The sequence below is a fragment of the Mercurialis annua genome, linkage group LG1-X, assembly GCF_937616625.2.
Source record: "Mercurialis annua linkage group LG1-X, ddMerAnnu1.2, whole genome shotgun sequence".
NCBI lineage: Eukaryota > Viridiplantae > Streptophyta > Magnoliopsida > Malpighiales > Euphorbiaceae > Mercurialis > Mercurialis annua.
Genome location: NC_065570.1, coordinates 50,473,880 through 50,545,968, shown reverse-complemented (window position 1 = coordinate 50,545,968; position 72,089 = coordinate 50,473,880). Strand labels below are relative to the sequence as shown.

Sequence of the window (72,089 nt, the reverse complement as noted above, 5' to 3'; positions counted from 1 at the left end):
CTTAGCATGATCAAAATATGGGTTTGTATTATTTTTCAAAAATTTTGGTTTTAATCAAAAATATGATTTTTTAATGCTTAAATCTTACATGCAAATGGTTTAAGATAATCTAAATATTGAGTATGGTTTATTTTCGAAAATTTGGATAAATTTCTTAAATTTTTGAGTTGTTGTTCTTGAGTAATTACTTGGGTGTTGGCCGAATATGAAATATTTGGGTATTATATGAAATTTTTAAGCTAGATAATTTATTTTAAAGGAATAAATTAAAAGGTTAACTTTTTAAAGGTGTTGGCCGAATATTTCATGTAAAATTCTAAGAAAATAAAGTTTGAAATCTATGATTAATTTGGTGTATGTTAAAGAATAAGAATTCTTGATTTTCTTGAGGAAAAAAAATAAGGGGTTTAATTTAATTTTGGAGAAATCGAATATATTAAAGAAAAAAACAAAAATTTAATTAAAAAATTTATAAACTTTGGATTATAGGTTTTAAGTTATAAATTATGGAATTTATGAAAAATTATATGTTATGAGTTTTATATATGATTTTATGAAAAAAAAAAATTAAAAAGTGTATTTTTGGGGGTGTAGCCGAATTAATCGAGGGATTAATTTGAGAAATAATTCTTTGATTTTCATATGTTGTTAAATATTAGATTTTATGCATGAGATTGGAATTGTTGATATGGATCCATGATTATGTGAGTTTTAAAAACATAAAATAAAGATTTGTAATATTTGTGTGTTAGCCAAATATTTTAGACATAATTTTAATAATTTTGGTGAAAATTATTTAATGAAATTTATGTGTAATTATAGACATGTTTATGCGTATAGATGATAAATTGTTTAAGTGTTGGTTGATATTCTTTTGATGTTTTGATCAATAGAAATTAGGTTTTCTTGGTGATGTTATTTTTATATGTATTGAAATTAATATTTATGTGATTTTGGGTGGTTAGGTGATTTTTGGATGGCCAAGCAAATTCTACAAAAAAAAAAGTTCACAAATAAATTACTGAAATAAATAATAAAATTTTGTTTCTAATAAAAAGAAAAATAAAGAAAACAAATATAACAAGAATAAAATAAAACACACACAGATAAAAAAAAGTTGCTGGCCACTTTGCCTAAACAAATAAGAACAAATTTCACCCAAGTGCAGGTCATGGCCATATGGCCTTTGTAAAAGTTTTGATTCTTGCAATTAGCCTTGGCATAATTTTGTTCGTGAGCAAACTGTCTCGACCTAGACAGTAACTTTTTTTTTTTTCGAAAACAAAATAGAAATAAAAGGAATACAAAAATTCAAAACTCACAAATATTCACAAAAACACATTTAAATAAATTTTAAACTAATAAAAACATATAACATGTGAACAAACACACTAAAATATATGCATAAATTAATAAAAAAATGACTTAATCTCATTAATGGTAAATCAATTATGACGTCCTAAATATATACCCCGGCATCAGCGCCAAAAACTTTGTTGGTGTTTTTGCAAGTATATGAAATCGTACAAGTAATAAGGAGTAAGAAAGATGTCGATCCTAACGAGGAATAATATAAAACCGCCTATCGATTCTAATTAGAGTTAATTATCCGGTTTCGGGGGATGAGTTTCCACCCGCCATTTCATCTTTTTGTCTGCTTGACTATTTCGAAGTCAAGATATAAAATCATGACCTCTACACCAAGTTTCAAAAATAACATGACTTTTAAAACGTGTTAATCACAGACACCACCTTTCATTTCTTTTCAATTTTATCATGGGCATATTTCCGGTGCAATTTTGCTGACTTGGACACCCTATGAAGTTGCCACGTGTCATGCCACGTCAGCAAAAATGCCACTAAAAATCGTCGTTAATTTTGAAAATAAATGAAAAGTGGTGTCTGTGATTGACACGTTTTAAAGGTCATGTTATTTTTGAAACTTGGTGCAAAGGTTTATATGTAATTAACCCTTCTAATTGCTAGTTTTCACTACTAAAAAACAGGTGATTAGCGACAGAATTATCCGTCGCTAATCGCCTCTGTTCTGTCTCTAATACTAGTTAGCGACAGATTAGCGACGGAAATGAAGGGTTGAGTTGGCTAATTTCACTAAATATTTAAATGGGATAAACTATGAACTAAAGTAATTATGATTCAAACAATAATGATAAAGACGAGTATTAACATTCCTCCATACAATTGTAATTATAGGTCAATGGATTATACTGACTAAGGTTCTAACTATTTTAAAGCATTAATTAACCTTTATCAATTATTAATTAACAAAACACAGTTTAATTCAATTAAAGAATCAATTAATCACTTTCGTTCAACTTATCAATTATTAGAATCAAATAAAAACCAAATTATTAAACAGGCATAAAAACATTGAATTAACTATCAATATGTCTCATTAATAATTAAAATGTCACGACACAAATTTATGGATCGCGACCGACGCTAGGGAATGGGAGTGGTTGCTCCGAAACCCGTAGCAAGCCTAAAAACCTTTATAAATTTTTCGCAAAACAAGACCACATATCACAATGATCTGTTTTCAGAAAACATCGTTAAAACATTTCTCTCGTTTAACGTAAACACATTTCTGAAAACCGGGTCTTAAGACCCTGATTGTATTTAAAGAAACTAGAGCACAAACATCAATCTCAGTTGACGCACTTGCTCTGTTTCCAATACAATTCTAAAATGCTAAAGACATAAAACCAGTGTATCTCTCAAACAACTGGTCATAGCATTTTAGAAAACACGCAGCTTTTCAAACATATATTATATACAGTAGTTCAATCAGAGTTTATCAAAATAGTTTGAACTACTGTAAACAGAAAGACAGACTTCCCGTACCTAACTACTTGCAGCTCTAGAGTTATGGCTGACATTGACTTCCAAAATTATTGTGGAAGTCAGACCTCGTACTTGATTACCTGTAAGGTAAACATTGGGGAGGGTCAGAAATATAAATATTTCTGAGTGAGTCTACAATTTTACAATTGAATATTCAAATCGCAAATACATAAACATTTGTACATGTAAAATATTACCAATTAGTCGATCCATATGAAACCCTACAAGATTGTAAGGGTCTCAACCTACACAATATAGACCTTAGACCGTAAACTGAATCACTGCCGTCTAAGCCGGGTGTCTGGACCGTAACCGTGAAACTGCCATCACAGTACTGCCTGTGACCATAACCGTTATTGTCGTCTCAAACTGTTAAGTTAGGGTCGCTAGCACTTCCAACGCCCAATGACATTAACCGACCTCTATGTCAGACACATGCTCGTATCGAGAAACACTACTGGTGATCACACAGTCCTATTGACAACCAATAGGAAGCTTGTTCCAATGGATCTTTCATGGTTAAGTTATACTAGTGCGATTTGTGATTTAAAAACAGTTTAAATATAAATATTCAAAAGTAAAAATCACAAAGTAAAACTCACAGTACTGTCGTCCCCATTTTTAAAAACGTAAGCTCCAAGCAAGCTTGTCAGTCAAACACGTTGGTATTTGGCTCACTAGATCGACCACTCGTCGGATCTCGATTACTTGAGTAATCGTCGAAAAAACGGAGTCGGAATCGCCAAATGGATCGCGTCGCGCCGCCCTCGGCTTGCTATAACTAGCAAGCACGTCAACCATCTTGACGCAGAGAAATGAGATGCCCCCCTCACTTCTATATATAGGCATTTGGATTGGCTAAAGTACCATTTGGTACTAGTTCAATCATGCACTTTAACTCTGATTTTAATTAGTCGTCCGTAGTCCAAACGGAGACTAATTTCAAATTCCGTCAAACTTTACCCAAAAATCCAATAAAATACAAAACGAATAAAAATATAATTTTTATTCGCATCCGACTTATATTTTATTTTTAATAAATCTCCAAAGATTTATTAGGTCCAAATCAGTCCTGCTTAATTAAAATTATTATGTCCAAATTTCATAAAAATTTGACGGTAACTTCGTCAAATTATTCCGCGAATATTAACACCAAAATTATTCGCTCGGGACTTATAAATTATTTTATTTTAATTTGGACTAACAAATAATATTTAATTAGTTAATAATTAAAAACTAATTAAAGTAAAAGTTCAGGGACTAAAATGGACAATTTTTTATAATTGCCGCCTAAACAGCACCGCCTCTCTCTTTTTTTTCTTTTTCTTTTTCTTTTATTTAATATATATATCAATATATCAATATACTAACTTATAAAAGAGAAGCAAAAATCACTGTTCATTGAACAGTGTTCTGCTTCTCTCTTTTTTAACCTTCGCACCGCCTTTACTTCAATAGATATGAAAACTGGTTTTGTTGAAATAGTGCCTTATTAGCTGTCTAATTATGTAATTTCATTCCTTTTTTACTATTCAGTCCTTGGAATAGAACACAATCACACATTAATAACAGGGTATTTACGCCTTTTACTTATTACAACAAGCCACATGCTGTTATTAAATTGAAAATGGATGTCCTTTACGGTAAATAGTGCGCAACTTCTTGAAGAAGCACCTTCTTGGAGAAGTTATATTTCTTTGTGAGCTTATCCAAATGGTTACAGCTGTTAAGTTGTCTCATGTGGCAGCTTCCTGTCCACACTTTCTGTTTATATCCTTCAATCTTTACCTCAACATTAAACCAATATATAACTCAGTGTTTGAAGAAGACTACCAACTTTCATTTTCCATCTTCTTCATTAGGTTAGCAATTAGTTGCAGTACCGATTAATTGTTTGCTAATTGAGCTTCTTTAATTTGTTTCAGAATTACAAGTCCAGTTACACAAGCTATTCATGTACAAATAATGAATTAGATAATTTGTATTGCTTATATTACCTACAAGTGAGCTCTTTACTGTCGATTTTACTACTAACTCTGTTCATCTCTTGGTATTAGAGACAGAAAGCAGGAGATCCAGGTTATTCAATTCAACTTATCAGTAATTCACTGTTGGTCTTTCTATCGGTCTTGCATGTGTCCTTGATTGTTGCGTTTCACCTCGCATATACATAAATTTAGAATATTCAAAGAGAAATATAATTTTGAATTGAACACGTAAAAGCAGTGTATGCAGTTTCAATGTTACTCTATGCGATTGATCTTTTTCCTTATCGGAAGTCTGCTTCTTTTCTCTGTTCCGTGTGTATCCAGATGACTCTCACCGTTTTCTCTTGATAGTGGCTATTGCAATGACTTTTAAAGTTTCTTTTTGAATTTGAGACAACATTAGACGGCTGAAGATGATGAAAATGAACGTTGTTTAATGTGATGTTCGTTTAGGGTTAGAGACACGGCTGTCAAATCAAACGAATGTGAATAGCCGATAAAATGAACGCTACAATTTAAGTGGTGCTAATTAACTAAATAATGCTACGTTTAACCCGTAAACGCAGCCTTTGACAGCACGTTGAGCTGATGACCTTGAATCCATTCTGCCCTTAATTGACTGGATTCCAAATATCGGAGAGGAGGTGGCCTAATTTTAAAATTATTAATCATCAAGTATAATTAAAAATTAGTATTGGACAAAACACTCCAACCATTAATTGGCCCATTAATTTAATTTCTTAAGAGTTGGTAGAGGGCTATAATCATGGAAATAACTGGAGTCTATAAAAAAAACACCATTTTTCTAAGTTTAATTTTGCACAGTACAATTGTTTTAGAATAAATTTAGCATGTAATTTTTTTTTTCAATTTAACTAAATGATATTTAAATAGAGAAAAAAATACTTTTTATTATTGCTATTAATAAATAGACATGCATTTTAGTCGCTTATCATTTTTTGAGTTTTGTAGTATTTAAAAATATTCTTAAAAAGATGTGAATAAAAGAACCCGTTATATTTAATTTTAATAGTTATTAGCGGGTATTAGTTGCTTCGTATGAGTCACGGTAATGGTTTTACATGGTAAATAATTAATATAGTGTTTTTAAGTTTCAACAATGTGTTTTTAATAAAATTAAAAACACGTATTTGATATTAGACGGATTTACAGTATTAGAATTAATATTTTTTACATACATGAACAGATAAATAATCTTAAAATTAATTTTAAATACAATTATGTCCAAGCATGTTTTATTTATTTCTGATAAGGGCGTTAAAAAAGATTATTTTATTATACTTCAATTTTTTTCGTCTGTAATTGAATTTTTTTATCTTGAATTATTTTTACCTTTCTAAAACTCATTCACATAAATGTATATATCAATCTTTTCATTTAGGATTTTATTGTCCAATCAATATTGTCTAACTACAATACTCCCGAAGCAAAGCGAGGGTGAATGTACTAGTATTTATATATATCTTAACTTATATTCGTCCATAACTCGTCGAGATTTACTAGTTTCGACATTTTAATTTCGGGGTTTTGTCCGAAATCTTAAACTCTCCATTTAGAGTGGTACTTTGATATATTAATTATCAATATATCAATTCATACGACGCTAAAGTCTCAAATTTATTGCTCCCGTTCACACTCGTTTATTAAAATTTAAATTCCCGATTTAAATTTTAAACTCATATTATTACGATACTCTTTTACGAATTCGTATAAATTAAATTTACGTTTAAATTTAATTTACGTATTTTGAATTTATTAAATCACTTCCCGTGATTTAATAATCTTAAATAGTCAAACCTAACTATTATCCTTTAACTATTAAATTTAGTCTTTCCGAATATTTTTTTTAATATTCTAACCGGCAAAATATTATTTTTAATATTTTGATTACTTCAATTTGACTTCGTGGCATATTCTAATTACTTAAAATTACGGGTATTACATAAAATCAATTGAATTCTATAGGTCTATTGAGTTATCATTTTTCAATTAAACATAACACAAATAATTAACTAAAATTGATCAAAATCTAATTAATATAAAAACAATAGAATCCACAAAAACCTTTAAATAATTCAAAGAAAAATAACTACAAATAGGCTAGAGAATGTTAAACCCAAGAAAAGTTTAGCTACACATTTACATGGTGGAAATTAAAATGAATTAAAAAGGAATAAACAAGAGTTAGAAAAATAGTTATGGATTTCTCCGCGCGTTTTTTTCAATCTCGAGCTTTTACCTTCTACATTCTTCAATTCCTCTTCTTAGTTTTCTTTGTATTGTAAAAATGTATGGTGCCTCAAATGAACCATTAAATACCTCCCCTCTTGGTTGTTATAGAAAATTAAGGATAAATCTTAACAACCTAAGAGATTAGATAAAACTTCAACTTTTAAACTAGATTTGCCTTGGCAGATTTTGTGTTACAGTTTGTAACAAAAATTCGAATTGAGAATGATAGAATTTGAGCTACCTTTCTTCATAAAGGCCTTTGGATCCTTCAACCGTGAGCTTTTGAAACAGGTCATTTCCACTACTAGAAAACAATCATTTAGCGACGGATTTTTCCGTCGCTAAACGAGTCCGTCGCTAAATCTCTTTTCGCTAATTTTACAGCGACAGAATAAAAAAATTAGTAGCGACGATTTAAATTCGTCGCTAATTTTGAAAGATAAAAAATAATTTTTTTTAATCGTAAAATGAAATATTATTTAATCGGTCACCCACTCGCTATTCACCACACACTATCACCCACCCGCAAATTTCACCAATTTTCCAACTTCCTAGTACGTCACCCATCCTTCACATTGCTCTTACCATATAGTTCACCCACGCGTGACTCAGTCTTAATCAAGTCAGATTCTTGCTATATATCTATATATATTATATTTAAATATAACTTAAAGTAACAAAAAGTTACTCCCGCAATTTACTCTCGTATTATAAAATAATTATTTTTTCATACTAATTATTTATAAATAAATAATTAATAAATTATTTTTCTAATAATTGTTTTAAATAAAAACAACAAATTATTACTTTTACACTTTACTCCCGCATTCTAATATAATAATTTTTTTAATAAATAATAATTTTTTTAATAAATAATAATTTTTTTATAATTTTTTTGATAATTTTTTTATAATTAATATTATTTTAATTAATAAATCTGTTTTTAATATATATTTTTTTAATTATAATTTTTTTAATAAAAATAATTCTTTTAACGATGGATTTTGTAATCCGTCGCTAAGAGTAAGAATTACCGACACATTTTGTAATTCGTCGCTAAATGTATTACTTTGAGCGATGGATTACAAAATTCGTCGCTAAAAGTGAAAAACAACCACATTTAGCGATGGAATTTCCGTCGCTAAATCCCGCCAATTTTTTAGGATTTAGCGACGGATTCAAAATTCGTCGCTAAATCCGTCGCTAAATCTGATTTGAGCGACAGATTTGAAATCCGTCGTAATCGACTGTTTTCTAGTTATGTTCGACTTTTGTAGCTCCGGTTATGGTCCATATACTGAGATGAGGTCCAGCATATCCGAATTACGAGTTTAAACCCAAAATTTCTACACAAAAGCAAAAGAAGTAAACGAAAACGTAAAAGGTAAAATTCACATAAATAAAACATTCAATAACTGAAAATGTAAACTAATCAACCCCTAAATAAGTGTTCTAAGAACACTTATCTGGACATTGGAGTGCAACCCAGCGCGTGAGAGCGGCTATGAGTATCGGGACTGGAAAGAGACTCCTAGAGAGCAAGTGAGAAGAGAAATTCTAATACAATGCAACAGTTGTAAATATGTTTGGCAAGTAAATCTGGTGATGGATAAGGCACAAGCCGTGCGGTTTAGGTCCATGACAACTGTTTTTAAAAATAGTTATAAAAACATTTTAATTTTTCAAAATAGTTTTTTTTATCCCTAATGAAGTCGCCACTGTGAGCGGAGCGGGGTTCGGGGGCCGCTCGCCCAAGACTTATGGCTGACTTCTCGATTTGGAAATGAGTTTTGAAAATGGAGTTGTCACCTAGTTCAACTACGAAATGCCTTTTAACTGACTAGGTAACCTTACTCACTTATGGGTAAGATTACCGTACATCAAACCAAAAGACCAGGTTTGTGGACCTCCTTGAGACTCGTGTGCTTGGTTTATCGGTTACTAGTTTATTTGCCGAACATATTTACATTGATCTCATCTCAACAGTATATGCAGTTCATTGGATATAAAACTGGTAAATGAACAGGTGTGAAAGCGTGTAAATAGGCTCGACCCGCATATGACTCGATTTGGACTAGCATTTGAGGCAAGTAGCAGGTACTCCTAAACATACATCGAACCTTAGAGCTTTCCAACAAGTAGACAAGTCTGGCTGGTCTGGATATTTTACATGCACAAAGCCTAAAATGGGATGTAAAGGTTTGTTTGTTTGATTTAATAAGTGAGTCCTGAAAATCCTACACAACTGTTACTACATTTCATGGCAGACCTACGATGTCTAGGTGATGAGCTGGAATTGCATTATTTGGCTAATTTATGTGATTAGTCCTTTAACTGGTTAATTGATATGCTTTTGGAAAGCGGTAAACATTGCTGGCATGCCCAAGTGCAGTTGGTATACATACAAGATTAGAAATACTTCCTCCGTCCCAATAGAATTGTCTAGTTTGAGAAATTTTTTTGTCCAAAAACTCTTGTCCACTTTCAAAAAAATAACAATTTTTATACTCAATTTTTCTACATTATCCCTATTTAACGTACACTAATGAGTAAATTGAAAGTGGAGCCTATCTGTAGCTCGACACCCGGCTGGATTTCTCTGAAAATCATCATTAGACGCTTCAGTCCCTTATCACTTTTTACCTGTCCGAAAAATAGGTATCTACAGAAGCTGATTATGGTTTTCATGATATGATTGATGAAAGTGATTTTTGACAATGATTCAATTGCTACCGAGTGGGAAGTCAGATTTTACTTATAAAAGTCATGTGATTGATGACATTTTCAATTTAATCCCCAGATTTGATGAAGTGAAATTTGTCTATATTTTAGAAAGATAATAAATCCGCTCATGTGCTTGCTAAATAAGCTTTATCTATTTCAAATACAATGGCGATTATGGAAGGTGCTTCAAATCCGGTTGAGAAAATTACATGGAATCCCCCAAAATTTCAAAATTTTATGTTAGTGACTCAACCTTTTTTTTCTTGCAAAAATCCCTCAATTTTAAAACATTCTTTTCATGTCTACCTTTTAATGGTTGTCATTGCTATTTTGTCCTTATAGTGTATTTTACCTATTGTGTTTCCAATACACTCAATAATTTCTCCTAATTTTACATAAACTGAACCATCATCGGCCGGACCATTGTTGGTCGGACCACCGCAGTCAACGGCTGGACCACCGCAGTCAACGGCCGGACCACCTCGGTCAATGCCGGTCAACGGCCGGACCACCGCGGTCAATGCCGGTCAACGGCCGGACCACCGCGGTCAATGGTCGGATCACCGCTGGTTACCGCCGGTCGGACCACCGGTGGTCTGACCATTTTTAGTGGTTGGACCAATACTTGTTAAATAATTAAAAATTAAATAAAACATTATATTAGGGTTAAGGGGATTTGAACCATTGACCTCTTACAAGCATGACCAAGTGTTTTGCCATTAAAGCAAAGGCTTATTACTGTCAACATTTGCTCTATAATGTATATATATATTATATACATCTGATATAATGAAATTATTTTTATGGTGCAAATTAAATATAAACTAAATATCAATTTAAATTAAATTTACTATTAAATTAGTATAATTTAATTTATTTAATAAATATTTACACAGTAAAAATATAAAATATACATATATTTAATTTTACACTCTTTATTAATACATGAGTAAGACTAGTAAGATATTTCACTTGTTAAAAATAAAAAATATAATGGTTTGTTGGTCAGACCCGAGGTGGTCGTGGTCGGATACGTGGTGGTGGGACCCGCCGTGGTGTGCGAAAATTCAATATAATTCTAATAACGACTTAATGTCAACTCAATGACAACTTAATGTTAACTTTATTATTTATACTATTAAAAATAATTTATAAAATGACAAATAAAGTAATAGTAATTTAAAAGCAAACTATCTAAGATTTTATTGACATGAGTCGAAAGTAAATTTAAAATAAATGAACTGAATATAAACTTAATATGAACTCAATGTCAACTCAATATAAACTCAAAGTAAACTTAATGTGAACTTAATATAAATTTATGTCAATTTAATGTTCACTAAATATCAACTCAAAGTAAATATTTTGATAAATAATTATAAATTTTAAATGAAATTATTTTTTATTATAATAGTAAAATTATTTTTTTATAATTCATACTTTTAAAAATAAACTAATTGTAGATTGAAAGTAAATTATTTAAGATTTTTCGCAATGATTTATGTAAATTTAATGTCAACTCAACGTCGAATCAATGTAAACTCAATGATGACTCAATGTTAACCCAATATAAATCTAATGTCAACTCAACGTCGAATCAATGTAAACTCAATGATGACTCAATGTCAACTCAATATAAACTTAATATGAACTGAATATAAACTTAATATGAACTCAATGTCAACTCAATATAAACTCAAAGTAAACTTAATGTGAACTTAATATAAATTTATGTCAATTTAATGTAAATTTAATGTTCACTAAATATCAACTCAAAGTAAATATTTTGATAAATAATTATAAATTTTAAATGAAATTATTTTTTATTATAATAGTAAAATTATTTTTTTTATAATTCATACTTTTAAAAATAAACTAATTGTATATTGAAAGTAAATTATTTAAGATTTTTCGCTAAATTAATGTCAACTCTACGTCGAACCAATGTAAATTCAATGATGACTCAATGTCAACCCAAAATAAACCTAATGTCAACTCAACGTCGAATCAATGTAAACTCAATGATGACTCAATATCAACTCAATATAAACCTAATATCAACTCAATGTAAACTTAATACTCCCTCCGTCCCACAAAGATAGGCCACCTTTCTATTTTGGGCGTCCCAAATTATAGGCCACCTTCTATTTTTGCTTAATAATTTTAAACCTAAAAGTCTTACTTAACCCTAATAAATGTACATTGTTATCTTCAACTTAATTAATTGCTCCATGTTCCAATATGAAATAAATGTCATTTTTTAATACCAATACAAAATACATCAATACAAAAAATAGTCATCAATATATTATTTATTTATTTAAAAAATATTAAGGCTAAAAATGGAAAAGTACATAAATAAACTAATTTTAACTAATCTAACTACATTTTTCTTAATTCTCGTGTTTGTCCAAACGGCCTATCTTTGTGGGACGGAGGGAGTATAAATTAAACTTAATATCAACTCAACGTCGACTCAATGTCATGTGAATGTAAATCTAATATCAACTCAATGTAAAATTGATGTAAATTACATGTCAATTCAAAGTAAATGTTTTAGTAAATTATTATAATTTTAAAAATTAACTTAATATTAACTCAACGTCGACTTAATATCAACTTAATGACAACTCAATGTCAACTCAATGTAAACCTAATGTCAATTCAATGTAATCCTAATGTCAATTTAGTGTAAATCTCATGTCAATGCAATGCAAACCTAATGTCAACTCAATATAAATTTAATGTCAATCCGAAAAAGTAAATTATTTTAATTTTGAAATGTAACTTAATATCAACTCAATGTAAAATCAATGTAAGCCTAATGTCAACTCGATGTAAACCTAATGTCAACTCAATGTAAACTTGATGAAGGTTACATGTCAATTTAAAACAATTTTTTTAGTAATTTTAAAAACCAACTTTATATCAACTAAATTAACTTATATAATTTATTTTAAGTTTATATCGAGTTGACATTAAGTTAATTGTGTTTCTAATACACTAATTTATAAATTTATTTTAACTTAATTTACTTTAAGTTAATATTCAATTTACAATAGTATTAATTTAATTAGAATAAATTAATTTAAATTTTAACAAGCGTAATATTTTATTAGTGTTTTATAATAATATATTATTTATAATCAAACATATTAATATGTTTATATTTAGTTTAAATGCTTTCTTATACATTATTAAAGAGTATATGTATATATGTTAAAGAGTAAATAGAAACAACAAACATGTCTTGCCTTGATGGTTAGACACATGGACAAAGTGTGAGAGGTCATGGGTTCTATTCCTACTAATAGCAAATTTGTATTTTATTTAATTCTTTTAAAATCTCACCAATATAGTTAACCGGTGTTGACCGCGGTGGTCCGGCCGTTGACCGCGGTGGTCCGGCCGTTGACCGCGGTGGTCCGGCCATTGACCGGAATTTGGCCGTTGGTCAGTGGCGGTTGGTTAGTTTGTCTAAACCAAATCCACATTTGCCACATGTCATCATTTGATTGATTCAAACATAGACCAATGAAATGTTGACAAATACCAAGGACAATATTGTCTCATTTTCTTTTATTTTGGGTTATGAAGGATTTTTTTAAACTTTTTGTTTTTTTTTTGAGAGATTTTTGCCAAAATCAAAATGGTGAGGGAAAAGTGAAATACCATAGCACTTTTAGGGAATTTGTGTAAAAAACCCAATCCGGTTTTGCCTTGTAACTAAAGATATTACTTTGAGTTTTAGTCGAATTTTATTTCTGACCAAAAAAATATTATCTTCAATTATATTAGTTAAACTATAAAATCGATCATTCTTTATGTAAATCCAATTACTTATTTTAATTAAAAAGTATAATTTAAACCGAAAAATTTATTATTTATCTATATTATATATAAAAGCACGGATGGGGGGAGGAGACAGACACATTTACATTAATATCCTTTTTATTTATAAAATTTAATTATTAATTAAAAACTATTAAAATAATCATTAAAATTAGAGTACTAACTAAAATAAACTGCTATGTTAAGATAAGTTAGAGTACTAAACAAAATAAACTACTATATTGAGATAATTGTATAAAGTACTAATTGAAATACTACTATAACTATTTAATGATTACTATTTTAATTGTTTTTTAATTGTAGTAAATAAGATAAACTATTTCAATGAACTACTATTTTAATTTTCACTTTATATTTTCTATTAAAATTATCTATAATTATAAAACTTGAGTACCAAATAATTTTTTTTAAACAATTAAAATAGTAATCTAAAGTTTTTAATAACATAAACTATTTCAATTTAACTATTATTTTAAATTTTATTTGATAATTTGACGAGTCACACTACGAGCCACGTGTGAAACACGTAAAGCGACACTAGTATATATATATATATATATGTATGTATGTATACATACATATATATATATGTAAACTATATCTATATCTATCTATCTATACTTCTATACTATATATAAAAGCACAGATGGGGGGGAGGGCAGACAAATTTACTAAAAAATCCTTTTCAGTTTACTACTAAATAAAGATTTTATAGTCATGTCACGACCCAAAATATTGAGCCGCAACCGGCGCTAGGGAACGGGAGTGGTAGCTCCGGAACCCGTAGCGAGCCTTAAATCACAATTAATTTTTCGCAACTAATATAAACAAACAGCGTAACACAACAGAAGCAAATATACATAACATGTATACAAACATTTACACTAACTGTTCCGTTAACCCCGCGGGCTCTAATTACCGTACTCTGTACGAACTGGCCTCGCGGTATCATATACATCAGTTAGTGTCTTAAAACATCACACCGGCATCTGGGGCCGTGAATCATATACAAAACACGTAGCCTATCAAAAAGCATATAAAACAATAACAGCAGATAATATATACAATAAAAATAAACTGTTGTCTAGGCTACTGTTCTACCGACACAGGACCACTACTGCAGCATTCGCAGAAATCATAAACTAACATATACAGATGACTTCTGCACTCCAAAATTGGCTTCTAGCTAGGTCCACAAACTAAGCACCTGTAAGACATCAAGGGTGAGGGGTCAGTATTTGGGAAAATACTGAGTGAGTTGTCATTTACTAACAGTATTAATATAAAGACATAGCATCGCGTTTCAAGAAAATATTAATATAAAACATATTAACACGTATTTGATCCGTACGAAACTAATATCCTAGCATGCGACACATCTCTCGAATAATCATATATCATTCAACCCAATCGTAAATATCAATTGCGAGTCCAACTCGCTGGTGGCCCAGCCACTAGATACGGGGACTTCCAGGCTACACCGTAGCCGAGTTCACTCTGCGTATCGAAATCATAACCCAATCGTAAATATCATATTCATCAACAGCTCCCAACTGTGTCAAGTCATTTCTCAATGCAAACATACTAGACTGACTCGATACTGGTGATCACACAGCCTATTGACACCCAATAGGTAGCTAGTTTCTTCGGATCTCATACTAGTTCTCGCATATAGAAATTAAATAAACATATAACATCCAATCAATTGTGTATAACGCGATGCATGAAAACAATATATATATATTTTCATAAAATAATTTTAATATATATATAATACATGAAAGTAAAAGTACAACTCACAGTGACCGCTATCCACTCTACAACAAGATCGATGTGGTAATATGCTCGTGCTAGTACACCCCTAGTGCCCTCACCGCTCGGTCGTACGTCTGATACATATTAATTAACGTTTAATAGTTAGACGTAAATCATATGTTAATAAGTATAATACTTTCATAATTTAAGTATTGGTTTCATTCTTAGTAATCAGAAATTCTTAGTCGTATCCACGACTTATCGAATACTATTCCTTGTATTCGAAAATAACATAATTCCCTTAACGTTTTCATCGTCATTACTCGTGTAAAACGTCGAGCTAAATCTCACCTTTTGACTTATCGAGGTCTTTTATTAAATTTTAGGGTTTAATATTCAAAATTATCGAAATTCGGGTCGAATTAGGTTAAAAAATCCATTTCGGTCCCCCGGACCCGCTGTGCGGGCGCATAGCGTAACTATGCGCTCGCATAGTCTGGCTATGCGGGCGCATATCTTGGCTATGCGCTCGCATAGCCTCAGCTATGCGGGCGCATAGCACGGCTATGCGCTCGCATAGCTTCTGCTATGCGGGCGCATAGCTGCTCGCTATGCTCGGCCCGAAAACGCTGTTTCCGGGCCGTTTCGCCGCACCCCGACCTACTACACACGTATACAACATCGTTTTCAACTAAACCCGCACTCTCGTTTCTTCAAAAACGTCAAAATCAAACTAAAATCATCAAATACACCATAAACCTCAAAACAGCCCCGTATTTCACGTATTTGGCACTAATTTTTGAAATCTTACCTTTAAATGAAGCCCCGAGATGATAGAGAACGCGATTTCGAGAAGTTTGACACCAAAATCACTGAATTCGGACGTCGGACGGCGAAACGGCGAGATCGAGCGTAATCGACGATCTTTCTTCTGGAGCTTTCTCTCATCCTCTGATTCATTCCTTCATTCAAATGGTTTCCTCTTATATTGAATGGCTAAAGGTTCACTTTAGTCCTTGTTCTTTTTGTTTCTTATCATTTATCCTTTAAACTTTTCTTTTATACGATTTAGTCCATAGCTAAATCGTTAAACTCTTTTATTACGGCTTATACGTATTATTTATACCCGATAAATAATACAAAACTCGATATTAACACTTTCCCGTCAAAATTCCATATTTCTATTTTCGACACAAAGTGGCTAAATTACCACTTTGGTCCCTGTACTTCATTTTGGACTTTTCTTGACATATTTCCTTTTTATTCCAATTCTAACTTCAGAATTGAAATATAATATAAATTTTCTCCGAAATTATCTTTTCTAAAACCGACCTGCTAAAACTTATTTATCGGAAAACTTTCCGATAATGCCACTTTGGCGAATCCAAACTGGACACGTGGTCCAATTAGATACTTAAAAATTTTGGGGTATTACAAGTCATTAACTAATTAATTTTCAAAAAAAAACTAATTAGTTATTTAATTAATCACTATTATAATTAAAGTCCTAATTAGAATAGGTAGCTATATTATCTCCAATTTAGTTTTTAGTATGTAAAAAATAACTAAATTGTCTCCAAATTAGTAGGAATGGCTATCTTTTAGTTTGATTGAACTACAAAATTAAAATATTCTATTTGGTCAATATAATATTATTTAAATTTCTATCTTATTATTTTTATCTATATCTATACTATATATAAAAGCACGGATGGGGGAGGAGGACAGGCAAATTTACTGAATAATCCTTTTCAGTTTACTTCTAAATAAAGGTTTTATAGTCATTAACTAATTAGTTATTTAATTAATCACTAGTTAAATTATCTCCAATTTAGTTTTTAGTATGTAAAAAATAACTAAATTGTCTACAAATTAGTAGGAATACCTATCTTTTATTTTGATTGAACTACAAAATTAAAATATTCTATTTGGTCAATATAATATTATTTAAATTTCTATCTTATTATTTTTAAAGATATTATTAATAAAATTAAGTTAATTATTTAATTATGGTTATTATAAAAGCAAAAGAAGAATAAATTCAGTATAGAAAAAAATTTAATAACCGAATATATTATATTTACTTTTACAAAAATTCTTAACTAATTTAATATTAACTATAAATAAAAAATTGATATAATTATAATAAATTTACTAATATGTTCATTGACGAGTTACGTTACGAGTCACGTGCATAGCACGTAATGCGGAACTAGTGTATATATATATATATATATATATATATATATATATATATATATATATATTTTAAATAAGTTGAGCTACTTTTCAATCATACAATTTTTTTTTCCAAATCAAATTCAAATCACATTATTTTGTAGATGGAGTTTGTATGAAAATCATATTTCACATTCGCATCAAAACGAAAATATTTATGTGAACGAAAATCAAAATCCAATACAAAACCAATACCAACCATCCGATGCATAAAAAGCTACTTTTATATCTTGCCTGGCCCCACTAATAAACAGGTTGCGTTTTACATATCCAAAGGCCAAAAATAAAAGCCAATCATTAACCGTCAGATCACTAAATATACTCCATGCGTCAAATTGATAGAACTCGCCACATAAGAATCCTAAACCGGAGACTATCCTACAAATACGACTTATATACAAATTTGCCCCCTATATTTCAAGTCATAAGCCATTTGTCCAAATTAATAGGGAAATTGCCCCTAATACTTATACAGAATTCTAAATAAAACCCTCCTAACATTTTTAACTTAAATAATACTCTCAAAATTTTGAAAATGATTCAACTTCCGATGGTTTCCTAGAGAGCACAATTGAGCGCAAACACGATCAAGAAATTTAAGTTAGAAGGAATACATAATTTTATTCCGATAATTAAAATAAACATAAATTCATTATGCAAACTGAAAATTTAACCTTTAGACAAAATAAAATATCTTTAAAAAATGACAAATAACAACAAAAACATTCATCATAAAAAATACTCCAATTTTGCTCTATTATCAAGAAGATAAACAAATTACATAATTTCCACCATTTTCAATGCTAAATAATTTGATTTTTGATTAAAAACAGTCTACCTAAAAATAAGCAATTGCAATATTGAATTACTACAACAAGTGATAACTTTACATTTTATACTTTTGATTATATTTTTTCTAGCATATTTTTTGTTGTAATGATTATGTCGACGATTTAATTTTTTTTATTTCTTTTTAGAAATTGATGATAAAATAGACCATAAAAGAAGAATTTAATTATTTAATTTTGATTTTTATATGGAGTAATAAATTGAGCATTGCATAAACACACCTATTTACATTACTTTTGGGCAAAATGATAAAAAAAATTTAACTTTATTAATTAATTTGATCAAAGAGTTAATTAACGAGTCAACTACCAATGAGCTGCAATTTCAGGGGGCAAAATGCTACTTAAGTCCCTAAAAAACAGAAAAGAAGTTCAATAGGGCAACATCGGTAAATAAACTGAAAATCCAAGGGTATAAAGTAGTAGAGTATAATATTTAAATGAGAAGGAAGACAGCGACGCAGGGATAAGAGAAAAGCCAGCAGCCAAAAAAAAAACCATCTAAACAAAGACAACAACACAAAAAAGAGAAGAAGAAGAGCTTTCTCTCTCTAAAAAAAAACTAATTTTCTCTCTCTAGAACTCTTTGGCTTTAAAAAAAGTAATAGGTTGTGGTTTCCCTTTTTCCTCTTGTTTTTTTCTCTCTCTATATCGCGTTTTTGTGTTTCTCTCTCTAAAACTCAAATCTTTCTCTCGATCTCCAAAACTGTAAGTTTTATGTCAAAAATCCCTAATTTTTTCTATTTTTTTTCCAATCGTACCCCTCGATCTCTGCCTTATCATCAGGATCCCTAATTTTTTTGGATTCGTTGTTTGGTTTTAATCTTGAGTAGGTTTTTTTATTGATTTGTTAGGTTTTTGATTATGTTTCTGTTGCATGCAACTGATTGCGGCAATTAGGTTTAGTTTCGATTTTATGTGAATTGATTGTCTTGATCTGCGATTAGGCTGTGGTTTGTGGTTACTGATTAATTATTGTTGATGGAGTATAATAGTGGCGAAATTAGGGTTTTTAGGGTTTGATTTTAAGATTATTTATGGAGTATTTTGGATTCAATTATAATTTCGAGTTTGATTTGATAGGAGATTTTTTTTCTTTGGTACACATTTGCTTTTGTTTTTAAATTCGATTTGCATAACATTTTTTTAGTTAAATTTTTGCAATACAGTTCCTGTCTATTAAATGGTTGATTTTACACACGAAATTGTTGAATTACTTGTTTGATACCTCTTTAAGTTCAAAATCCACTTATAAGTTTGTTAATTTTAGTTTAGTGGTGATTTTATTTGAAAGATAGCAGATTGGTGTTTTATAAGTTCTTTAGGTATAGTGGCGAGTTTGCGACTTTTTTTTTGCTCTAATATTGTTCTTAGAATATTGTTCATTGTAATTGTTGTTTTCCAGGGCAACCATGAGTGATGAAGGAGAAAGGACCTGCCCACTCTGCGCTGAGGAGATGGACTTGACTGATCAACAATTGAAGCCTTGCAAATGTGGTTACGAGGTAAGCTTATGCTATTTTTGTTTAGCTCAGACTAAGTAATTGTTAGGGTAGTCTTTGAGAGTATTTTGTCATGACATATTGACATGTCTACTTATATGCGGACCTCTATGTCGTACTTGGCTTTTATAATAGGCCAGATGTTGAAATTTGTTATTTATGTACTGGCAATTTACAGTCTTACTCATGCAGCTGCATTCCTGTCACTCTTTGCTATAAGGTGTTCTTACAGCCCCCAGCGTCTTTGTCGTTAACTGTTTGGTTACTTATTGTGTTTCTCTGTTGTCGTGCAGATATGTGTTTGGTGCTGGCATCAAGTCTTGGAAATGGCAGCAAAAGAAGAGACAGATGGGCGGTGCCCAGCATGTAGGAACCCTTACGACAAGGAGAAGATAGTAGGGATGGCTGCAAACGCTGAGAGGTTGTATCCGAGTTAATGACAAGATTAATGTCTTGTTTTTATGATAATAGAGGATTACTTTGATATCTTGCTTTCCTTCTCATTATTTTTAAAAATATTACTTCATAGAATGGCTGAATTTCATACGGAGCGAAAGAAATCACAGAAGGCAAAAACAAAGTCATCTGAAGGAAGGAAGCAGCTCAGCAGTGTTCGGGTGATTCAACGTAACCTTGTGTACATAGTTGGGCTACCTCTTAACCTGGCAGATGAAGATGTAATTTTACTCCCTACATTACTTCTAGAATTGTTCTTCATGTATCTCCGTCTAAACACTTAAATATTCTGATGACCAGTCTTTTGTGAATGTTGAGCAGCTTCTTCAACACAGAGAGTACTTTGGGCAATATGGGAAGGTTTTAAAAGTGTCTATGTCTCGGACGACACAGGGTGTCATTCAACAGTTCCCAAATAATACTTGTAGTGTGTAAGTTCAAATGCTTTTACTATTTACTGAAATTCTAATAATGCATCCCATTGCTTCTGCTTTCGACTTTTTAAGGACCGTAGCAGCAGTGAAATTTATGTAACTTTCTGATGTCATATATTGTTTGAATCGGTAGTAATAAAATCCTAAGCTCAAGCAACTGGTATAGTCATTAATTTTTTGCTTTTGAATTTCTTTGTTTGCAGATATATAACTTACTCAAAAGAGGAAGAAGCAATTCGTTGTATTCAGTCTGTACATGGATTTATCTTGGATGGTCGATCTTTAAAGTATGCTCATCTATTGCATATGCTGGTTCTTTTTATCCTTAATGGGTTGCCCAGATATTAATAATTAATCGTTAAACTACAGGGCTTGCTTTGGGACCACAAAGTATTGTCATGCATGGCTGAGAAATGTGGTATGGTTTATTGTATAAGCTTTTCTCTCTTGGGACGTCTAGATTTTCTTGTAGTATGCACACTACAAGAAGACTAATAATTTGAATATGTAATTGGGAGTGAAATTTTGTTGATGGCAGCCCTGCACAAATCCAGATTGTCTATACTTGCATGAGATTGGTTCACATGAAGATAGCTTCACAAAAGATGAGATTGTGTCTGCATTCACTAGGTATTCTTTTATACAGTTGACGATATCACTTGAATATCTGATCTGAGTTTGCATAAGTGCATTATTTTGGTCTACTGAATTCTAATGTAGTTTGTTTCTAGTTGTATAACATAATTATATTATCTTAGGAAAAAAGGTTGACTTTTAAGGTACAACTCATTGGATTTTGTTAAAAGTCATCTCTTGTGATTCTCCGTGTAAAAAGTTCATCCATCTCATGTGGATAGTACAACACCTTTTTCAAATATCTTCTTTGCAGTGTTGATTTTAATTGAGGATGTTCATAGCCTTCATGTTGTGGGTTTCATAAGTTGGTGTTAGTGAAATGGAATATAAATTTATCTTTTGTTTTCCTCTCTCTTACATATAAACAGCTCTGTTGTGTGCCATTTAGATGGTTCTTTTAAATTTCTATAGTGAATAGTAATATGTTGAGTCGTTGCAATTTTTTCCTTATTGGAGATCAATTCATTTATGATGGTTTTGAAGGAGTAGAGTGCAACAAATTACCGGTACAAATACATCAAATAATATGCTCCGGCGTTCGGGTAGTATGCTGCCTCCACCCCTGGATGATTTCAGCTGCAATACCTCTGCTTCTGCACCAAAACCCATAGTGAAAAATACATCAAATGTAAGAATTTAACTGTTTATGCAAGAAAAATAAAATGATGATGTAAAACAAAAAATCAGCTGCTAGCATGAAGTGTTGCTGCTAGCATGAAGTGTTCATTTAGGACATCACTGATATATGTACCAGCATCTGACGCTGGTTTTTAACTTGTTACATTTATCTTGCAGAATCCAGTGACTACATCTAAAAGCTCACCTCCGAATGGAAGCTCTGGCAGATCTATTGCACTTCCTGCAGCAGCCTCATGGTATGATATATTAACTGTATGTGGTTTTACTTCTTTGTTTTGTATGTAGGATATTTTACCAAGTCTCTGTACCAGGGGGGCACGTGCTACTAGTCAGCCTCAAGCTGCCAATTCTACATCTTTAAATGGAACAACCAAACCTATATCAGACATACTTAATGGCTCCCTAGCATTCTCATCAGTAGTTACAAATGCAACCCAGGCTTCTATATTGCATAGTGATGTTGGTAAAAGGACAACCTGGCATGACGATGGACAAAGTATTAACGGTAAATTGAAATTAGATCCTTCAAAACCAGAGAAACCAAATGCCGGTATAGATATCCAAGCCAATGTACTAGAGAAACCAGTTGCAAACCTTGATACTGCTGATTTGACCTTGAGTAATCAGTCTTCCAGTCTGCCAACATTTAAGCATGATGACTCGGGCTCTGGTTTTGTGTCAAATGGTTCAGGCTGTTCTGTGCATAATTCTTCATCTACCGCAAATGGGGGAGTTGCTTCTCCTGATAATGCATCAATAAAGATTGATTATAATGTAAGAAGCGAAACTTCTGGCTTATGTAGAACTAGTAGCTCACTTACAGATAATATTGCTGTAAAATTGCCTGAAAGTCGAGGGTTACAACAATCATGTGCGGACCAGTATAGTGAACCGTCACTTTCACCAGCAACCGAGAAACATTCTGCTCCTAGTGATCTTTCTGATTGGAATACAGATTCACAAATACAAACGGCTTCAAACACTGTTTCAGAAGTAGAGGAAGATATAATATCATTCGATAATCAGAGACTTAAAGATCCAGAAGTTGTAAGCCGTACTGCTTATATGCCATATTCAGCCAATTCATTTCGTGTTTCAAATTGTTCTAGGCCTCACACCCTCCAACATAATGAGCCTTTCGGTGCTGTAAATTTAAATGCTGATCGTCCTTATGTAGATAATAGGGTTAGCGACCAAGCACTTCGTGCATCTAATAGTGCTGTGATAGCAAATGGATACCATGATAAATTGATCAGCATTTCTGCTGGGTTGGATAGAAACACAGAGCAATATCGTCTCCCAAATGAAGTAGAAAATAAGCACATGGGGATGTTACAGGGTGATGCTACTGCTTTAGATGCAGGCGAGGACAGCATAATTTCGAATATTTTGTCATTGGATCTGGATTCATGGGATGACCCGTTAACATCACCACAGCATTTGGCGAAATTGCTTGGTGAAACTGACAAACAACCTAGTTCTCACAAAATGTCAAGTTCCTGGAAAGTTCAAAATAATCATCAGTCAAGATTTTCTTTTGCAAGACAGGAGGAATCGAGAAATCATGGAGTTGATGCTGATACGTCTTTCAGTGTTTTTGGGCAGATGCAAAAGAACCTTTCATTTGGCCAGGATATTGCAGAAAACAGACTTTCATATATGGATAAGTTTGACACTGGAAATGGTTTCTCTTCCAGTAATTTTGGTGAATCTGAACTTTTTGGAAATGCTCCTTCAGTTTTCTCTTCTAATAAGCCTTCTGGTGAGTATTTTTTTGAAAGCTTCGAAGTTAAATCATTATTTTGAGTTCCCGGCTTACTAGAACTATTGAATGCCTCTTTTTTATTTTATTTTGCCTTGGATTACTTGAGACCAGGTAATTATTGAGAATAAGGTTTAATATCTTGAAATGATAGGAATGGAAGTAGGCAATTTGGTTTTATGAACATATTGCAACACTTGATTCTTGATTTTTGATATGGGGCTCTTGCATGAGAAGAGAGAGTAGGGGTGGCACAAGGCCTTCCTCTTCTCTTTATCTGATTTCGAATATATGGCCTTTTGTACAACTGTGGTATTTGTTTCACTCTGTATGTGTTTTCTCATTATTTTATTAGTAGTTGGATGTGACATTGTCTTGTTTATTTAAAGGGACTTGCTGCATTTCTATGAACTGCCTGGGTATACTTCGGTGTTAAGATTTTCCGCATTCATCTTATAATCATAACTGATGTACGCATATAATCTTGTTTTCTTATTTCTTATCATTTATTAAATGCATTGCAAAAATCTTGGTTTGATTTTAGGCCTGGCCATTATTTTAGTTTTCTCCTTCAAGGAGGGAAGGATTTTTGTTATTGCCTTCACGATTGTACTTTATACGTGTTGTTTGAATGTGAACTTAGGATGGTTTTGCCTCTAACCAGTGGATCTCAGGGTGTAGCACATTAATTCTGCCCATCATATTGTAATCATTGTTTTTTTATATTGGTTGTGATGTGTTGATGTGGATTTCTTAAAGACCGGCTTGCCAACATGTGAACATGCTTAAACCTATCTAAATGTAGCTGTAGTAAGATTTAAGTTTTGCTGTTCATCAATGGTGGTTTTCATGAATGTATTCATCTTGGCATATCATAAGAGTAAACTGATGCTTCATTTGATTTTGATTTTAGTTGTAATAGCTGGGTAATAACTGAGCGTTTGTCATTTAGCAGTATCAGTTCCTAGATCTCAAATTTCTGCACCGCCTGGATTCTCAGTTCCTAGCAGAGCTCCACCACCTGGATTTTCTTCTCATGAGAGGATGGACCAGTATTTTGATGGTATATCTGGTAAGCTTCATATTCATTTTTTCACCATTGTTCTTAATTCTGTATCATGTTTATTGACTTTTTGTTTTGTTTTTTCCTTTAACAGGGAGTCATCTGCTTGACTCCTCTTCGTTGCTGAGAAGTACATATCAGGCACCCCCAACTGGAAATATTAGTCCTAATGGGGATATTGAATTCATGGATCCTGCAATTTTGGCAGTTGGTAAAGGGAGACTTCAAGCTGGGCTTAACAATCAGGGTTTAGATATTAGATCCAGTTTCCCTCAGCAATTAAGTGCTTTTGAGAATGATCCAAGACTTCAGCTGTTGATGCAAAGATCTTTTTCACCACACCAGAACTTCAGATATAATGACCTCGGGGATAACTTGTCCTCTCTTACTGATTCTTATGGCATTTCTTCAAGGTTTGTGGACCAATCACAAATGAACAGTCTGTCTCCGTTTATGCAAGTACCCCTTCAGCATTCTAGGAATGGGATTATGTCAAATGCACACCTCTCAAATGAGCACATTTCAAGTGGGCACATGTCTGGTGGGCACATGTCGAGCGGGCACCTGTCGAACGGGCACCTGTCGAGTGGGCACATGTCGAACGGACACCTGTCAAGTGGGCACATGTCGAACGGACACCTGTCGAGTGGGCACATGTCGGGTGGCCACATGTCGAGTGGGCACATGTCGAATGGACATTGGGATGGCTGGAATGAAGTCCAGGGTGTAAATAATCTGGGTGTAGCAGAACTACTTCGGAATGAGAGACTGGGATTGAACAAGTTCTTTGGTGCTGGGTATGAAGATTCAAAATATCGGATGCCAAATTCAGGAGACTTATATAACAGAACGTTTGATATGTAAACACTGTTGTCATGGGGTGACAGATTTGAATACGCAAGCTATTGTAAACGGAGAAGCATAAATGATTTGAAATGTGGTGTGGTCTTGTACTGAAGGATCGGACTGATACTTGACTGGTCTCTGGTAACTTTGGGCAGCCTGATGAAGGATAAAGCTCTCGAAAATCGGGGTCTTGAAGGCGGCAGGTAATATTTTACTTCTCTATTTTCTGTCCTCCTTTCTGCAAGTTTTGTAGTGGGATTGAATCAAAATGGACCTGGAAGTTGGTGCAATTCTAATCTCTTGGTTGGCGTAATTATCACTGAATTTTGTTGTGGTTACCTTATAAATAGTGCCATAATAAGGAAATTGCTGATGTTTTTGTTGAAATTTAAATGATAGTCCGAGTCATGAGACTCGTATTGATTGCAAATTCAAGAATTGCGGTCTTACAAGTGATATGGCTAATAATAATCTTGGTTCATTATAGAATGAAGCTTCAAATGTTCGAACAATGTTATATGGTTCTACATGATTAGTCGTTTCAGTTGTCCAAATGCATAATAGTAGCCGTGTGTGCATTCGGTTCGAAACGAACTTAACTGATTCGATTTTTTTTAGTATTATAAAAATTGAACTGAACTAAATAAAATTTATGCAGATGTATAAAATCTCAAACTGAACCAACTGAGCCCGCTGGTTCAGTTTGTATTAAAATTTAACTGAGTTTTTGCTCAAACTGAACTAAACCACAAATATGGAAAAACAAAATTAAATGTCGAACCAAAATAAACTGAATCTGTTTGTTCGGCTTGGTTATTTGGTTTGGTTCGGCTTATGCACTCCCCTACATAATAGTACCAAGCTAAAATGATATTTTAGGAATTATAGGGGGAGGCAGCTGTCTCTAATGTGTTGATCTGTCCATCATTTGTAAGTGTGCTTATATTGTGTATTCTTTGTTTTACCCTGACAGGTGAAGGATCTATATTTGATATGAAGACTGTATCGTGAGATGATGTATATTTGTGAAACTGGCAGGTTGGTTGATTGATCTTCCAGACAGATGAGTGTTTGTGTCCTTGTTAAATGAAAAGAGAAATTTTTGGTTGCTGTTTTCCCAACTAAATAGATCAAAAAGTTAGATATCTCTTCTTTTTTTATTTCTTTGCAGCTTGTCTTACGCGAGTTACATACATTGACAACTGCCTCCATTATTCATATGACCAGAAGTTTTCAGTTTGCTGCTTTTGCATGTTATTAGCTGTCCACTAGCTGATACACATTCCCACGAGCAGTTGCTTCAGTAGCAGGTGTCACCGTTGTGTTTTCTTTGTCCATCCATTATGTTAGAAAATGACTTGTTCTAAGTAGGCTTGCGCTTGTGAATCTTTACGACCGTGTTTGGTTCATGGAATATGTGCGGAATGAAATAGCTATTCTGAATAGGATGTCTATTCTTTTCTTTGGTTTATGGAATAGCTTGTGTTTGGTTCATGGAATATGTGCGGAATGAAATAGCTATTCTGAATAGGATGTCTATTCTTTTCTTTGGTTTATGGAATAGCTCATAAAGTAAAGAACTGCTATTCAATTCCTTATGGAATAGCTGTTCCATTCCAAGCCATTCCATTCTAGAGCCAAACGTAGCCTACATTGAACCTGCTTGTTAGTTTGCAAATGGTTGGAATTCTTGGATTGCAGGCTAGCTTATTATTTTTCTCTCCCGAAGCATGTGATGCCTTCATTTTATGTAGAACTTATATTAGCTGGAAACAATAAGTAAGAGACTAAATACCACTATAATGGAATGGCGATTTTGAACTAGTTAAAAATCTTTGCCAAGTCTAACTACATATTATCTCTTAAGGATTTTGTTTTGCTGGTGGGTTGAACCGTTGAAGGTTTATCTAGGAATTGGTATGGTCTGCATGAAACGTGGACCAGATGGTCTGCATGAAACGTGGATCAGATGGTAGCAGGGTAGACCTTTGTTATTGCTGTATGTAGGGCTGGTCGAATTTGGTTAATTAGTCTGACCATGTGGTTGGTTAGGATTTTGGTTGCTGTTTTCTTCTTGCTTTTGGCATTCTAACTTTAGTTATTCAGTACAACAATGGGGTTGATGAAAGATAGATTCAATCTTAATCCTATCACAATTGGCATTATTTGGCAATATATTTATGAATTAGTTGCTTTTGTGTAACTTTGTGCTTTTGTGGCTACTAATTACCTTAACACATCAAACACTTGTGAAACAGTGAGTAAGGTTGGAAGAAAAGAAACCAATCCCTACGTGCCTACCTAAAATTGGAGGAATCACAATCATAATTCTCTAACTTTATTTAGTGAATTTATATGCAAGATTACCAAAAACCCTAGTTGATCACCCGCCTGTACTTGAGGTTGTCTATCTCATCTTGTGGTAGACAAAACATAGCTTGAACTGTACAATAGCTCTGTTAACACGTTCTTCAGCTTGTTTTTGGCTGGCTTTTTCTAAACTTCATATGTATTGTTCCTTTGCGTTGAATCTAAAATTGTTTCAATAGCTCGACGTGAATTCACGAAGTTCTCTCTTTGAAGAATCCTTTAATTTTCTTTAAAAATTTGTTTGAGTTTTAGGTTTTGATGTTGGTGTCCTTTCTCTTTTACGTTCCAGTTACTTTTGACATATTTCATATCTGCTTTGATTTCTTGATTAGAAATAAAAAATTTAATCAAAAATTTTCTAGTAAAGTTTAAGAGTTCAAATGCATATAGAATCTGAAATTACATGCTTTTACAAAATAAGGTGTAGGGTTGTACATTAGAGAAGTAAAAGTACCGGATCTAAAATCAAAATTGATTGATGGTTTAGGCGCTGAATGTGTAATTGGCCTTGAACATAGTTTTTGTGCAAAGGGTTTTTGAGTACGGATTAACGTGGTTTGCTTCTAATTGATTTGGTCTTCATAGGACTTAAAATAACTAATTATTTTTAGAAAATTTTGAATCAATTGTTTAACATTTATTATCAGTTTCTGTTCTATTTTGTATGATTAATATAAATCCGGATAATAATTACACATAATAGTTCAATTAATATGTATTTGTATTTATATGTGTTTCAATTTTTTTATATATAATATACGCATATATGATATTTATTACGTATATTATATATGAAATATTGATATAACAAAATACAAACATGCATAATATATATTAAGAAAAACATTATTTTAAAATTTGATGTTCTGCTGGCTAACTATAAAAAATTAAACTATAGGAAGAACAGTTTCAATTATTCACATCTAATTTATTTTATTGCAATAAATTTTAGATTGATTTCGACTTCTCACAAACTTATCCTAGAAAATATATAAATTTACAAAGATACCAACTTGGTCCATTTATAACATTAGTATTTAAAAGAACAAAAAATTTATAAAAAATATCAAATTCCGGCCACGACTGCCGCCTCCTGTCACCCTACGAGCAACCACCTTTGGGCATTCTCCGGCCACTTGCCTCCAGCCAGCTATCTCAGCCATTTGTTGTTGGTACACCGAAATTGTTGAACTCCGTTGCCCGCCACTGACCGACGCTCCTTTCCTTCACTGTTGTCGAGCACCACCATTAACGGTGGGCTCCACCGGATACCGTTGGGCACCACCTCTAGCTACTGACCACCTCCGGAAACCAGCGACTATCTGCCGCTGTCCCTCTACCCTCAGTGATGGTTGTCGGCGAAAAATGTCGACCGCTGCTTGCCGGCTTAAAAACTAAATTTTAAAAATTAAATTCTAATTCTGTTTCTATAAAATTGTCTATTTTTTACTATTTTATACAGTTTCAGACAACATAATTAATATTATAAAGATAAATAAACTTTTTCTACTACTCTCTCCGTCCCAAAACAATATTCCACTTTTTTTATTATTTTTGGGTTGGGTTAATTGCAAATTAATACACAAATTTTACCCTAATTTACAATTACAACACACTTTAGAACTTGGCAAATTGGTACACCGATTTTTATTTTTTGGCGAATTGATACACCGAACTGGAAAAACACTAACGTGGACATTGTCATATAAAGTCACGTGTTGTTGTATAATTGTTCGGTGTACTAATTTGCCAAAAAAATGAAAGTTGATGTATTAAATTGTCAAGTTTAAAAGTTCGTGTTGTAATTGCAAATTATGGTAAAGTTCGTGTATTAATTTGCAATTAACCCTTTTTTCCCCCAAAATAATAGTCCACTTTCGTTGTAAATCATAATTTAGGATGTTTATTTTGCATATTGTCCTTATTTAAAGTGTATCATTTATTGCTATTAGCCTATAGTCATAAATATTTAATAAGGGTATGAATAAGAAAAATGAAGATAAATTTGTAAAAAGTTAGAGCATTAATTGTATTTCTTAAACTGTGTGAAAAGAGAAAAGTGAACTATTGTTTTGGGACGGAGGGAGTATATATTTATTTAATGAATAATAACAATAAATACTAACTATAAACAGTTAATGGTGAGTTTTAAATAGGGATAATTCATTTTAAAAATTGTCATTTATTTCATGGTGGATCCGGATGTCGGATGTTAGTCTAAGGGTTGGGACATTGAATATCGGATCTAGTGCTTGTTACGTCCACTATCCCTCTACCCTCAGTGATGGTTGTCGGCAAAACGCCGACCGCTGCTTGCCGGCTTAAAAACTAGATTTTAAAATTTAAATCCTAATTCTGTTTCAGTAGAGTTGTCTATCTTTTACTATTTCATACAGTTTCATACAACATAATTAATATTATAAAGATAAATAAACTTTTCCTACTATATCTTTATTTAATGAATAATAACAATAAACACTAACTACAAACAATTAATGGTGAGTTTTAAATAGGGATAATATAGAAATATTCATTTTAAAAATTTTCATTTATTTCATGGTGGATCCGGATGTCGGATGTTAGTCTAAGGGTTGGGACGTTAAGTATTGGATCTGGTGCTTGTTACGTGGTGATAGGTTTGATGTGCGGTCCTTTGGCTTGTGGAGTCGTGGCCCTTTTATAGTGTTTACAGCGCGCCTTATTTCCCTTACTTTCCTTGGTCGATGAGGGGTTTGTGGTCTCCTTCCTTTTACCTTATTTTATGTGCTCATTCCATCATTAATACCCCCCCCCCCCGAGTTATTGCAATGGCTCGGTATTTATGTCGAGATTCACTCATTGCAATCTATGTTGTTTTATGTTTCTCCATTCTTCTTTTGTTGGTCTCTTTCTGCCTGTTGATCTCCGCGGGTTTGTTGCAAGTGATACTAAATTTGTTCTTTTCATGGTCGTCTGGTGCGACTGGTTCTGTTTCTCTTCTCTCCTTTTTTTTATAACCCTTTCTGGGACAGGTCTTTGAGGGGGTTTCACGCTTTCGTGAGATTAAAGCGGTCTTCTTTGTGTTTTTGTGGCTTGCTTGTGTTGAGTTAAATAAGACTAATCAACCCAAACGAGTTATAAGGAGGTTCGGTGAGGTGACCGGTGCGAATTTTGTTTTGTCTTTTATGTTGCTCCTGGGTTCTACCTGTGCTTTTTGTATCATGTTTTGGTTGGGTTAAACAAAACCAAACAACCAAAACAAGCTCAAGGAGATTCCATGCTTTGCGTAGGCTGGAACATCTTTCGTATACATATCTTCTCTTTTTCACTTCTGTGTTCTCCCTCATTTGTGTTTTTTCTATCTGCCTTATTCTGGAGTTCCCCCTGTGCTTTTTGTAGCTTGTTTGGGTTGATTGGTTTTGTTCAACCCAACCCAAGCAAGCTACAATAAGGCTCAGGGAGACTCCACGCTTGTGTCTGTTTGCATAAGATTTCTTCTTTCTTCTTCTTATTTTTATAGTGCCGTGTGGTCGTGAATTTATAACTGTCACATCTTTTGGAGTTTTTCCTCGTTTCTCGCGCATCGTGCTTTTCTCTCCTAATTTCTTTTAACGGTTGAATTGACTGTGCCTCTTCGATCTAGTGCTGCAGTGGTTATAGTTTCTTTATTACCATTTATTACTTCTGCATTTTCCCTTTTTACCCTTTTGTTTTACTTTTAACCTTCTCGGAAAAGTTTATAAATAGTTCCTCTTCTTCACATTTTTTTCATTACTGATGGATACGCAGATGACACCAGTACATATAGTCAGACAAGCACAATAGATAGCAGATACCAAACAGCTGTCATTGGTCAGTAGACGCAGATCCTGGAGATATGATCTTTGGAATCCGGAAAGATTGGGATTAACCTAATCCTTATTTTCTAGCATGAGCCCGAATTAAACACAATCACAATAAGATGACCTTGAGTCGATTACTGAGAGAGGATTCTATATAAATAGACCAAAGACCAAAGGTAAAACGCTAATTCATTCTCTTAAAGCTACGTCATTTATCTTTGAACCTTACAAGGTATCTGACTTAGGCATCGGAGTGTTGTCGGACACAACGTCCGACTCATTCTAACCTGTGTTCTTGATCTCAGGTCGACAAGAGAAGATCCTACCATTCGCAGAACCATCATTTGGCGCCGTCTGTGGGAAACGATTGTTCTTTCCTAAAAAAAATCAATCAATTTTGGTTCTACGAACTGAAACAAACTCATGGACAACCATGATGAACCACCACCACCTGGAGTCGGAGTTAGAAATAGAGAGATGGCCGGAGGCACCAATCCAACTCTGCTAGCAAGAACAGACGGAATAGTCTTTCCCCTTCGCCCACCTCCGGCGGGGACTGCGGGAACGACAGGTCCTTTGAGGACAAGCTCTGGAATCCCAGTGGGGAATGGAGCCACAAGTGCGGGCATCACACCACCGGTTTCCATACCCGGATCAACAGCGGGATTAATGGGCAGAGGAGCACAACTACCCGAAACTAGTCAGGTATTTCCTCCTTGGAATTATTATACACCACAGAATATGCACTATCCATCGCCCATGTATAATCAAAACGCGACGAGTTGGCCGCAGACGTATAGCCCATGGGGCAGCCAGTATCACCAGGGATATCAAAGACCCACCGCACCAATTCCTTTTCCGTCCCTAGATGTAGAAGGAACCGTCACCAATTGCCCTCGCACCAATTACCTTTTGTGATTTTTCGTTTTCATTTCTCTGTTGCTGTCGTTTTCTTTTCTTCATTTTAATGGCTAAGAACATCTTCGATGCTATGGACGTTGGTCTTCTGAGACGATGAGGGCGCTGCTGATGTCAGCCTTCCTTTACTTGCCTGTTTGACTATCCCGTTTATCTCCCTTCTGTCGGATAATAAAGATGGACCCCCCGCTAGCGATCATGTTCCATCCACGGTGATTGCTTCTCTGGCTTCCCTACCAGTAGTTTTGCCCGTTGTTAACTCGCTTGGGGCTCTTACCTCTGTTGCTACTGATTCTGTGTCGGTGGTGGTGGTGTCCGCTTTGGCTGTTGCATCTTCAATGTCTCTCCCTTCTGCTTCTTCCAAAGGTAGGCAGAAACGTCCTGTTACTGGTCCTCCGGATTCCTCTTTGGAGGATGTGTCTCGCCCTCGTCGGGACGTACCTCGCTCCACCTTTATATTGAAGGGTAGCGATGTCGACCGATATTGTTTTATTCTCCTAAAGGACGCACCTCTGGATTCTAACTACATCCGAAATGTCGTTTCGGGTTATCTCCAGAGCCAATGTTCGTTATCTATGGCTGGGCAGGTCCCTGCGTGGGGGGGGGGGGGGGTGTGCCGTCCATTTATTCCACCTGCTTCCGCCTTGTTGATGAAGTTCGTCGGCTAGAGGACGATCAGACTCGTCTCTCAAAATTCAAGAATTCCCGAACGGAGGTTGACGCTTAATTTGAGCAGATGTCTGCGGCCTTTGCTTGGTTTTGGGAGGCGCAAAAGCGGAAGTCGGATAAGATCCTTCTTTTGAGGGCTTCAAACAAGTCTTTGAGGTACGATCTTCTTGAGAAGACTATTCTCGCGACCCCGCTAGAGAAGCAGCTTGACCAGAGGGGTAAGCAGGTGGAATCTCTGCAGCATTTTCTTCGTCAGCGAGAGGATCATATTGCGGACCTTGAGGTTTTGTTGAATAATGTTCGCTTGGACCGGGCAAAAGTGGAGGCGGAACGTTCTCGCCTGGAGTTGCAAGGCCAGGCCTTGGAGAATCAACTGGGGGAGGCTACCGGTGTAGTCCCTTTAATGTTTCAGCAGTATCGCCGGTCTATCAGGTCGGTTATTTTGAGAGATTATCCAATGGCAGATCTCTCTTTTCTTTATGTTGACCTGGTCCGGTTTCGTGACCAGTGTCTCTCTGCCCTGGCTGCGCAGAAGTCTGCGTTTGAGGCGTTGATGGGTGCCTCTCCTTCGTCTGAAGTTGTGCCTCCATCTTCCTCCTCGGTTGTTGTCTTGCCTTCTTCTGTGCCTATCTCTGGTGTTTCTTCGCCAGTGTTAATTGAAGGCGTGCCTCCTTCTACTGGCAGTAGATGAAGTTTGCTTCTTTTTTTCCTCTTTTGTTGTTATTATTTTATGTGTTTGTTATTTTTCTTTTTCTTTTTGTAACGTTGGAGAGTGTGGCCTCCTCTTGTGCCGCACGTATGTTTGAATAATACTACTATTTGTGACTTGGCCGTTTCTCTTATTTATTTTCTCGTATTGCCTTCGCTGTTTATGCTGCTTGTGAGATTTTCATTGCATCTGTTGGTTTCTTGCTTGCTTGCTTGTTGTCCTAGTGGTCTTCCGATTTATGTTGTTGTTGTGTTGTTTTTTGGGAGATATGTTTCTCCGTTTTGTTTGGCCGTTGCCTTAATGAGATATGTATCTCTTTTATTTTTGATCGTTGCCTTAAGAGGTTTGTTCCTCTTCTGTTTGGCCATTGCTTTAGGAGATATGTATCTCTGTTGTCGTTTTTTTATGTGTATTTGTATATCTTCGGATTTTTGCTGTTGCTTTTAACTTACATTTTGATACTTTGTCAAAAGAGGACTTTGATTGTGTTGAAATTGACATGGAGGTGCTAGTTGATACAAATATGAAGGCTATTATCCTTGTCTTTTTGGCCTTCGTTCTTTAGCTTTCTTCTTATGGTTACTTTACCCTTCTGCCTTCTTCATGGCGATAGTGTAACATTTGGTTGCCATTTCATGATCTCCCTTCACGTTGATTATTCCTCCTGGAGTTGGTATCTTCATTACCAGGTAGCGGATGCTGGTGATTTCCCCAGAGTCGTATAGGAACGGTCTCCCCAGTATTCCGTTGTAGGATAGTGGCATGTACACGACCGAGAACAGTGTTTTGACTTCCTTTGCTTCTTTTTCTCCCCTTCCAAACTCTATCATCAGTTCCGCCAGCCCCTTGGGTTGGATGGGAGATCCTCCGAGTCCCATAATCGGCACCGGGCAGTATTTGAGCTTTCTGAGTTCTCCTCCAATCCTTTTATATGTTTCTCATGTCATCAGATTTACCGCACTTCCCTCATCTACTAGCAGTTTCATTACCAGTAAGTTGTTGATGATTGTTTATACCACCAACGCGTCGTTGTGCGGCCCTTTCACATGCAGTCCATCGTCTGTCGAGAAGGTGACGACCCTTGTTATTTCTCATTTTCCTCCCGCCCGCTCAACTACCTGCATTATCCAATCTACAAAACTTTCGATATGACTATCAAATCACGCTAATCCAAATACGTCGACCTCGTAGCTCGCCGATACGTCTGTTACAGATTCAAACCAATATACGTTTAATCTCGTAAATGTATTACTAACTCAAGTTATGAATTCAAGCCGTTTAAATCTTATTCTTGTACGTTTCTTTGGTTTGATAACTTTCAAATATATTTCATAATCCAACATTCAAGTATTCATACTTGAATTCAATAACATTATATAATCTTTTAACGGTTTACTTTAAACCAAAACTTCCTTATTCTCTTAGTCATGTCTCGTCCTTTACGTGTCCTAATCTTTTCAATCTCTTTTAGGTTCCGGAAACAGCTCGATACGTTGAAAAACACAAGTCCCGTGGCTGTCTATCTCAGTTTGCTCGTCGAGCAGACATACCTTGCTCGCTGAGCAAGGCTGATTTTGCTCGCCGAGCAGGCTCGCGCTGCTCGCCGAGCAGTGTGCTGGTCTTAGAGCAGTACCTTCTGCTCTTCGAGAAGGGGCATGACCATGCCGTTCCAAGGCCTGGTCGAGCCGTTCCTGACCTCGGAAACCCCAAAATTTTTCCATCATGCTAGCCTAACGCAAACCCACAAAATCCAACTCAAAAAGTAAAAAACGACGTGATTTCGGCTTGAACGGTTCGGCATGACACATGCAAAGCAAAACAACCAATATTCCTTAAAAAACCTAAACAAAACATCAAGCTGACCTCGATACAAAGCTTAAAGATGATAGAGGATTGAATTTCGAGAAGATCGATATAAAAGAACGCACGACTCGGACGTCAAACGAACCCTAGCCTTCGCCGATTCTTCTTCCTTTTCTTTTTTCTTCTTTTCTATCTCTGATCTCATGAATTCCTTATTCATAAGGGTTTGTTATATATACTTTGGCTAATTTCCCACTTTGATGCTTCACTTCTTTATTCCTTACCAATCTTTCTTTTAACTTATCTTTTAATTAAACGATTAATTATCCATTTTAACTCAACACTTACGTATTATTTATACCCAAATAAATAATACTAACTCGTAAATAATAATTCTTGTCGATAACTTAATATTTACCATTCCCGAGAATTAAATTATTATTTTACCAATTTGGTACCTAATCTTTATTTTAACAAATTTTCTTACCGTTTCTTTTAGTCCCAACTCTTATCTTCTAAACGAATTCTAATATCAAACTTTCCGTATTATAATTCTTAAAACCGACCTACTCGGGTCTTGCCGATCCAATCACTTCGATATTCTTTATTCTACTAGTTCGGGCTATCGGAATAGGGACAAATTGCCAATTCCGGCAACGCCAAACGTATGGAGTATTACATTTTGTATCAGGCTGGGCATGATTAATATCTATGCTCCAGCTTGAGGTGGAGTGTTGAAGAATAATCTAGAATATTATAGAATGTGGAGTAATTAATAGAAGATAAGTGTGTTGTAGAATAATCTAGAATAATCTAGAATATGGAGTAATTAGTAAGAGATGATTTTAAAGAATGGAAGCTTCTAGAATATAAGCTAGAATAAAAATTTCTCCTATTGTACCTCCATCATCAATAGAAATCTACAACAATTTCAGATTTATATTTTCTACTTTAACACGCAAAAAATAAAGAACACCAAGAAAACAAAGAACACCAAGAACAGAGCTATGAAAAATAATGGAAGCAGCCTAGATGATGACGAAAACAAGACAAGGGAACCAAAACAAAAAATCCTAAAGCAGATCCAATGAACTTACTTGAAAAATGAAGGTTGAGAATAAAAAGCTAGAACTGGAAAATATTTAGAGAAAGAAAAAGAATAAGTGAAAGAGCATGAGAAAGAAGAAAACCACTTAAATATATAACTGATGGCATGTAAAAAGTCACAAAAAAGACAATAACAGATGACTGATACATGGCAAAAAAGAGGAAATATAGAAATCCTGACAAGAAACCAAAACGACACGCCGGAATACGAATCAACTCGCCCCAAACGAAGCTAAAATTTACCAAGGCATAAATATCAAGAGTTTAGCTCTCTTGCGGCGGCGGCGGGGGGGGGGGGGGGGTGGTGGTGGTGGTTAATGATGGATACCAAATCCTATCTAAGTATAATTGAGTCGAGTCGCACAAGATTCATCCTCCAAGATGACATCATGCTTTCACCCAAACGGCTGAAAGCCAGATAATACCGAGGATCGAATCCAAGAGATTCACCTTGATTAAAGGAATATACCGAATCACGAAAATAAGGTAGAATCCCCTGAACACTCAGATAAAGCGCGTCGCCCAAGGGTATTCGCCCAAGAATCAAATTTACAAAATATCTACGAATCATATCTATGAAGATATTCCTGAATAAGACTTCTAGTTGAATAATAAACCTCTTTCCTATTCAAGGTCAAACCCTTTAAATAGGAATTACTTTCCTATTCAAAGTCCACAAGGTATACATTCAACTATTATATAAAGAGATTGAGGTGTGCCTAAACACATAATTACATTTATATACTAAAAACGCTGCTCAAGCCAATACTGTCTTTAGCATCGGAGAGTTAATCTGACCAACACAGTCCGATTAGTTTTTACCCCGTTTTGTATGTTTAATTATCGGATCAGAAGGCAAACTTCATCAATAAGCTATATTGGACGTTATATTTGATATCAAGTATGGATATGTGCTTAATTTAATTTCAAATATATCATTATATGAAAACCATATTTAATAAATTCTATATTCATGTCATAATTCACATTTTACTCCTTTTTATATGTAAATCAAATGATATAGTCTTTTACTTTTGTTTCTGTTAACGATTTAATCCTTCTGTCCATTTTTGCTGTTAGTCGATCCATTTAAAAAACTAAATTTAAAAATTAATTAAAAAAAACAATTTAGTTTTCTGTTTTTATTTTTGTCAATGATTTCACCTCATGCTCGAAAATTAACTCCTTAAGTCTTTTAGTCAGTTGAGTAACATTAAAAATAAACAGAGGAACTAAACTGTGAATTATGATATTATACTTTTTGATTTTTAAATAAGAGGAACTAAAACATAAATTATGGTATATGTTGAGAGTTTTAAAATAATTTGCTATATATTTAAACACTAAATCTGAAATTATAAAATTGGCGTTCTAGATTATCAACGCATTGGGATGCTCCCATACTCTTACTATAGAATGAGCTTTTAATTGATGTAACAATTTTGAGAAAAGAAGAATTTAATACCTATATGCTTGCTTAGCCGATTCCCATAATGTTTTTATGCCATTCAAGTATATGGTCCATGTCACATTCTTAATTTGCAACATCTTTTCGGACCACCCAAAGTGGTAAATTGCCTTTCAAAAATTTGCAACATTTTGAGGATTATAGTGACAAGTGGCTTTGAATCTTAAAAAAATGGTCCTTCAGGTTTGGAAGAGGCAATACCCATATTATGTTATGCATCAGAATTTTATCTTTTTATCCAAAACAAAATTAAAGAACAAACTACTTTCTTTGTCGTTTTGGTTTGTTCGTATCTCACTTCTTAAAACCATTTATGCCTTACGTACTCTTTGCCACTTGAAAATCTCTCATTGGCTTCTTTTATTTATTTTTAATTTAAAGTTACATTTAAAAAAATTATTTTATGCATCTATTGTGATAATATCATTTTTATTCGAGGTTGTGCATTCAATTCAAACTAAATCAAATTAAATTAAATTTTTCTTTTTAATTTTTTTAAAGGCAAACCAAACCCAAATTTGAAAAAAGTATAAATTTCTAAACTAAACCAGTCAATTCGACTTGCATTGGTTAATGTTTTTTGTAAAAATCAAATCAAACCAAACATCCAAATTTTTGTCACAATATCAAGCCAAACTAAATTTTTCAGTTCGGTTTTTTCAGTTTCGATCGGTCCTTATACATCCCTGATCTATATAATAAACCAATAGAATGTGTGAAATGTAAGAATTTCTTTTTACAATAAATGTATAATTACTAAAAATTTCAGCATTTCATGCATTTTATTTCGTAAATTTTTAAAGTAAGACCGATCACACTCGATCACTACGTACTATGTTTTCAAAGTACATGAAAAATTAAATGTTAAAATATTCATACTTAATATTTTATGTCCTTTCAATATATTTAATATCTTAACGATTATTTTTCACATCTTTGAAAATATATAAATGAATGTGATTGAACATATTTTAAATAATTATATGCTAAATATTTAGGAAATATAGAAAAATTAAAAACAAAACGGTGAAAAAAATTAAAAATACCCACTTCCAATTTTTTTTAGTACCTAATTTTTTTTCCACTAAATATCTAAAAGCTTTCACTTTGTATATTTCATATCATAGATGTATGTATTAAAGATGTATCTTTTAAGGTATCACATATATATCAAAAATAAGTAAATAAAATGTAAAAACAAAATCATTTTCAAGGTAAATTTGAAATGCTTTGACCTGGAGCATATTTTAAAAATTAAGTGATTTTTTGAGGTAATGTTGTGGTTAACCTAAATTATTAAAATGGTTTAAGTTTGACTTATCTAATTCCGGCCACAAATTCATGTAATAGGATTACCCTTTCCTCCAAAGAGTTCACATAGTTGTACTAACTTTCTTAGCTTGCTAGTCTTGCGAGATATTGTACAATTACAATCAATGATATGGGACACTTAAAAGTTCAGTTTGACCCAACCTGCAAAATGTACTAAAAAATAGCAGAAATATAGTACAAGCAAGGGGTTTGAAGGTTTATTTTTAGTGAGCTAACACATGTACTTGATGAATAGCTCAAAACAAAAATAAATTGCAGTAATTCTACTTCAAAGAACAAAACCGAATAATAAGATAGTTAATTATCCAATAGAAGACTATAGTTATGGGGTTTTTTGACAGAGTAAGAGAGCTCATATTAGTGTGTATGTGATCAATATATTCAATCATAACTTCATAATAAGGAATCTAAAAGTGCAATTTCTGTGATATAATTTGTTTTCTTTTATTATCTACTACCTCCAAAGCAGAAACAATGGATTATGGCTGTGGGTTCACCGGGCAGTAGAATTGAGAAGCACCGGTCGGCATGGTAGCCGGTGAAGTGAAAAAGAGATTGTGAGCTGCTGGGTGGTGGTGAGGTTTTGATGGAAGAATGGCAGCAGATGATGGTGGAGTGGCCGAAAATGAGAATCCTGATGATGCTGCAGTAGAGAACATTGTCATTGGGATAGCCGGGACTTGACTGTGTATTTGCCACGCCCAGTTTGGGTGTCCCTGTGAAGAGCCTGATTCAATTCTCTTATCTGTTGCTCTTTCCTGATCAAAAAAAAAAAGATTGACGGCATTCATATAAGAAATTCAAGATGATAGAAAGTTCATCGGAATGTACATACTGTTTAATGTTTTCTGTGATTCAAAATGCAAGTTCTGTCAACATGAAACCACAATTAACCTTTTTTTTTAACAATGCGGAAAGAGAGGTTCAAACCTGAATCTACTAGATTCAAGCATATTATTCCTACCACTAAGCTAGGCCTGTTGGGACAAATCTTCAATGAACGTTCGGTTATGTCTAGGAAATTTTGAGCAATTGCTCGGCAGATCAACATCAACTATTTAAAGGTATTGAATTTATAAACAGACAAAGAAATCAGATACAGTCAATATAGCAACTTATTATACATTTAATCGCTATGAGCACGGCAACAAAAAGTACCTCGTTGGAAAAGAAATTAGGATATACACCATTCCAAAACATCGGATGATCTGATGTCCTTGGTGGCTGTCTGAAAGGTGGATCACTTGTCATTGGAGTAGCCGGGTTCTCCTGTAGATTCAGATCATAAAGAAAATAAAACTGACAGCTTTTAAACTAGAATTGGCAGAATATGTTTACTAATTGGCTACAAAGGAATGGATCTGCTAAGCTGTATAAATTTTCAACAAGAGGAGAGACCTAAGAAGTAAGAAGCATATCTGAATAAAGAAGGTTCCGAAATTGTGATACTTTAAACATGAAATATACCAATAGAAATATAAAACATGGAAATTACAATAATCGCAGGTCGAGCGTTACCCTTAAACTATTGCTGTCGAAAGCATAAGGGCCCAAGTGTAACTGCTGATGCCCTCCTTTTTCCTTGGGACTGTTGCCAAAAGAAGGTGATATCCCCAAGTTCAGATCAAGATTGTGTTCAATACCTGCAGTAGAAACACATTTTGAAACTCAATACTGTTCATATCCTTAAAACACATTTAAAACATATGTAAGATCGGAAAAATACACCATGAATATTGAATAGCATGATAAATAAATAATACCTTCATTATTGGTCTCGGATATCAGCTCCCCTTCATACGTACTCGGCTCAAAGTTGGTCACAGCTTCCCTTCCGTTGCATTTGATAGCTGCCTTGTCATAAGCCCTGATTTCCAGAAAAAGGGAGACACAAGTTGGATGGTAGGGTATTGAGGTTGAGAATTCAGGTTAATAAATTGAGTATCAGAAGAGTGTAATTCATGAGCATTAGGACCTTGCAGCTTCTACTTCACTGTCGAACAGCCCAAGATAAATATACCTGCATGCAAGCATCGTAATCTTCACGATAAAAACACCATTGCCAACTTTTTTTCTTCTTGGAAATAGGCATTTTTATTCTTTTCCCGTGAAGGGGAAAAAAAGAAAAAACAAAGTCCCATTTGAGAAATAATTTAAAAACCAACTCCCATTTCACAACAAAAGAGCAATTAAACATGTACATATTTCCAATTTTAAGACATGAATCAAATCTAAGTTTCTTAAAATAGTTTCCTCACTTTTTCCCAAGGAATTGCCCCATCCTCGCTTCCCATCGGCCACATTTATGCAGCGTCACCCCTCGATATTTTGAGCTCCCTCTTGAGAAACCAGTGCTCTGGCGACGGAGTATGTGCACAAATTCTTCCTTGGTCAAATTCTTCATCTACAATATAGACCAAATTAGCCAAGGTTTAGATTCCAATTACAGACTAAAATAAAACAAAACAAGCTGATATTACTGAAAATCAGTAATAACTATCTAACCTGCATAAGATCATCATCATAATCACTGAGATTGAAATTGATATCAGCATCAACACCCCTAAATTTGATAGCAGCTCGATCATAAGCTCTGCATACAAAATTTAAATTAGACCACAACATACATACCTTGATTTGAAAAAAAAAACAATTAAGAGAGCACAAGAGAAAAAATAGAGAAACAATTTCATCAAAAATATATAGCACTCTTCACCTTGCTGCAGCATGAGCAGTGTCAAATCCACCTAGAACCAAAATTCAAACATCAAAGGTCAATTATATAAGTATCTATAAATTACCAAAAATAGAAAGTAATAAGAATAAAATAAACAAATGTCATTCATCCATACCCAAATAAACTTGTTTTCCACAATCCCTGCACCATCAAAGATCAAATATAAATTAACCAATAATAGAATAGTCCAATTATTATCTTTAAATTGAATATACGCTCCAAAAAAAAAAACATAAAAAAAATTAAAATATCCCCAAAATTAAACAAAAATTTAAGCTTACCAGATATGAGATTCCCAGCGGCCAGTTCTTCTATAGAAGGTAACACCTCTATACTGGGAGCTTCTAGACCTAGGTCCTCTCCTGCTTTTCTTAGGCTGCTGCGTCTGTGACGGTTGCTGCATCACCCGCACCTCTCCTCCGCCAATCATCATCTGCTGTCGACTGTCAAACAAGAGACTCCCATTTTTCTCCACCGGAAAAAACTCCTTCGTTGCAACAACGGCGTCGTTTTGATTACTTCCAACATTGCTTTCGTTCCCCACTTTCAATATATCAAAATTGAAAGTGCATATATTGGAACTGCTAGTCGCAGCGTCAGTGTAGGCGCGTGTAGAACACGAGTCATCGTTACTGCTAGAAGCATCAGCATTCACGTTATTATTAACCACTGATGAATTAGAGGTAGTTGCCGATCCTTCTGTATAATTGTAATTTTTGTTCATATTATTATTATTATGATTATCATACTGACGATAATACTGAGTTGACTCGGCCGATTCCACATTCAGATTAAAATCCAACATATTTGCCAAAATTAGCTTTTTCTAGCTAAAATCGTCCTTAAAATCTTAAAATTAAGCTCAAATAAGCTAAACAATAACAAAAAATGGAAAATATTCAACGCCGGAGATCGACCGGATCGGATATTCAATCTAAAACAAACTAAACTAGCGAGCTACAAAATGAACAGAATAACTGCCGAGTTAAAATTTCTGATCACCGGAGAAAGAAAAAATACAGAAAAAAACGACGACGTTTAAGAGAGACAGTGTGTGAAAGCTAGAACAAGCGGTTCACATTTAGTGAAAAAATCGGCGAGAAAAGAGATGAAATGATCGGCGAGTAGGTTAGTTTAATTTGAAGTTCTAGAGAGAGAGAGAAGAAAAGAATGAATTGAAGAGGGAACAATTTATCAGAGACAAAGGGAGAATAATAATTTACAGGATTATATATAAACATTTTTGCTGTGATGATGATGATGATTATAATAGATTTTACCGGCTTGACCGGTCACTGGTTTTTCTGTACTACTGTCAAAGTCTAATACTATGTTGATACTGCCTACAGATTTTGTTTTCCTTTTCACTTTTTAGGACTCAAGGCCAATACCTGCCGTCCATGTGATTAGGAACTACACACATTAAAATTAAAAAGTTTACTTAATGTTAAATGGGAAATAGTTACTAAAATCCCCTTATATAAAGTTAAATTAACTAAATCTCCCCTCATGTTTTAAAATATGATATTCTTTCTTTTAACGTTTAATCAAATCTACTAAAACCTCCTTCCGTTAGTTTACTATTATTTAAAATGACATTTAGAAAATTAGGAGTTTAGTTTTTTTGTAAATTTTTGAAAAAAATGTGCTTGGGGTATATTGTTAGTGTAATTTATATATATCTGAAAGTTAGTGAAATTTAATATTGTTAGTATATCAATAATTAATTTAATTTATATTTAATAAAATATTAAAAAATTATTTTGGTCCTTATATAATCATAAACATACATTGATTATTTAATTATTTTGTAGTTCATGTATTAATAAAATATATATGTTTACGAGTAATTGTATAATGTATGAAACAAATTTTCTTCTAAATATCTTATTTAGTACGAAATATTTGATACAAAATAACACATATTTTGACGAGTAATAATCTACAAGGTACAAAATAATTTTTTATTAATGTTTTATTGTGTAATGTAAGAAATAGAATCATACATCAACGATAAAATATATTTCATACCTAGTTTAAACATAAAATAAAATAATTATAATTAATAATTAGGATTTACTAAATAATGTTAAGATAATTATAAAATAATTTGATTTTTATAAATTGTCATATTAGTGTGAAAGAAAAATAAATTTCAAAATTAAAATAACAATAACAATAATTTGATCATGTAAAATTAACATAGTTACCTATAAGAGAGGTATTACTGAATTTGACCAAACAACGGGGGGCATTTTTTATTTTAAAACATAGCGGAGAACTTAGTTAATTTAGCCTTAACTCATGAAGTTTTTAGTAATTATATCTATTAAATATACAATTAGGTGAACGTAGACTACAATTTGTCAAGGACGAATACTTATCGGTGGTCAATTCTGATTTGAGTGGACCATTTCTGAATATTTAATTTGTTTAATCAAATCCAGTATATACATTAATTGTAGATTTTTTTCTTTAAATATGTAGATGCACTTTTATTTATAGTTAAATTTTGATAAGATTTAAACAATGTAGCCTGAATGTATGTAAATTTCATAAATAAATTAAACTCTAAATAATAAAAATTAACTTCATATCAAATCAGACGAATTTAAACTTGTATATAAAAGAGTCAAATATTTTACTTGTGTATAATATAACCCCTCAAAGTGGAAAAAAATATTTATTATATTATAGAATTTTATAAAATGATAAAAAAATTATAAAATTTATATTTTATATTTATTATTAATATATAATATAAAATAATTATTTAATGCTTAAAACAATATTTTGGTTTGTTTGTTTGATAATAATTTATTAATTAGGAATTGCAAGTTAGAGGACTAGTTCAAGTTGTATGCTTAAAAAATAATTATTTAATGCTTTAATTTTTTAGGTATTTTTTCAAAAAAAAAGAAGTTAATATTATATTTTTAAAAGTCAACTCCTAATTTTAAAAATATTTTTCAAATTTTAAATAATAATTTATACTGTTATCATTAAAAAAATATGCGCAATTTAAACATAAAATGAAATAATTATAAATAAACTAAGATTTTATAAATAATTATAAGCTATTTTAAAAAAAATTAATTGTTATAATTGTTATACCTTTTTGAAAGAAAAATAAATGTGAAAATTAAAATAATTTTTGATTTTAATAATTCGATCATTTGATTAAATCAAATAACATATTAACCTAAGGAGGGGATAGTATTGAATTTTACCAAACGATAGAGGGTATTTTTTTAATACATAGAGGAGGACTTAGTTAATTTAACATTAACTCATGAGGTTTTGTGTAATTATTTCTATTAAATATATAATTAGGTGAATGTAGACTACAATTTATCAAGGATGGATATTCATCGGTGGCCAATTCTGACCCGGTTGGACCATTTTTGAATGTTTATTTTTTTAATCAAATCCAGTATGTATATTAATGTTAAATTTGTTTCTTTAAATATGTAGATGCAATTTTATTTTTAGTTAAATGTTGATAAGATTTAAAAACAATTGCATGAATATATTTGAATTTTATAATTAAATTAAACTTTAACTAATTAATATTAACTTCAGATAAAATAGGACGAATTTAAACTTGTATTTAAAAGAGGCAAACCCTTCTTACCCCTAGAATGCTGCCATATGTGTATATAATATAACCCTTTGAAGTGGAAAAAATTATTTTTTACATCATATTATTTTATAGAATGATAGAAAAATTAAAATTAATTTAAACTTTTATATTTGTTATTAATATAAAATATATATATATATATATATATATATATATATATATATATATATATATATATATATATAATAGATGTAAAATTTATATTATTTTTTAATAATCTTTTATTTATTCTATATAATATATTTGATTAAAAATTAATTTAATTTGTAGAAGTTAACCCCCAAAATATATATTTATTACATTAAGTGATTTTTGATAAAATAAATATAAATGAAAAAATTACTCTATCTTTTGAGTGAAACAAATTGACATCTTCTTAATATAAAAATATCTTTATATTAATATTAGTACAAATTCTCGCTTCGCTACAAAATTTATATTTTCTGACCAAAAGAAACAACAAATGACAATTTGAATAAAATAATAAAATAATATATCGTATTAGATGAATATTAGTAAGTATTATTGAATTAAGATAAGCGCTTGAGAGCAATTTTTTAGGTCATACGTCCTATTCTTTGCACAAACGCTTTCTCTTTCTAACTATAAAAAAGTGAATTAGGATAGCATGAATATATCATAATTTATTTATAATTATTTACTTTATGTTTAAATTAGCATATTTTTTAATGATAATAGTATAAATTATTATTTAAAATATGAAAAATATATATAAAATTAGGAGTTGACTTTTAAAAATATAATATTAAGTTTTTTAAATTTATAAATTATTATACCTTTTTGAAAGAAAAATAAATGTGAAAATTAAAATAATTTTTAATTTTAATAATTTGATCTTTGACTAAATCAAAATAACATATTAACCTAAGGAGGGGATAGTACTGAATTTGACCAAACGATAGAGGGTATTTGTTTTTAATACATAGAGGAGGACTTAGTTAATTTAACCTTAACTCATGAGTCTTTTAGTAATTATTTCTATCAAATATATAATTAGGTGAATGTAGACTACAATTTATCAAGGATGGATACTCATCGGTGGCCAATTCCGACCCGGTTGGACCATTTTTGAATATTTAATTTTTAATCAAATCCAGTATGTATATTAATGTTAAATTTGTTTCTTTAAATATGTAGATGCAATTTTACTTTTAGTTAAATGTTGATAAGATTTAAAAAAAAAAATTGCATGAATATATTTGAATTTTATAATTAAATTAAACTTTAACTAATTAATATTAACTTCAGATAATATAGGACGAATTTAAACTTGCATTTAAAAGAGGCAAACACCTCTTAGCCCTAAAATGTTGCCATATGTGTATATAATATAACCCTTCGAAGTGGAAAAAAATATTACTTACATTATATTATTTTATATAATGATAGAAAAATTAAAATTAATTTAAACTTTTATATTTATTAATATAAAATATAAAATATATATATATAATTAATAGATGTAAAATTTATATTATTTTTTAATAATCATTTTTTTTACTGTGGTAGAATCTAATTATGTTAGTAGTTAGTGGTTAGTAGTTAAACTTCCATTTTTAATTCGGCCTTAAACACTGGCTCTATTGAGACTCGAAACCGAGATCTCAGAAATGCACTGGAGCGCCTTAATCTTTTATTTATTCTATATAATATATTTGGTTAAAAATTAATTTAATTTGTAAAAGTTAACCCCCAAAATATATATTTATTACATTAAGTGATTTTTGATAAAATAAATATAAATGAAAAAATTACTCTATCTTTTGAGTGAAACAAATTGACATCTTCTTAATATAAATGTCTCTTTATAGTAATATTAGTACAAATTCTCGCTTCGCTACATAATTTATATTTTCTGACCAAAAAAAACAACAAATGACAATTTGAATAAAATAATAAAATAATATATCGTATTAGATGAATATTAGTAAGTATTATTGAATTAAGATAAGCGCTTGACAATAATTTTTTAGGTCATACGTCCTATTCTTTGCACAAACGCTCTCTCTTTCTAACTATAAAAAGTTGAATTAAGATAGCATGAATATATCATAGTTTATTTATAATTATTTTACTTTATGTTTAAATTAGCATATTTTTTAATGACAATAGTATAAATTATTATTTAAAATATGATAAATATATATAAAATTAGGAGTTGACTTTTAAAAATATAATATTAAGTTTTTTAAATTTATAAATTATTATACCTTTTTGAAAGAAAAATAAATGTGAAAATTAAAATAATTTTTAATTTTAATAATTTGATCTTTGACTAAATCAAAATAACATATTAACGCAAGGAGGGGATAGTACTGAATTTGACCAAACGATAGAGGGTATTTATTTTTAATACATAGAGGAGGACTTAGTTAATTTAACCTTAACTCATGAGTCTTTTAGTAATTATTTCTATCAAATATATAATTAGGTGAATGTAGACTACAATTTATCAAGGATGGATACTCATCGGTGGCCAATTCCGACCCGGTTGGACCATTTTTGAATATTTAATTTTTAATTAAATCCAATATGTATATTAATATTAAATTTGTTTCTTTAAATATGTAGATGCAATTTTACTTTTAGTTAAATGCTGATAAGATTTTAAAAAAAATTGCATGAATATATTTGAATTTTATAATTAAATTAAACTTTAACTAATTAATATTAACTTCAGATAAAATAGGACGAATTTAAACTTGCATTTAAAAGAGGCAAACCCCTCTTAGCCCTAAAATGCTGCCATATGTGTATATAATATAACCCTTTGAAGTGGAAAAAAATATTACTTACATTATATTATTTTATAGAATGATAGAAAAATTAAAATTAATTTAAACTTTTATATTTATTAATATAAAATATAAATTATATATATAATTAATAGATGTAAAATTTATATTATTTTTTAATAATTTTTTATTTATTCTATATAATATATTTGGTTAAAAATCAATTTAATTTGTAAAAGTTAACCCCCAAAATATATATTTAGTATATTAAGTGATTTTTGATAAAATAAATATAAATAGAAAAATTACTCTATCTTTTGAGTGAAACAAATTGACATCTTCGTAATATAAGAATCTCTTTATATTAATATTAGTATGCTTGCGTTAGTTGTCTGCTATAAGATAGCTAGTTTTGGGGAGAAATTCTCACTTCGCTACATAATTTACATTCTCTGACCAAAAGAAACAACAAATGACAATTTGAATAAAATAATAAAATAATATATCGTATTAGATGAATATTAGTAAGTATTATTGAATTAAGATAAGCGCTTGATAACAATTTTCTAGGTCATACGTCCTATTTTTTGCAAAAAAGCTCTCTTTCTAATTACAAAAAAAAAAAGTGAATTAGGATAGTATGAATATATCATAGTTTATTTATAATTATTTTACTTTATGTTTAAATTAGCATATTTTTTAATAATAATATTATAAATTATTATTTAAAATTTGGAAAACATATATAAAATTAGGAGTTGACTTTTAAAAATATAATATTAATTTTTTTAAATTTATAAATTATTATATCTTTTTGAAAGAAAAATAAATATGAAAATTAAAATAATTTTTTATTTTAATAATTTGATCTTTGACTAAATCAAATAACATATTGGGTTTTTAAAGGCACCCAAAAATCCAGTTCTGTGCCTCTTCTGGAATTAATTACAGAAGAGTGTCTGGGACCACCGGTTCCGCATTCTAGGAATGCGGAACAGGAGGTGTTCCACATTCCTAGAATGCGGAACACCTTAAGCAGCTGATTAATTGTTAATCAGCTGCTTAAAGCACGTTCCGCATTCAAGGAATGCGGAACGTGCTTCCCCAATGATTGGGGTGTCTCCCCAATCATTGGGGCAGCAATGATTGGGCACTAAAATGCCCAATCATTGCTGATTGTTAATTTTTAAAAAACAAAAAATTATTTAAATAAAATCATAAACTAAAAACAATATAAAATAATTTTATTAAACGATATATTAAAAAACGATTTAAATGTTTTTTTTAACTACTGATTTTAACAAACGCTTATAAATAAACGACAAAATTTAACAGACGATATAAATATTTATTTTATTTAACTAATGATTTTAACAGACACTGATAAAAAAATAACAATTATAACAAACGACTATAATATACATAATATAGTAAACATACAACATATACTAAAATACAAAAATCGATAAATAAAGAAAAATATGAAATCTAATCCTCATATCTACGAGTCCTCGGTCTCTGTATCCTCAAACCGTGAGTCTCTCGTCGGTGCCGCGACCTGTCTGTGATCGAGTGAAACTGTCTGGGTACCGGAGGGCTCTCGCCGCTGTCGTGGGCGTCCACGTCCTGAGCTGAATGCTGAACGTCTGCTGCTGGTGGTGCAGTACCGGTCTCCTCCTGTGTGGGCGGTAGGAGTCTAAAAGATGGAGGTGTGAGATCCGGTCGTGATAAAAGCTCCTCGTACGCCTCTGAACCGATCTCCGGACCGAATAACCATGACTCTGACAGTGTAAAATGTAGCTGTGATGGATCCTGGGCCTGGTGAGAAGAAGATGGCCGCGAATGTGACGTCGACGGCTGATCATCCGAAGGCATCGTGGGACGGTAACACTGATCGAAAGACGTGAACGGTTGAGCATCTGTATATGGCGCTGGACGGTAATACTGATCTGATGCAGCAAACGGCGGTGGTGTGGTCAGCTGAAACGGAGACGCCGGTGGTGTGGCCTGCCGGAACTGAGACGCCGGTGGTGTGGCCTGCCGGAACTGAGACGCCGGTGGTGTGGCCTGCCGGAACTGAGACGCCGGTGGTGTGCCCTGGTGGAACTGAGACGGCGGCGTGCCCAGAGGAGTCGTATATGCTGTCTGTCCGTACGACGGCTCAAAAAACGGCATCGACGAAGGCGGGACCTGATACGATGATACCTGGGGTCCCTGAAATACAAAGTTAAAAACGCAACATTTAAAATATATATTTAACTACGAGTTAAAAAAGCAATAAATTAAATTATAAATGACATGAAACCTGTGGGAAAGAGGTCTGATGCCACGGAGGCTGTGATGCTGAAGTGGAACCGTAGTACTGAGTCGGGCCATAGTACTCCCCCCGTCTGTCTGTAGTGGCTGTAGGATCGAAGTGGAAGTAGACCGGTGGGGGGATAGGGTCTGCCGGGCGCTCGCGAGGCGGGGCGGCTCTAGGCTGCCGTCTACGCGCTCCCCTGATGTGAGCCAGATCGATGGTCAGGAGAGGAAGAGGAGGTAGTACGTAAGCCGGAACTGCTGGCTCTGGTGGGGGCAGTGTGACGTCACGGCGCTCCTCTCCGTAAGCTAATTGAGAACTGCGTGCAGCAGTCCCAATCCTAGACGCACGCGCCTCTCTCTGAAGGGAGATCATCTCGAAAGTGTCGCGCTGTTTACAACAAATTGTCAGTGTATACACTAATAAGAGAAATTTAATAATAAAATAAATACGTACACTCTGTCCGGCCGCTGCGCCCTCATGGGTAATCCAACGCCGGCTGCGGCTCCGAAACCACTCCATATACGCTGAATGGTAGTGAGGTGGACGCTGGAGCTGGTAACCCTGAACAACGTAAGCCGCTCTGTTGTTCCAAATCTGAATGTAATCTGAGAGCAGTTCATCGAAGTTGTAGTTCCCCTGATATTGGATGTTATGAAGGCGCCGATCTTGCATAGCAGGCAGGGGAATGGGCTGCTGTAAGCCGAACTGCTGCAGAACCCTATCCGGCTGGTGCCACTCGACAATGTGATAGTAGATCATTGGCACTCGGGCACGCCAAATATGTCGCCCTGTCAGGTACATCTGTGGGATGGACTGGAGAACGTCGTCGGAGTATGGCTGCCAAACGATCTGCGCACGTAAATTAGAAAGTTAGTTAACATTTGTCCGTACGTTAGTTAAATTCCAAAAAAAAAAATTAAAACTTACATCGTCGTAACGCAGCCCGTCCAATAACAGCCTGAAGTAAGAAACTGAGTGTCTGGGAACTCGTCGTGTCCCCCGCTCCCGCTGTCTGGGACCCCCCCATCTGCACATATTATTAAATTATATTTTAAGTGTAGTGAAAAACGTAAAATGAAGATAACTTCATACGAAAAATGTACCTGTCACCCAAAGGCAATCCCCCCGTGACATCAAAGTCGGCCAAACGGGGTTGCAATGGCCTAAGTCGCTCGTAAGCCCAGAGCTGTAGAATCCACACAGCGCCCCCGATGTTTTGTCTGTTCGCTGAAGCAGAGGCGCAGAGGCATAGCTCGTGGTACAAATACGCCAGAACAGCCGATCCCCAGCTGATATCGCGCAAGCGGCCTAAATCCGCCAGATGCGGAAGAATCCTCACGCCCAAGTGGCCACTGTTCAAATCCGGAAAGCACAGACCCTGTAAAGCAGCCCAAAGGTAACCTCGAACCGCCTGGTCAACCTGATCCTCTGTAGCACCCGAAGGCAATACCGTCCAACCAGCAAACTGAGCTGACACGTGCATTTCTTATGCTGAAGGTTTACCGTATGGGTATTTCCTCCTCTCCCATTTGAGTGGTTCTTCCTAGTTTCCACTTTGCATGTCATCGTAGAACGGTCGTACGTCTGACTTGTATGAAAACGAGCCTTCTCCCCCCTCTGCTTCAGTAGTTGGATGCATATTGGGGTGTAGTGAACGTTTGTAGCAATCAACTCCTCATACGTCTTCCAACGTGTGTCGAACATTTTAACCATCCGAGCAAAAATTGCCTCAAGCATTGATGTGATCGGAAGCCCCCTTATATTCTTCAGTGTCGCGTTGACAGACTCAACATAGTTAGTTGTCATCACATTGTGGCGTTGCCCTTTTTTGTCATACACCCTTGTCCACTTTTCTTTAGGCCGCTTTTCTTGCTTAGTCAGCCATGCATACGCTTCTGGGCTTCTAATCTCGATCGCTGCCATGTAGCGTTTATACTTGTGCTTCTGATATGCTCGGCCTATGAGGCAAACCATAATATTAGCGCATAATAATAACCTATGTAGCGTTTATAATGACTCGTAAAAAATCATTACCTGCTTTATCCGCCAGCTTCTTCAAAACCTTGTTCCTAAACTTGGTCTGAAAATTACTATAGAAATGTCTGATGCAAAATTTGTGGGCGACACCGGCCCATTCAGGACGCTTCAGAACCGACAATATTCCAGCGTGCCGATCAGATATAATGGCCACCTTCCTTTCGCAAATCACGTGCTCACGCAAATGTTCAAAAAAGTACTCATAACTGGCAGTACTTTCAGATTCAACAAGTGCAAATGCCAGTGGCATGATGTGACTGTTCCCATCGATTGCCGACGCGATCAACAAGGTCATTTTGTATTTGCCATACAAATGAGTACCGTCGACGAACAAAACTGGCTTGCAAAACCGAAACCCTTCAATTGTCGGTTTGAAAGTCTAGAACATTCGGATGAACGTTACGACTTTCGGCTGAAGGATCCCGTCGGTGTACACCTCAGCGCCTACAAATCACAAGTTCAACAAAATTAGAATTATTACTTGAAGCAACTCGTTATATAACAAATTAGAGTTATTACGTATACCTTCTGCATCCCAGAAAGATCCAGGGTTGACATGCATCATCTCGTTCATGAACTTGTGAACCATAGCAAATGATTCATACCAGCCACCGTAAACATCAGCTATTGCCTTTTCCTTTGCATTCCAGGTTCGTTTATACGGAGGCCTAACTCCATATTGTTGCCAAATTCCAGCTCTGAGGGTATCGATCCGTATATCACGTTGCAGCTTTACTTGACCCTTGATATAGTCTGTGATTGCAACAGACCCAAAATTCCGATGGTTTGGATCAGGTAACAGTTGATTGCACGTGTACGGGCCAATACATTTTGTCAACGTCCACGTCTGAGTTGCTTGCAGAAGTGTAGCGCGCAGCCACCATTTACATACAGGGTTCTGCCTACAAGCCAACACTATTGTGGAGTTGGTAGTCCGGCGACCCTTGAACTCCCTTCCCACCCCGACCGAATAAGTAGTCGCACAAGCTCGGACGGCATCGCGATTTAGGAATACCATCCCTACTCGGAATTCCACCCCAGGATCCCACATAATCTTTTCATCAGCCTCCGGGGCGACGTCAAAGTCGCAAAGATCCGCCGTTCTTACATGCTCAGGAAGTTGCGACTCATATTGTGAATCTGCTCCTAAGTCTTCCTCGACATCCTCTTCGTTGCTGTCGTAGAAATCCTCTTCTTCCTCTTCTTCCTCTTCACCACTACCCCTCTCAGACCCGCTTGAATCACCTAAGACCAACTGATCCAGTAAAGTCTTGTTGCGAACCACGGCCTCGTATTCCACGTACAATTCCAAAATCTCCAGTTGCGGATACCGCAAGACCTCGTTCAGAATTCCAAACACATGCTCGTTATTCTCCACAGAAAACAACGAGTACGACCGTATCGCACCCTCAACTATTCTTGGAAGCCGGAAGTAGATTTTTGAAATTTCTACTTCCCCGTCGGTAGAAACTGCTCTTCTACAAATATTTTGTAATTCTTCGAAACTCATTCTCTCGCTAAGCGCCATATTAACCGGACGACCCCCGTGGTATTCTATTCCACACGGAGAACTCACAATACGGCCATCACACCATATCAACAAAGATATATTTCGACTCGTCATTTCTAATTAATAAACAGCAAACATATCACCGTTATATTTAAAATGCAAATCTTAAATTTATAGCTTTAACATATCAATCGTAATTATTATTACTTTATTTCTAATATTTTTTTTCAAATATTATAAAATTAAATTAAACATATCCTAATATTGAGGCCTAATTTTTTTAACAATTAACAATATTTTTGTAAACTACAATAATTTTTAACAACAACAATATTAATAATTAAAACAATTATAAATATTATCTAATTTTTTTATATTACACATATATTTCTAAATTATAATTAATAGCTAATAATATTTTTCTACATTATAATTAAATTTCTACATGCATTCTAAATTATAATTAAAATCTAACATTTTCCTACATTATAATTAAATTTATATATGCATTTCTAATATTTACTAACACTAAAATTATTTAAAGCAATAAATGAAAAATTAAACGTATTAACCTCTTGTAGTCCTCCAAAATAATTAGTATCGAATAAAAAATATAACTCCTTAGCTCCAAAATATATTTCTGTTTAGCTCCGAAATAAAAACACCTCGATCCAAATTTTTTTTCGTGCTCCGAAATAATAACCGACTCACTCGAACTATTATATTTCACTCCTTAGATTTTCGGGTTGTGATAATTTTCTTTGTTTGGTATGTGTTGTGGCTGGGTGTGGGGCGATTTATAGCCCTTGAACATTAAATGTGTTCCGCATTCTAAGAATGCGGAACACATTTATTACCGTTGGGAGCTGTCAGCTCCCAACGGTAATCTCTGCGTGTTCCGCATTCCTAGAATGCGGAACACGCATTAATCAGCTGATTATTAATTAATCAGCTGATTAGTGTTCCGCATTCTAGAAATGCGGAACACCTTGTGGTCCGCATTCCTAGAATGCGGACCACGTGGGACCAGACACTCTTTCGGAATTAAATCCGAAAGAGGCACTGATCTATAATTTTGGGTGCCTTTGAGGCACCCAAATATCAAAAACCCTAACATATTAACCTAAGGAGGGGATAGTACTGAATTTAACCAAACGATAGAGGGTATTTGTTTTTAGGGTTAATTGCAAATTTATACACGAACTTTACGTTAATTTGCAATTACAACATAAACGTTGAAACTTGGCAATGTTAGTAACCAACTTTACACTTTTAGCAAATCGATACACCAAACACGAAAACACTAACGTGGACATTGTAATATACCGCCATGTGTCGTTGCGTGATTGGTCGGTGTACCAATTTGCCAAAAAATGAAAGTTGGCTACTGACATTGGTTTATGTTGTAATTGCAAATTAGGGTAAAGTTCGTGTATTCATTTGCAATTAAACCTTATTTTTAATACATAGAAGAGGACTTAGTTAATTTAACCTTAACTCATGAGGTTGTTAGTAATTATTTCTATCAAATATATAATTAGGTGAATGTAGACTATAATTTATCAAGGATGGATATTCATCAGGGGCCAATTCCGACCCGGTTGGACCATTTTTAAATATTTAATTTTCTAATCAAATATAGTATGTATATTAATGTTAAATTTCTTTCTTTAAATACGTAGATGCAATCTTATTTTTAGTTAAATGTTGATAAGATTAAAAACAAATTAGGATGAATATATTTGAATTTTATAATTAATTTAAACTTTAAATAATTGATATTAACTTCAGATTAAATCAGACGCATTTAAACCAAGAAGGTCAAAGGGACCGGATCCAACATCGTCGGAGCTATCATTTGACGCCGTCTCTGGAAACGATAATTCGTTCTTGTATAAATTTAATTTTGGTTTTCGGTGATAGACAACCATGAACGAACAAAAAAATATCGCAAGTCACAAGCGCAAATCAACAAATTATAGAAAAAGTGACTATCAAAAAGTAATATATATGAAGCTGTCAAATCCATGGATCCCTGAAAGTTTAGTTCATCCAAACTTTTTCCTCTCTGTGTATCATAGAAGGAATAGTTACCGTGTACTAGACGCAGACAATAATACAGCATTAAAAAAACAGATAAATTTCTCATTTTATATCACTTTTATTCTAAGTGGTAATCTTACGACGCTTGTAAAATAACATTTAGTCGTATCAATATTACATATCTACTAAATTATAAAGATTAAAGTAATGAATTAAAAAACACTATTTTATTATATTGGCGTTAAAATTTACTTGTTGAATCATTTTTACTAATGCTTGCAATGATTAAAAGGCTGCTTAATGGAATTTCAGAAGAGAATCCATCGTAACGGTTAAAAGAGACACCACTGAAATAGTCAGTAGAGACACCAGTGTGACAGCCAGAAGAGAAACTATTGTACCAGTCAGTAGATAAATTGTTATACTGGTCAAAAAGAGAGAGAAAAATACCAATAAGAAAAGAAAGAACCGGAAGACGAACGGTCCCAGACGTAGAGGTGCTGGAAAACAACAGGAAGACCAACGTAGAGGTGTTAGGGAAATAACCAGAGGATGAGTGGTCTCGGACGTAGAGGTGTTGGGAACCAAAAGACAAACTGTTCCAGACGCAGAGGTGTTGGGGAAACAACCGGAGGACGAGTAGTCTCAAACGTAGAGGTGCTGGAAAAACAACCGAAAGATGAATGGTCCAGGCGCAAAGGTGCTGGGGAAACAACCAGATGACGAACAGTCGCAGACGCAGAGATGCTATGGAAATAACCGGAGGACGAGCAATCCCAGACGTAGAGATGTTATGGAAATAACCGGAGGATGAACTATCCCATATGAAGAGGTGTTGGGGAAATAACCGGAAGACGAATGGTCATAGAAATAGAGGCCATGTGGAAACAACCAGAGGATGAACAATCTCAGACGCAGAGGTGCTGGGGAAGCGACCGGAGGACAAACGCTCTTAAACACAAAGGTGTTACGGAAACAACCAGGAGACAAACGATCCGAGATAAAGACGTACAACAAGCCGAATAACAATCCTAGATGGAGATGCACAATAGTAAGTAACCGGAGGACGAATGGTCCAAGACGCAAAGGTAATGTGGAAACAATCAGAGGATGAAGAATCATAGATGGAGATGTACAAAAGAGGAAACAAGAGGACTTACGGAGAAACCAACGGACGCAGTCTTAAAGGAGCTGACATATAACTTGTTTGTCGACAGAGCATCCAATGGCCAAGGAGTGGGAGCAGGAGTGGTCTTATTTGAACCAGACAAAGTCTTCATAGTGTACACAATATACTTGAACTTCAAGGCTACCAACAACGTAGCAGGTACATAAGTGTTTTTCGTTTATTAAATATGCTATAATATCGCATAATGAACTAACAATGTAGCAAAATATGAGGCCCTCTCGATAAGGCTTACCATAGCAAAATAAGTAAAAGTTAAATTCTTTAGAGATCCACAACTATCCCAACCAAGTTCTGGGAGATTTTCATATTAAAGACGCCTACATGGCAAAGTATACGACGAAATTGAAAGAAAATCTCAAATAGATCGAAGAATAAGGAGCACATTAGAAGATACTCCCAACACTCAAAGAAAAAAGGCAAGAGCTGACGCCATAGCCAAAGTCATTGACACAAAAATCCAATTATATAAATCAACATCATAGACAAGCACAGGATGAAGAATGTAACAACGTATCCATAAGATTGTGTCTGTACCTATTGGAGGAAAGGAGGCACCAGGTAGCCATCAAAGACGAAGCATGCTAGAGCCTAGAGGTAAACAACTAAGCATCACAATTTCCAAGTGAAAAAGGGCAGTCCAACCAAAAGGAATGTTACACTCGAAGGACTATTCTACTAGAATGACAGTTCCAATAGAAAGACCATCTCACTCAAAGTATGGAGGATGCAGATCTCCAAGTATGATAAATGTGGATTGAAAAACACCCACAGAGTATCGAAGTATGAAACACTCATGCATAGCAAAAATGAATCCATAAAATATAAAAATTGTTCTGAAATAGAGGGCCCCGTTCTAATTAACGTAAGAGCCCCAAAATGAAAGAACAAGAGAAGTGATGTCCCACGAGACAACACAAAAAGTATTCGAAATCTAGATAAAAATAAAAGGCCAAACAACATTTTCCTTTGGTTGGGTCGCTCCCTCCTCTGGACCATCAGTATTCTCCTCAAAAAGCTTTTCCATTCTCGAAAGACCAAACAAAACTATCCCCTGGAAATGTCACTCCCTCCTTTGGACTGACAATGTCGAGAACATGCGGGTTCTCCTCCCTCAGAGTAACCTCCACACCTCTGGGCTCGGTGTTGTCAACTGTGACCCCGGCCACATCTGTCTTCAACTCAGTTGGCACTGTCTCAGGCATAAAAAGCCCGAACCATACTATCTTTTGGAAGGGTCTCTCTCTCCTTTGGACTAACAGTGTTAGGAACAAACAGGTTCTCCTCCTTAGGAAAATCCTTCACACGATCACCTTTGAGCTCGGTGATGTCAACTGTGACCCCTGCCACGTCCGTCTTAGACTCAGTTGGCACTGTCTCAAGAACACCAATGTATCATAACCTTTGGGACTCCGACTTCTCTCCGCATCACTCTGGTGGGAAGACCCAATATCGCCCCAAACAGGTTCAGTAGACATAACTGGATCAGGAGGAGGAAGCCCAGCTTTCTTGGCCGCTACTTTAGCCGCAACTCGTTGACCTAGAGCCTTAAGGTCCACCGATAAAAATTTGTAGATGTCATTGTCAGGGTAATCCAGACAAATGATATTAGCCATGGTAGCGCAATAATTAGTAAAACAACTGCTAGCGTACACATTAGTGTCCCTCTTGCTGTTCTTCAAGTCCTGAGACAAATTTCACAAGAAGATCTCAAAGAAATGATAGTCCCTTCGCGATCTGCCACCTTCTTCTACAAAATCTTTACTTGATCAATATTGGTCCGATTGGCCTTTACCAAACGATTCTTCTCCATTGGGTGAAAGGATTGGAGAATTTCGAGTTATATTTTATTGTTATTTTTGATTTATTAGATTAAAAGTTAAAGTTTAAAATTCTAAAAATTGAATTTTGCTAATTACGATGTTAGTATTTGCATTGAACTGAAAATTGAAACAATTTAACTGAATAGAAAAAAATTGGCTAGAATTACAGTAAAATGATGAAATCTGGACAATATTATAAAAATAAAAAATTTAATTTATATTTCAAACACACTTAAAAATTTGGACTTTTTGTACAATTAAAATTTGCTGGCTAGAACACCATGTGTGTGCATAGAATGGTCATTTCACGTAAAAAAAATCTACCATGACATGCCACTTTGATTGGTTAAATTTGTTTTAAAATTGATTATTATTACAATAAAATGTTGAAATTAAATATTATTATAAAATTTAAAAACTTCAGCCGAAATTGCTGCAATTTCAAAAGAAATGAATTTAATTTGCTAGTATACCTTATATTTATCTTAACACTATTTTATATATACACACACTTTATTGACGAGGACATTGTATTTTAGCACATTTAATAATTTTGTCTCTCCAAAAAATGTGGATATTAGACAAGAAGGACTGGAGAAGAGGGGGCAAAACCTCCAAAAGAAAAGAAAGGAAGAGGTTGAATTGTTGCTCTCAACCAAGTTTCTCTTTTAAAGTCGATGTAGCCATTCTATATATCGTGGCATAATTTAGGTGGCTCTCTTTGTCTACATTAAAAGAAAAATAGCCCTCTTAAATAAAAAAAAGTATTTATGATATACTTATTGAAAATAATCTTTTTAAAAATTTAGTAAAGTTTATTTATACATGAATATAAAAATCTTTTTTTCTATCTAAAAGTTATAATTGATTTTTACAATTGTAGTTAATGTAAAAATATTATAAAATAAATTCAACAATAAAATGCAAATAATTGTGAAAGAAATATTTTAAAAATTATGCAATAATTGTTTTCCTTTAAGAAATTTTATTTCTTTCCTTTATGAAAGTTTATTTTATTTTTCTTCGTAAAAATTAGAATGAGGTTCATTCTATTATATTATATAACAGTTCTATAATTTAATTTTGTAATTTATCAAGAGATCCACGAATAATGTTGAACTTATTTTATTCAAATATCTCATTTCATGTCAAGTAAAAAATAATTTTTTTGTAAGTGATCAATATTGGCTTAACAACGGTTTTTCTATTTCAAAAAACATTAGCCTCTTAAATTTGTAGCAATTTATGCGTTATACAAATTTATAAATTTTATCATTTAATTTGAACACAATCTTCATAAATTTTAAAAGATACTTTTAAAATAATAATATTTTAAAGGCTTAATCCATATAGAGGTCCCTGTACTTTACACATTTTGTTTCGTAGGTCCTTATACTTCATTTTGGTATTATTTGGTCCCTCTACTTACCTATTTTTGATTTTTAGGTCCTTTATGAGTTTTTTCCGGTCCTTTTGTGTGACTGGAGAAAATAAAAATTGTAAGTAGAAGGACTGGAGAAAACAAAAATTGTAAGTAGAGGGACTGGAAAAAACTCACAAAGGGCTTCATTTTTCATCTAATACTATTCAAATAAAAAAAACTGAGATATATTTTAAAGTCAATAGATTATTATAATATTTTTTTACTAAACGATAAAATTTAGTTATATTCATAAATTTGTTTTTATCTAAAATTTATTAATCACGATGATGCCTTAAAAAATTATTTTACAACGAAGAAAGTATATGTTTTAGTTTGTGTCGTAAAAACAAATTTTGACTTTGAATTTTATAAAAGTAATTACAAATCACAAATTTATTTATTATTTAAAAATGAATTCGATAATATAAAATCTATGCTAATTTTTGTTGCTAAGAGCCCTCACAGTCTAGGCAGAACGATACAATTATCAAGAGCACGCTACTACTGAGCTAATAACTCGTCGTGCGAACTTTTTGCGGGGGTTTATCTTTTTTATCTATCACAAAATTATTTGTTTTATCAAATTGATTATACCAAATCGTTAAACACATACTTGTAGTAATTTATATGTAATAAAATAAAAATAACTTTTATAAGTAACCCATAATTTTATACTATTATATTTTTATAAATAAATTTTTCATTATTGATAGAAAACAAATTTTCATATTTATACATCAGTTAGAGTGATATTCATTGGGAGGCGCGGTTCCCTGGGGTAAGGCGCTCATTAGCATCCCTACTCATAGGGAGGATGATACCTTATCTTTGATATACGATCAAATCAATCGTTAGTGGGCCCAATGTCCTTTTTAACCGTCCAATCGACTCAACTAAATGGCTCCATTTGTTAGCCAATGGATCCTACGGTTAGGGTTAGCTTAAGGTCGTGACTTTTTTTTTTAGAGGAAAATTGCACTTTAATAGGGCCAAATGTTGTAAAAAGGCCAAACCTTTTATAAAAGTTTCACAAAAGTCCTGACCTTTCAATTTTATTGATTTTGGCCAAAACTGATTATTTGGTTTCACAAAAGTCCTGACCTTTCAATTTTGTCAATTTTGGCCAAAAATGAATTATTTGGTTTCACAAAAGTCCTGACATTTCAATATTTGGTACATGCCACATAGGCGCTACATAGACGTCACATAGGCAAATTGAAATTAAATTGAGAGTTGGCCGCAATTGAAACTAAATAATTTGTTTTTGGCCAAAATCGACAAAATTAAAAGGTCGGGACTTTTGTGAAATTTTTATGAAAGGTTTGGCCTTTTTACAACATTTAGCCCTTTTATAGCTAATGAATAAAAGTTACAAGTTCATTGATAGGGTATGGAGCACGCCCGTCAATTATGCAATCTTTACCGAAAAATATTCCCCATTTAGCTAAAGCATGGGCTACATGGATACAATCTCTTCTCGCAAAATTAAAGGTCACCTCTTTACCATCACAGTAAGAAATGCAATCTTCAACAATGAGCTGAACTGAGTCCGTAGCCCTCTGAGGATAGCTAAACCGATTGATCACATTCAGCGAGTCCGACTCGCACAAAATCCTGGAGAACGGCAGTCCAGAAGATAAACGCAGACCCAATCCTATTGCAGCAGCTTCTGCAATCTCAGCACTGACAATACCTTGCATAATCTCAGTTCCGCATCTAAGAACAGCCCCCGACTCATCTCGACACACAGCGCTAATTACCGCCATCTGCTTTTTAGCTGAAATGGCAGCATCCGAATTAATTTTCAGAACTCCTGCTTGTGGGGGTCGCCAAACCTGCGTTGACGCAACCTCGTTTATCTTCTCCTTTGTCTGAGCAGGTCTGATCATAGCCTGCAATCTGCTGAACAGCACCTGAAGCGGAAGACGACGGTTATCGAAGACAATATCGTTTCGATCTTTCCAAATAGACCAAAGGCTTAAAATGAACAGCTGCGCTTCCTCTCTTTTAAGAGCCCCAAACATAAATGCCAGCCATGCATCAGTTGAACTATGACTAAATCTGTCCACTCTCAGATTAAGCGGAGATAAAAGCCACATCCCCCTTACCTCTTCACATTCTTTCAAGCAGTGAATCAGCGATTCCTCATGAGTCTTACACCGCGGACACAGATTAGAAATGGGAATCTTCCTTTTTACAAGATTTTCATTACAAGGTAAGGAATTATGACAGATTCTCCAAAGGAAGTGCTTCACTTTTTGAGGAACGTCACAACTCCAAATTTTGTTACAGATCCCGCTATCACGTGAGTCCTCCGAAGAGCTAGCTCGTGTCTGATGAAGCAAGCTCACCGCTCGATAATAGCCCGACTTGACCAAATAGAATCCTGTCTTATTAAGTGACCATATCAACTTGTCCGGCGGTAGACGATGACTAATAGGAATTTGTAAGACATCAGCTACAACCTGCGGCGTAAAAGAGCTGTTGAGCTTATCAATATCCCACGTCTTCGTTTCCTCGTCAATGGACCAGCTAACTAGACGATCATCATCTAAATTAACCGGACCAACAGGCTTCATGTTGTGAGAAGAAACAATCCAATTGTCCGACTTAGCTTTCACTGAGAGTCCATTTCCAACTCTCCAAGCTATTCCCGAGTCTAAAACTCTTTTGCCCGCTAAAATACTTTGCCAAATAAAACTCGAATTTCGCTTAGGAGTAGCCTGCAAGAAACCTTGATTTGGGAAGTATTTCGCACAGAACACCCTGCAACATAAAGAATTTGGATATTGGGACAGCCTCCATGCTTGCTTGGCGAGCATAGCTAGATTGAAAGCTCTCAGATTACGAAAGCCTAAACCACCGAACTTCTTCGCCTTACAAATAGTATCCCAGCTAACCCAAGGTATTTTCCGCTTCTCATTTGACCCGCTCCACCAAAAACGCGCAATAGACCTTTGCAATTCGTTACAAAACGTAATGGGAAGCTCGAAACAACTCATAATGTATGTGGGTATCGATTGAGCTATCGATTTAATCAGCACCTCTCTCCCCGCTTTTGACAGAAGCTTTTCCTTCCACCCCGAAATTCGCTTATGTAGTCTATCTTTGATGAACGCAAATATAGGCTTCTTGGCTTGGCTGATCATGGTAGGCATCCCCAGGTACTTGTTAAATTTCTCCATAACTCGCACACCCAATACCTGCTGAATAGGACCACGAGCAAGGCGGGGGACTCCAGAACTGAACATTAATTCGGATTTATCAAAATTCACCCGCTGCCCTGAAGCATCCTCAAAAGCTCGGATTGTGTCCCTTAGGCATTGACACTCGGCAACTGTGCCTTTCGCAAATAAAATGCTATCATCAGCAAAGAATAGATGATCTATTCTGGGACCCATCTTACAAACCCGACTTCCAGACAGGAGACCACGCTGACCTTCTCGACGTAATAAAGCAGACAACCCCTCCATACACATAAGAAATAAGTACGGCGATAAAGGATCTCCCTGTCGTAATCCTCTCTGCGGCTGTAAAAAACCATAAGGCACCCCATTTATCAAGAAAGAGAACGTAACTGAAGTGATACAAGCCATAATGGATCTCATAAAGCGCTCCGGAAAACCCATCTGATGCATCACCTTCTCGATAAAGCTCCACTCCACTCTGTCATACGCTTTACTCATATTCATCTTAAGCGCAACAGAACCTTTCTTGCCTTTTGATTTTTTTGCCATAGAATGAAACATTTCGAACGCAACTAGCGCGTTATCCGTGATGAGCCGGCCGGGAACAAACGCACTCTGAGTTTCATGGATGACAGACGAAAGAACAACCTTCAATCTATTAGCCAAGACCTTTGAAATCAGCTTGTACACTACATTGCAGAGGCTGATCGGGCGAAGATCTTTCATAGTCTCTGGGGATGCTATCTTAGGGATAAGCGTGATGAAAGTGTGGTTCATGTTAGTCGGCATTACACCCGTTTCGGAAAACTGAAGTACACATTTGACGACATCCTTCCCCGTAATGTTCCAATAAGTACGATAGAAGATAGCAGGCATACCGTCAGGACCCGGCGCCTTAGTCGGCCCCATTTGGAAAAGGGCACACCGAATTTCCTCTTCGCTATATGGTTGTTCTAACAAATCAATTTGTTCACTCGAAAGAGCCGAATCCACACAAGAGACAACCTGCTCCTGGTTAGACGGGTGAGCTGATGTAAACAAGCCATGAAAGTAATTCAGAATTACACGCTGAACTGCTGCCCCACTCTCCCACTCACCTGCGTCATTCCTTAGCCGAGCAATTGTGTTATTTTTCCTCCGGTTCGAAGCCTTTTGGTGGAAAAATTTGGTGTTCTTATCGCCTGCTTTTAGCCAATCTGCCCGTGACCGTTGCTTCCACATGACTTCCTCCTTGTGGAGAAGGGAATCCATTTTAGCTTGCAACACCGCTTCTTCGCCAACGTTTTCAAAAGCACCATCTGACACTTGCAGCAGTTTAAGGGCATTTCCTTTCTCCTTAATTTGTTTCCGGATGCTCCCTACATTCAGATAAGCCCAACTCTTTAAACTCTGACCACAACTATCAATCTTACTCATAAGAGTAGTGCCATTATTTGAACCCGGGTTCCAAGCTGCCATAACCACTTCGCTGAAGTTGTTGTGATCCATCCAAACCTGCTCGAATCTATAAGGCTTTCCGGAATTGTGCCTCGAAACCACTGCGACTTGAGTTTCATCCTTAAATTTGAGCAAAATAGGACAATGATCAGAACGAAATCTGACTAAGTGACTCACATTCCACTCCGAGAACAGCTCAGTCCATCTTGCGTTAGCCACAAATCTATCCAACCTCACTTGGACCTTATGATCACCACTTTGTCTGTTGGACCAAGTAAATGGCGAGCCTGAATATCCTAAATCCGAAAGGTTACACACCTCCATTACATCCCTGAATAAATCAAGCTCCCTTTGATCACTATCCCAACCTCCCAATTTCTCATTGTGGAAGAGATGCAGGTTAAAATCCCCAAGAAGAAGAATCGGGTGTCCACTGTTAGCACACAACTTATGAATCAACTCACTTGTCAACACTTTGTTGTTCGTTTCCGGCCACCCATACAAGCCAATTCCATTCCACTTGACATCCTGAACCCCATCATCCACCTCAAACTCAATGTGATTATTAGAATGACTAATTACCTGGAATTTCAAACTTTTAAGCCAAAATAAAGCGAGACCCCCTCTTCTACTGACGGGATCAACTATAAAAGAATTAAATAAAGGAAAACTTCTGCGAATGCTATCAAATTCACTACTAGCTAGTTTAGTCTCCATCAGAAAGAAGACCGACGGGGAATTATTCTGAATAAAATACTTTAGAGCACGTACCGTTCAAGGATTCCCCGCACCTTGGAGGTTCCAACTTAGGAGATTCATGGCTTCCGGCGGGACTGCTTAACAGTCTCCGCCGATATCTCCCATTGTTCAAACTGATCCACAAAATCATCTCTAGCTTTTTTTGAGAAAGAATTAGATGGATCGTTTGAAGATTGAACTGCTGCAAAAGCTCTTTTCATCGCCACTGGGCCTTCTCCTACTTCATGTACTGCATTTTTCCCACTCTGATGCCCCTTACTTCTAGTCCAAGAACCTATCTTACCACCTTTTCCTTCCATCTGACTCGTCTCAGCATTCTTTTTTAACCTTTCTGCCTTATCAGAATCAAACTCCAGACTAGACACTTGCTCCACATTAATTTCAACAAAATTACTGGCAACCTGCCTATTACTAATCTGATCAGGCATATACTCCTCACTCTGGACAACCTTGTCGGCTTGCTGAGTCAGCTGTTGTCCTTCCTGTATGTTACTACCTGACCCTCCATATTGTTCCTCTTGCAAGTTTAGACCCCTTCTAGTAGATCTATTCAGTCCCCCCCACTAGACTGCGGCATCGTAGCTGTTGATTCGTCCAAAAACTGGCTCCTATTGGTGGTAGTAGCCCTTGTTCCCATCAGCTGTCTTTTTTTTGGCGTGGCTCGCAGATTAGGACCATAGGGCCAATCAGAGACTTCCATATGCTCGGGTTTGGTTTCACAATCCGCCACCAAGTGATCAAGTAATCCTTACCAATAACAATAATTATGGATACGTTCATATTTAAACGATACCCAACTTTGTTCACCCAGTGAATTGGCTATTCTTGTACCCCGAACGATAGGTTTTGAGACATCTAGCATCACTCTAATTCTACCAAATCTTCCCCACTTACCACCTTCATCCCCACTCCAGTCAATAACTTTACCTATCTTCGAACCAATTTTTGTTATCGCCCCCTTACCTCTGCAATTCAGGGGCAGGTCATATATCCGAACCCACGCTGGGACGTTCATCAGTAACAAATTATTAGGTTGCATATTGCCATGCAAGGGTTCGAATAGAATGAGTTGTTTATCGAAGTGCCAAGGCGCCTCACTCATAATTCTGGCTCTATCCTGCTTTGCGTAAAACTCACACACGAACAGGTTATCTCCAATATCCCTAAGCTCGAAACCCTTAGCCAATCTCCACGCACTAGTCAGAGCGTTTTTCATATGGGTCAAATTATAGGGTTTCTTCGTAAGGAGTCTACCAATTAAGCTCATGTCTGCTTTTTCGTTAATTTCCTCATCAACCACATCCTCCAATGTCACAACGGACTGTTCACTGTCCGTCAACCTGAGTTGAGCGTACAACTCATTCAGTTCCCCATCCATCACTCACAAACACCACAGATAACGTGACAAACACCAAAGTAATAAGCCAGCAGTTACTACCAGCGGCCTCGCACAGAGACGTAGAAAGCAAATCGGATACAACCGAAGGAAAACTTCAGGGAGAAGAGAAAACTCTAACCCTAGGTTTCCCTAGAATAGCGGAGAGAAAACTCGAAAAAGCGAGAATCTTAGTAATTTCAATTTCTAATCCTAAGGTCATGACTTTTAAAGGATTAAACTTATTGAATAATATCTTTTTTTATGGCTTTTTTCATATATTTGATAAAATTTTATAGTGATTCATTAATGTAAAAGTTGAACGAAAAAATTTATTATGAATACTTGTGAGCGATAAAGGTAGTAATTTAATTGGCATATGAAACATTTGTTATTGATGGATACTGAATTCTATTTTAAGTACAGTGGAGCCAATTCGCAAGAGATCCACTCTCAGATGATATTGGATTCCCGCCCAAATAGCTGAGCCAGAGAAAACCGGCAGCCGAATTCATATGATCCGCCTCGACTAGAATATGATATCACCCACAAGGATAAAGACTGAATCCCTAAAGACTCGGACAAAGCGCGTCGATCCCGGGATTCCGATAAATTACCAGATCTGCCTATATTCTCGAGTATCTTTTCTATTTGGATACAAACTCCAATTTAGGAAGATAACTTCTAACTTAGAGAAACGAGACTATTTAGGAAGACTTTCCTAAATAGAACTCATGTCTTAATAAGGTATAACACTGCTAATCAGGGTCAAACCCTACAAAATAGGACTCACCTTTCTATTACAACTCTACAAGGTATACAATCATCTACTATAAAATGAGTTTGAGGTATGCTTAAACACACAACTATATTAAACACTCAAAACGCTACTCAAAGCCTAAACTGACTTTAGCATCAGAGAGTTAATCGAACAACCACCGTCCGGTTAGCTTCTATCCTATTTTTCAGGTTTCATCACCGGTTCAGAAGGCAGACTCCATCAATTGGCGCCGTATGTGGGAAAAGCTTAACAACTTCGAACTTGAAGGAGCTTTTCTGAACTCAAACAAATTCTATTTAAAAGGATGACTTCTGATGGGTTAAACCTAAAAAAACCAGTTAAGCAGAACATCGCGCTACGTACCGGAAAAGAAACGAAAAATACAGGAATCAACGATTCCACCTCCGGTGACCTTTGACGAAGAGGACTTTGAAAGAATCACGGAGATGCATAATGAACCCCTAGTTGTGGCCATGATTATCGAACACTGGAACGTGGAAAGGATCTTGATTGATGAAGGAAGTGCTATCAATCTTATGAAAAAAAGAGCTTACGAGAGCCTTGGAAGGATTCCCGCAGAATTAAAAAGGAATGCTATCCCGGTGATCGGGTTTGGTTTGTCTCCCATCAGACCCATGGGAACAATTATGCTTGATGTTAAATTGAGAAGAGAAAGGAGAAGTGAAGAGTTACCAACACGATTTAGCGTCGTGGATATCGACCTACCATATAATGCAATGTTGGGGAGACCATTCGTCCACGACTCAACAGCCATAACAAGCGTGAAAGCGCTCACAATGAAGATACCAACGAAGAAGGGGATCGTTACAGTACAAGGAAACTGAGCCACATCAAGAGAATGCTACAACCAAGCGATAAAGGAATGCTTCGAAACCCTACCAATTGAGGAGATCCTCAACCACGACATCGAAGAAAAAGAGACAGCCCTGGAGGGCGAGATGAAGAAACTAGAGCTCAACGAGGAGAAAAAAATGAATTTGGGAGTAGGCATGAACCCCAAGATTGAAGAAGAAATTACGGTGATGCTGAAAAAGAATATTAGAACGTTCGCCGCCAAGGCTTCAGAAATTTTTAGGAAAAACCCACACGTCATAACCCACGAGCTGAATGTGGCAGAAACGGCGAATTCCGTTAGACAAAAGAAAAGGAAATTCTCTAAAGAGAAACAAAGAATAACAGCTGACGGAGTGGAAAAACTCAAGAAAGCAGGATTCATCAGAGAGGTGCATTACCCTGAATGGGTAGCAAAGGTAGTGATCGTGAAGAAAGAGAATGGCAAAAACAGGATGTGTATAGACTACACAGACTTAAACAAGGCGTGCCTCAAGGACATCTATCCACTGCCAGACATCGACCAGCTGGTCGACTCTACCGCAAGATACGCGATGTACAGCCTGGCGGATATCGCCCAAGGCTACCACCAGATTCAAATGAAGGAGCAAGACCAAGAAAAAACATCATTCATAACAGAATGAGGGACCTACTGCTACACAGCAATGCCCTTCGGACTAAAGAACGTAGGAGCGACATGCCAAAGGCTTATGAATTTCATGTTCAAAGATGAGATCGGAAAGCGAGTCCAAGTATATGTAGACGCCTGATCATAAAGAGCGAGAATGCAGAAAGCCATGCAAGAGATCTGGAAGAAACATTTAAAATCCTAAATAAGTTTGGGATGAAGCTGAATCCATATAAATGCACGTTCGGAGTACAGGGAGGAAAGTTCTTCAGATTCATGATACTCGAAAGAGGAATAGAGGCGAATCCGGAAAAGATCAAAGCAATTATGGACATGAAGCCACCCAAGAATATAAATAAAGTTCAAAAACTCAATGGGCGAGTCACTGCGCTCGGAAGATTCGTGTTCTGCTCAGCCAAAATATGTTTTCCGTTCTTCAAATCCTTGAAAGGGACACAAAAATTCGAGTGGAATGAAGATTGCAAAGAGGCGTTTGAAGAACTAAAGAAATTCCTGACAACACCACCGTTTCTTAGTCGACCACTAAAAGGGGAAATGCTCTACTTATATATTTGCGCAAGAAAGGAAACTATAGGAACGGTACTAGTGAGGGAAGAAGATGGAGAACTAAAACTGATTTATTATATCGGACGAGTTCTGAAAAGAGCAGAAACAAGATATCCAGAGATAGAAAAATGGCGCTCGCCTTAGTAACCACAGCAAAAAAGTTGAAATACTATTTCCAAAGCCACAATGTGGTGGTAAGAACCAACCAGCCCCTACGGAAGGCAATACAGAGACCCGAGACATTCGGATGACTCGTCCACTAGTCCATCCAACTAAGTGAGTATAACATCCGATACGAACCCCGCCCAACACTCAAAGCACAAGCTTTGGCGGATTTTGTAGTCGAGATCACTCCCGGCGAACAAGAAGAATATGTACCCGAACTACTATGGGAATTACATATAGATGGAGCATCTAATGAAAAAGGATCAGGAGCTGTAGCTATTCTCAAAGGACCCAGAAAAGTAAAAATTGAATACGGAGTAAAAACACGATTTTCCGCTAGCAACAACGCTGCAGAATATGAAGCTTTAATCGCCAGACTCGGTTTAACTTTGGAAGTAAAAACAAAAATCCTAAAGATCTGCAGCGACTCTCAGCTAGTAGTGAATCAAGTCAAAGGCGAGTACCAAGCAAAAGAAACGGGAATGGTAGAATACTTGGCAAAGGTCATGAAGTTGCTCCGAAGTTTGGAAGCACAGGAGGACAGTGGAAAATTATACAAATCCCACGAGAATAAAATACTGATGCTGACGCCATCACTAAATCAACATCTGAACTTGGAGACCTTTTCATGAAAATGCAACTGAAGGAAACTTTCAAATCACCGAGCATCAATGAAGAGGAAATTATGATAGCCGATGAGGCCAACTCTTGGATGACCCTGCTAATCAAATATCTAAACCAAGGAGAGCTACCTATAGACAACGTCGAAGCTATCCGAGTCATCCAAAAATTAGCCAACTACTTGTACCACAATAAAAT

The 72,089-nt window shown here is 34.6% G+C and overlaps 4 protein-coding genes across 11 annotated transcripts; 1 reads left to right on the top strand and 3 right to left on the bottom strand.

Moving 5' to 3' along the window:
- Nucleotides 1–18,994: 18,994 nt before the first annotated feature.
- On the top strand, nucleotides 18,995–27,006 carry LOC126664549 (uncharacterized). 7 transcript variants are annotated; one of them, XM_050356989.2, is made up of 15 exons: nucleotides 18,995–19,231; nucleotides 19,929–20,028; nucleotides 20,319–20,446; nucleotides 20,555–20,702; nucleotides 20,782–20,912; nucleotides 21,119–21,202; nucleotides 21,285–21,333; nucleotides 21,454–21,545; nucleotides 22,035–22,179; nucleotides 22,347–22,426; nucleotides 22,502–23,952; nucleotides 24,905–25,024; nucleotides 25,110–25,624; nucleotides 25,655–26,064; nucleotides 26,835–27,006. In XM_050356989.2, exons 2-14 carry the CDS (start codon nucleotides 19,936–19,938, stop codon nucleotides 25,877–25,879), a joined length of 3,261 nt encoding a protein of 1,086 aa, XP_050212946.1. In that variant the 5' UTR covers nucleotides 18,995–19,231; nucleotides 19,929–19,935; the 3' UTR covers nucleotides 25,880–26,064; nucleotides 26,835–27,006. The 7 variants fall into 7 exon arrangements, with proteins under 7 accessions (XP_050212946.1, XP_050212943.1, XP_050212940.1 ...); XM_050356986.2 differs by having other exon boundaries at nucleotides 22,041–22,179; nucleotides 25,110–26,064; XM_050356983.2 differs by having other exon boundaries at nucleotides 25,110–26,064.
- A 13,338-nt stretch (nucleotides 27,007–40,344) lies between these two features.
- Nucleotides 40,345–43,924, bottom strand: LOC126665000 (ethylene-responsive transcription factor RAP2-7). Of its 2 annotated transcripts, XM_050357647.2 has the most exons (10): nucleotides 43,077–43,924; nucleotides 42,911–42,936; nucleotides 42,775–42,805; nucleotides 42,564–42,651; nucleotides 42,317–42,462; nucleotides 42,034–42,078; nucleotides 41,822–41,925; nucleotides 41,577–41,701; nucleotides 41,217–41,327; nucleotides 40,345–40,816 (listed from the first exon to the last, which is right to left on the bottom strand). In XM_050357647.2, the coding sequence occupies exons 1-10, from the start codon at nucleotides 43,598–43,600 to the stop codon at nucleotides 40,538–40,540; spliced, it is 1,479 nt and encodes a 492-aa protein (XP_050213604.1). In that variant the 5' UTR covers nucleotides 43,601–43,924; the 3' UTR covers nucleotides 40,345–40,537. The 2 variants fall into 2 exon arrangements, with proteins under 2 accessions (XP_050213604.1, XP_050213605.1); XM_050357648.2 differs by lacking the exon at nucleotides 42,034–42,078 and having other exon boundaries at nucleotides 43,077–43,923.
- Nucleotides 43,925–50,682: 6,758 nt separating this feature from the next.
- On the bottom strand, nucleotides 50,683–54,345 carry LOC126672672 (uncharacterized). The gene is made up of 8 exons (XM_050366629.2): nucleotides 54,059–54,345; nucleotides 53,531–53,977; nucleotides 52,947–53,454; nucleotides 52,600–52,848; nucleotides 52,424–52,523; nucleotides 51,950–52,345; nucleotides 51,500–51,883; nucleotides 50,683–51,408 (listed from the first exon to the last, which is right to left on the bottom strand). The coding sequence occupies exons 2-8, from the start codon at nucleotides 53,826–53,828 to the stop codon at nucleotides 50,683–50,685; spliced, it is 2,661 nt and encodes an 886-aa protein (XP_050222586.2). The 5' UTR covers nucleotides 53,829–53,977; nucleotides 54,059–54,345.
- LOC130015145 (uncharacterized) lies at nucleotides 53,913–55,768 on the bottom strand. Its single transcript, XM_056104762.1, has 3 exons — nucleotides 55,616–55,768; nucleotides 54,059–55,159; nucleotides 53,913–53,977 (listed from the first exon to the last, which is right to left on the bottom strand). The coding sequence occupies exons 2-3, from the start codon at nucleotides 55,155–55,157 to the stop codon at nucleotides 53,913–53,915; spliced, it is 1,164 nt and encodes a 387-aa protein (XP_055960737.1). The 5' UTR covers nucleotides 55,158–55,159; nucleotides 55,616–55,768.
- Between the last annotated feature and the right edge of the window lie 16,321 nt (nucleotides 55,769–72,089).

What these genes read in the sequence shown, in the direction of transcription:
- LOC126664549 (XM_050356983.2), top strand. Translation starts at nt 19,936, where the DNA reads ATGAGTGATGAAGGAGAAAGGACCTGCCCACTCTGCGCTGAGGAGATG. An exon ending in ATGGCTGCAAACGCTGAGAG is followed by an intron (nt 20,447 to 20,554) that starts GTTGTATCCGAG and finishes ATTACTTCATAG; the next exon opens with AATGGCTGAATTTCATACGG. An exon ending in ATGCATGGCTGAGAAATGTG is followed by an intron (nt 21,334 to 21,453) that starts GTATGGTTTATT and finishes TGTTGATGGCAG; the next exon opens with CCCTGCACAAATCCAGATTG.
- LOC126672672 (XM_050366629.2), bottom strand. Translation starts at nt 53,828, where the DNA reads ATGACCTTGTTGATCGCGTCGGCAATCGATGGGAACAGTCACATCATG. An exon ending in GGATTGCCTTTGGGTGACAG is followed by an intron (nt 52,524 to 52,599) that starts GTACATTTTTCG and finishes TAATATGTGCAG; the next exon opens with ATGGGGGGGTCCCAGACAGC. An exon ending in ATCAGACCTCTTTCCCACAG is followed by an intron (nt 51,409 to 51,499) that starts GTTTCATGTCAT and finishes TTTGTATTTCAG; the next exon opens with GGACCCCAGGTATCATCGTA.
- LOC130015145 (XM_056104762.1), bottom strand. Translation starts at nt 55,157, where the DNA reads ATGACGAGTCGAAATATATCTTTGTTGATATGGTGTGATGGCCGTATT. An exon ending in ATCTTTCTGGGATGCAGAAG is followed by an intron (nt 53,978 to 54,058) that starts GTATACGTAATA and finishes TGTGATTTGTAG; the next exon opens with GCGCTGAGGTGTACACCGAC.
- LOC126665000 (XM_050357647.2), bottom strand. Translation starts at nt 43,600, where the DNA reads ATGTTGGATTTTAATCTGAATGTGGAATCGGCCGAGTCAACTCAGTAT. An exon ending in ATCCGAGACCAATAATGAAG is followed by an intron (nt 41,702 to 41,821) that starts GTATTATTTATT and finishes TTTCTACTGCAG; the next exon opens with GTATTGAACACAATCTTGAT. An exon ending in TCGACAGCAATAGTTTAAGG is followed by an intron (nt 41,328 to 41,576) that starts GTAACGCTCGAC and finishes CTGAATCTACAG; the next exon opens with GAGAACCCGGCTACTCCAAT.